At 37.7% G+C, this 72089-nt stretch overlaps 2 protein-coding genes across 2 annotated transcripts; one reads left to right on the top strand and one right to left on the bottom strand.

The window, feature by feature from the left end:
- The first annotated feature begins 37075 nt into the window (after positions 1-37075).
- Positions 37076-38409, top strand: LOC103411722 (peroxidase 17-like). Its single transcript, XM_029108480.2, has 3 exons — positions 37076-37325; positions 37395-37586; positions 37753-38409. The coding sequence occupies exons 1-3, from the start codon at positions 37128-37130 to the stop codon at positions 38347-38349; spliced, it is 987 nt and encodes a 328-aa protein (XP_028964313.1). The 5' UTR covers positions 37076-37127; the 3' UTR covers positions 38350-38409.
- A 26558-nt stretch (positions 38410-64967) lies between these two features.
- LOC103422052 (serine/threonine-protein kinase SAPK2-like) lies at positions 64968-67896 on the bottom strand. Its single transcript, XM_029108523.2, has 8 exons — positions 67477-67896; positions 67248-67322; positions 66763-66918; positions 66590-66682; positions 66416-66508; positions 66177-66281; positions 65973-66071; positions 64968-65623 (listed from the first exon to the last, which is right to left on the bottom strand). The coding sequence occupies exons 1-8, from the start codon at positions 67594-67596 to the stop codon at positions 65345-65347; spliced, it is 1020 nt and encodes a 339-aa protein (XP_028964356.1). The 5' UTR covers positions 67597-67896; the 3' UTR covers positions 64968-65344.
- Positions 67897-72089: the final 4193 nt, after the last annotated feature.

Here is a 72089-nt window from a genome sequence, read left to right on the forward strand (position 1 = left end):
ACGACAATCTTTCCTAGAAACGTGTGTGCAACGTACGACGACGTGATAGGTTGAGTGACAGCGAGGTCGAGTGATGACCCGTGGGTAGGGTTTCAGACGGAGATGGGGGGGACGATTTTCTGGAGGAGTGAAAAGTGGTTTCACTTTTCACTTTTTCTGGGTGAGATGGGGGGTCACGAATTTTGAATTTTGAATTTTTTTTTCACTGAAACCCTTCTCTTAAAAAAAAAACCACATGGACCCACGTGGCGCCCATTCATTGTCCACATGAGCGCCACGTCACAGTTAACGGGAGACTTAACAGTTTGACTAACGGATGTATGAGACTGTCCCAAAATTTACACTTTAGGTATGACTCTGAGACGAAAAAAACTTGATGTACTCAATGTTAAAAACCACGAAACATGACGGTAGTAAATAGTCTATTACCCAAAATTTTATTTAAAATCTAGGGTCAAGGGGAAAATTGGCTATTTATAAAAGTTTAGGGGGTAAATTGACATCTTTATACAAGTTCAGGGGACAAATCGACAAATATGTCACCTATCTATTATGAAAATGTGACTTTACCCCTCAAACTCATTTTTCTTTACATAAAACCACCCTAATATATTTTTCTAAGAAAAACTCAATCATTAGGCTCCATATAAGCAAATTACCTAATTGAGATTGTGTGTCATATTTCCCCAAATTACCCTAAAATAAGTTATTATAACATTTTATTATGTTGATATTGAAATTTAAATGGAAAGCTTTTTTATTTGCTTGTAATGTGTATAATGGCTTTGAAATTGAAATTGTAATTGCTGTAGGAGTATATTATTGTTTCAACAATAAATGTTCATATTAATGTTCCCGGTTGATTTTAATAAAAACCATACTTGTTATTTAGTATTACGGTCTAGTGATATTTTTTTTTCACTCGTAAGTGAAACGTCTTAGGTTTGATTTTTATTAAAGACGAATTTGAACCACATTATCGTTAACCAATTGTGAGGCTTCGCCACTCCCCACACTCTTAGCGTAGATAAAATCTTTTGTCTAAAAAAATAAAAATCATACTTTTGTTTTCTTTAAAACAAATAGGGTAAAAGGTGATAGTGTCTAGTATTATTTATTTTTGTTTTTGGTTTTATTTTCCAATACCGGTGTTCCTATTTTATTTTATTTTTTATTTTTTTTGAAAAGATTAGTGTATCTACTTATTACTGTTTGGTCATTTTGGAAAACAACGTACCTATTATTAGAATTTGGATCTACAAAATATAGGTAAATTAGTTTAAAGAGGTATATTAGTATAACATTTCATACGTGTTTATTATGGATCCTAGATCGTTTCATTGAGCACCATTTCATTTAGTATGGAGAGACCAAGCTCTATTTAAGAGATTGGACTCATTAATTATGGAGTAATGTTAGGGAGACTAAATTTGTAAACTAAATGATGTGTTGCAAATAGAAAATGAGCACGTTTATCAACGTTTAAGCAATAATCCACTCATCAACTTTCATGTCATTCAGTTTACAAAATTTAGTCTACAAATTTAATCTCTCTAGCATTACTCTGAATTATGTAGCTAAATGTGTCAGTGGGATACATGTGTTAAGAGATAAATGGAAAAGATAAATAGAAAAAGGCAAATGAAAAGGATAACTAGCATTCCTCTAAAGTTTATAGTTAATACCTCAAGAATCATGAAGAATTGCAATTCAGACAGTGGTCTCTTTGGTTGGACTAGTATATGCACGGCTAACAGGTTTATTATATACAATTATACAAGCGATGTTTTATGTTAAATAAATTCAAACTATAAATTGCGAAAGTTAAACTAAGTGCATATAGAGAAACACATTTTCTCTGACTTTGTTAGCTATTCCCATGTGTATAATAAAGTTACCTACAAACTAGTAGTACGTTTTATTGATATTTATTTATTTGTAAGTGAGAAGTTTCAGCGACTAACATAGATATTTATTTTGAGTTCGAGGCCTAGTTAGTAGTTAGCTCATTTTGTAACCTAACACAATCTCTCTCTCGTTAAAATAGAATATCGTCATATAATAAATAAATAAATAAAACATAAAGTGACCTATTGGGATTTGTTTGTACAAGATTTAGCATAAAGGTGAGTTGGCTTGCACTTTCTTGATGCAATATTGCAGACATTAAAATGCGGATCAAAATTTGTTTGTCTGTAGGCTAGAAGGATTCCACGGAACCAAATCCTCTCCGGATTTTAATAATCTGTGCCCAAGAATCATTTGATCTGGGCCATTGAAATTGCAACGGTTACAATTATGATAACTTTTAGAGCGGCCCCTTATTTGTAGCCGTTGTATCAAGTTTCAACGGCCTGAATCATTTGATCCTTAGGCTCAGATTATTGAGATCCAAAGGGGATTTAGTTCCGGATTCCACAATATCTTCTTCTATATATAAAGCCAACACAAAAGGTGAATAGTTATTTTGGTGCCACCAAGCTTCAACAAAAATATTTGGACAAAAATGCCCTCAAGACAAAAAACTTCAAAGGCATCCCAAAATAATGCAATAAATAAGACAGGGGCATTTTTGTCATTTTCAACAGTGTTGTTTTTAATAATTATTTTTTGTGTGTTTTTTTTTTAAATTAGTACATCACAATAGGCTAGCAATAATGTGATTCAATTTCTCTATTTTTAAATACGTTCAAAACAGCTTAAGAGGTAGGTAATGCCGGTTATAAAAAAAGTCTTTCGCACGCGGATAATAATCTTACTAAATAAGTTGTCAAATGATTGTTTTTTTTTTTAACAAACGATTTTATCTACAATAAGAGGGAGGGGGTGTGACACATCATGACTAAATAAGTTGTCAGATGAGGGTGATGTAGCCAAGTGCACAACAGAAGTGCATACGATAATAAGAAAGTGCGAATAGATAAAAACCAACTGTAACTTAGCTATACTAAAGATAATACTAAGTGTGAGGAAGTAACCCAGTCAATCTACAAACGTTTCAGAGTATAGGTATCACAAGTGCAGTCAAACTGAACAAGTACTAATTATACAAACTAGGGAGAAAATCCCTACACTTATTTATGGAAATGTCATAATCGCCGGGAAGTCCTCGTGAGCCACCAATGATGATTAGCTACCTAGAACCTAGAGGGGCACAAAACAGAAGGGTGAGTGGGCAAAAACAAAGTGTTTGAAACACATTTATCTTTTCTGAACATAGTAACCCCTCACTGTAAAACCCGTATTGTAACATCCCACATCACCCAGGGGAGTGGATCTTGTAAGCCTTATATGTATGTTCCCATTTCTTCCTAGCACGAGGCATTTTGGGAACTTACTAGCTTCGGGTTCCATCGGAACTCCGAAGTTAAGCGAGTTCGGGTGAGAGCATTCCCAGGATGGGTGACCTACTGGGAAGTTTTCGTGTGAGTTCCCAGAAACAAAACCGTGAAGGCATGGTCGGGGCCTAAAGCGAACAATATTGTGTTACGGTGGAGTTAAGCCCATGATGTGGTGGAGCTCGAGTCAGGATGTGACAATTTGGTATCGGAGCCAATCCCTAGCCGAAAATGTGTTGACGAGGATGTCGGGCCCTTAAGGGGATGAATTGTATCATCCCACATCGCCCAAGAGAGTGGATCTTGTAAGCCTTATATGTATATTCCCATCTCTTCCTAGCACGAGGCCTTTTGGGAACTCATTGGCTTCGGGTTCCATCAGAACTTCGAAGTTAAGCGAGTTCGAGCAAGAGCATTCCTAGGATGGGTGACCTACTAGGAAGTTCTCGTGAGTTCCTAGAAACAAAACTGTGAGGGTGTGGTCGGGGCCCAAAGCAGACAATATCGTGCTACAGTGGAGTCGAACTCGGATGTGGTGGGGCCCCGGGCTGGGATGTGACACGTATAGTTTCCAGAAATAATACTACATACATACATATATATATATATATACACACACACACAAGTCTTTTAAGGGAAGGGATCCCCATTTTTTTTGAAAAATGGGCATCCCTTCACTTATATAAATATATATATATATATATATATATATATATATATATATATATATATATATATATATATATATATATATATATAAAACAATGCACAAAGGCAATGAAACCCAAAATACGCCATGCCATACATTTCAGCTCTAAATCATGTAAGCCAGGTGTAGAATCAATATAAAATAACATGCCAGCCGGAGTCACCTAATGTGACCTGTATGACTGGAACTATAGCTTATCAACCATGGCTAGCATACGAGTCGGAGTCACCTATGTGACCTGTATGACAGGCTGGGTATAAATATGTACGCTCAAGTGCTACGATCACGTGAAGGCTGTGCGATAAATTGCGGGTTACCTACTAGTCGAAACCACCTATTGTGGTCTGTACGACAGGCTAGCACCAGACTTAGATCCAAGGTGAGCGTGCAGTGCAGGAGGTGAACGATCACATGAAGGCTAGCCCTAGCCTTGGGCGGGAACACTAATACCGGGGTGCAACCCTGATGAGCTCTAAATAAATATATGCATACCAATGAAATACAATCCATTCAATCACATCATACTCACCTGAAGCTTACCTAAGTCTCTGCAGCATCACACAATACAATTCACAGGTATAAAAGTGCAATACTCAAAATGCAACTCATTTATGACATGGCATTCAAGGCATAAATCATTTAAGAAAAACCCTTTAGAAACCGTAACATATATATATATATATATATATATATATATATATATATAAAGCAAATGCCCACTCACTAATAGGTAGCAGGATCGTAGCCCCCTAGCTTCGCTTGTCCATGCTCGTTCTCAGGGTACGTCTCACCTGACGCTATTAGAATATTCCGTTAAAGTTAATGGAATATTCTTCTTCTTCTCCGGTGGACCTCATCGGAGTCACCGTTTATACTCGCCGGTTTCTATTAAGAGTAAAAAAAACCAACGGAAAATGGTAAGAAAAACCCTTAGAAAAACTGGCCAAAACTGGAATCCTTTGAACTCGTGTGTCCCGATGTCCAACTACTCCAAAACTAGCCTAGGGTCCCTATAAAGTCGATTAGGAACCTCCTTAAGCCATAAAATCTTGGAAAAAGGCCACGATCACGTCGGAGGAAAAAGACACCTCGCTAGAGGTTATGGTTTCTCGAGTTAAAACACGTCAACTCATCTAACGAATGGTATCATGAGATTCTAGAGCTCGAGAAGAGTGTGAAAGTGGAAATCTTGAGTTTGATCTGCGAAGTTTTGTTATAGTTTGAGTGTGCGTGTGCCCTTGGGTGTACGGACAAAGGAGAATGATCGAGAAGATGTGAGAAGGTAACGGTTTGCGTACGTACGTGTATGTGTGTGTGTACAGGATTAGCCAGAAGTAAATGATAATAAGCCATGATTGGGCTGTCGTGAGAAAGAAAGAGAGAGAGAGAGAGAGAGAGAGAGAGAGAGAGAGAGAGAGAGAGAGAGAAAGTTAGGTTTCAGTTGGCCCAAAGGTAAAATAAAACAAACCCAAAGTTTGAATGGGCCCAATTAAGGTGATTAATGGACAAAGTATAGTTAACCCTAAAATATAATCCTACCCATTATTCAGCCCTAACTCACGTCAATGCGCTCATGACGTCGAGTACGATTTAATTACGTTACCAAGAAAATTGATTTAAAATTGTATATGTACATTCACGTCACTAAGCCAATGAGGGCAATATCGTCACTTTACACCCTAGGGGAGGAAATATATATAATAATTTAGGACGGGTCGTCACAATTTACCCCCTTAAGAAAATTTCATCCCCGAAATTTCTACACATCAACATATCAATAACTATAAAACAGACTTGGATACAAGTCTCGCATATGCTTCTCAGTTTCCCAGGTGACCTCTTCGATTAAATGGTTCCTCCATAAAACTTTCACCATACGAACAGTTTTGTTCCTAAGAACCTTATCTTTCCAATCCAAGATCGTCACTGGCTCTTCGTCGTAGGTCAAATCTGGGTTAATTTCTAGTGGCTAAGGAGGAATTACATGAGATGGATCAAAGACATAGTGACGAAGCATCGACACATGGAAAATGTTATGTACCTTTGATAACTCTGGATGTAGTTCAAGCCTATAGGCAACTTCACCAACTTGCTCAGTGATCTGCTACGGAACGATATACCAATTACTTAACTTACCTTTCTTATCGAACCGTACCATGCCTTTCCATAGAGATAACTTCAGGAATACGTAATCTCTAACTTTATATATTCTGTCAATGGCATGTTTATCGGTGATACTCTTATGGCAATCCTGGGCCACTTTTAGGTTAGCTTTAATCGCCTGAATATTCTACGTAGTCTCATCCATAATCTCTAGGCCCACTAGCACTCTCTCGCCAACTTCAGACCAACATAAAGGAGTACGACAGGGTTTTCAATAAAGTGTCTCAGAAGGTGACATGCCAATGCTAGAATGATAATTGTTATTATAAGCAAACTCGATCAAAGCTAAACGCTTATGCCAAGCGTTTCCAAATTGTAGAACTGAGGATCTCGACATATCTTCCATCGTCTGAATAGTTCTCTTAGATTGCCCATCCATCTGAGGGTGATAAATCATGTTGTAAAGCAATCTCGAAACAAAAGCTTCCTGGAAAGTGACCTAAAATTTAGAATTTGGGATCCCAATTAGAAACGATACTCACTAGGACAACATGATATTTAACAATTTCTGAAATAAATTGTTTTGCCAACTGATTCAACGAATAAGTATCTCGAACGGGAATGAAGTGTGCTAACTTGGTGAGTCGATCCATTATCACCGAAATACCATCATAATCATTTCGTGTACGAGGTAACTTGTACATGAAATCCATGGTAATATCGTCCCATTTCCACTGAGGTACAGGAAGTGGCTGTAAAAACCCAAAAGGTTTCTTCCTTTCTGCCTTCACTTGCTGACAAATCGCACAACGACTTACATATTCTATGATTTCTGTTTTCATACCAGGCTAATAATAGAAAGGTCGAATGGTGTGATACATCTTGGTACTCCCAAGATGCATTGTATAAGCTCAAACATGCGCCTCATCAATTATATCTTTCTTTAATTCTTTGACATTAGGCACGTACATTCGGCCGCCCTGCATCAGCATGGCATCAGAATTCCTAATCCTGAGGTCTTTCTTTTTCCTATATGAAACTGCTTGAATTAGTTTTTGCAATTTTGCATCATTCATTTGAGCTTCCAGTACACGATCTAAAGATTGGTCTAACTTGAAAATTAGCAAGTAGAGCTTCTTGGTAATCTTCACCTAATGTGACTCCAGTAGATCGCAATTCCATCAAGAGTGGAACACTGCGTGCATAAAGTGTGTTGAGTCGACCCTGGGATTTCCTGCTTAAAGCATCTGCTACGAAGTTTGCACAATCAGGATGATACTCAATTGTGTAGTCATAATCACTGAGCAACTCAACCCATCTCCGCTGCCTGAGATTAAGATATTTCTGAGTAAAAATGTATTTGAGGCTTTTATGGTCGGTGAAGATCCGACATGTTTCCCTGTACAAATAATGCCTCTAGATTTTCAATGTAAGGATAATAGCGGCCAACTCGAGATCATGAGTAGGATAATTCATTTCATTGGGCTTTAATTTTCGTGAGGCATATGCGATCAATCTACCATGCTGCATTAGGACACAGCCCAAACCATTCAAAGAAGCATCATTATAAATCTCAAAGTTCCCACTGTCATCCGAAAATTCCAACATAGGTGCATGAGTGAGACAATACTTCAATTATTGAAAACTTCGCTCATAATCATCACTCCACTCAAATTTAACCCCCTTCTGTGTTAACCTCGTCAATGGCAGAGCTATAGCTAAGAAATCTTTCACAAAATGTCGATAATAGCTGGCTAGACCAAGAAAACTTCGTACTTTCATGACAGTATGAGGATGTTCCCAATTCTTTATTGCAGCTACCTTATGAAGGTCTACAAGAATACCCTGGGCTGATATCACATGTCCCAAGAACAACACTTGATTCAACCAAAATTGACATTTACTAAATTTAGCATACAACTGATGTTCCCTCAACTTCTTCAGAACTAGAGTAAGATGTCTAGTATGCTTCGCCTTAGATTTAGAATATACCAAAATATCATCGATAAAAAGAATGACAAACCTGTCAAGGTACGGGCGGAATACCTGATTCAATAAATCCATAAAAGTCGCTGGAGCATTCGTTAACCCCGAATGGCATGAGAAACTCGTAATGACCATAACGAGTTCGAAATGCTGTCTTCAGGACACTCTCATGCTTAAACTTTAGCTGATAGTACCCTGATCTTAAATCAATCTTTGAGAACACACATGCACCTCGAAGTTGGTCAAAAAGGTCATCAATACGAGGCAACGGATAACAATTCTTAATCGTCACCTGGTTCAATAATGATAGTCAATACATATCCTCAGAGTTCCGTCTTTCTGTCGCACGAACAAAATTGGAGCTCCCCACAGCGAAGTACTCGACTAGATGAAACCCTTATCAACAAGTTCTTGTAATTGGGTTTTCAATTCTCTTAACTTAGTAGAAGCCATTCGATAAGGGGTTAAAGAAACTAGATTTGTACTTGGAATTAAATATATAGTCAATTCCACCTCACGATCTGGTAGTAGCCAAGGTAAATCATCAAGAAAATGCCTAACTACCCGAACATCCTCCACACGAGTAGAAGTATCCTCATTCAGCACCACATGAGCTAGATAGCCTTGACATCGTTTTCTCAACAATCGCTTCGCTCTCACGGCCGAGATAACACCATGTCTCAGTTCACTACGCTCACCCACAAAAGTAACCACAGGCAAGCCTGGCTGATGGAAAGTAACTATCGTCTGATAACAATCCAACTTAGCACAATTGTAGTGTAACCAATCCATGCCTAGAATAACGTCTAAATCAACAATATCTAGTGGAATAAGGTTAGCTGGCAGGACGACATCCTTAAGAAAAATAGGACATCCTCGATACTCCCAGCTAACATAACAAGTTTCACCTCTAGGCATTGAAAACTCTAATTCATAACCAAGAGGTGTAGGGTGTGGTTGAGTCTTTTGAGCAAACATATGAGAAATAGGCACCTGAATCAATTAATACTCTAGCAAAATGACCAAGAATATTTAACGTACCCATAATCAAATCAGGGTTGCTCTGAGTATCTTGTAGAGTGATATGATAAACACAGCCCTGCGTCTGCTGCCGGCCTCCATGACGTCTGTTTCCCTAGTTACCACGTCCCTGGATACCTCGGCCCTGGCTGGGGTGATTAGGCTGTCTAGTCGCACCACCACTGCTTGAGGTAACGTCAAAATTCTGGGACTATCCCCCAGCATCTAACTGTGATTTGCCGCCCTGATACGGCGTATAGCCTCCCTGGTACTGTGGGTAACCTCCTTGATAATAAAGATTAGGTGGATACAGATATGCTTCTCCGAGATACTGAGCTTTATCCTTCTGGATACGGATGTGAACATACACATGAAAGACTGGCCCTGGTTCGGGTGAATACTAACATCGGTGCAGCAACGATGAGCAGATAACACAAATATCATCATGCAATGGTAAATCGATAATTCAATAATTCAATAACCCTAGTCAATGAAATACTATTCATAATCGTAAATACCATTAAAGCATTCATACTATTTATCAAATATATAAATGGAAACTAATATATATATATATATATTATATAAAAGAAAAGACCCACTCACAGATACTTGCGAGGACGCACCCGTTCGAACTAGGATAACCAAAGTCTCTGATGGTAATCGCACCTAAGCATAATATTGGGGCCCGTTAGTAAAACTTAACTAAAATGACTAAATTTGGGAAAATGGAGTGCGGATTTGGAATCAGAGTGTCGAATTACGCTAAGAAGGGTCCCGGACAAATTTGGTAAACAGTCAATGGTTAAACCTAAAAAGTCAACTGAGACGCCGAGCTGGTCAACTACGTTAAAACTTTGGAGTTTTACTGAATGGATGTGAAAAATGAGCTCAGGGCATCGAAATTAGCTTATAAGTCGAGAAAACCTCTTCTTTTTTTTCCTTCTTCTTTGCCGGCCGGTTGCCGGTTTAACCACCGAGATAAATCCCAGCTCCGACCACACAAAATCTTCATTAAACTTAGCCTTCCAATATATCAAATGAAAGCTCAGAGGACAAGGAATCAGAATATACCTTTAGTTTCCTCAGTCGTGGTTGGAGTTGGCCGAAAAACGGCTCGAAAGCTACTGAAAAACTTGGGAAGTTCTTCCTCGACGTGGTTTTGCGTTCCTAGCTTCACCAAGATGACATTCAGAGTTAAGTAGGATTAGATCGAGCTATAAGAAAGGTTTGAGGAGTGCTGAAGCTTATCTTGATTTTGGATGAAAGAAACTCGCCAAAAAAATCAAACCGATACAAACTCATTCTTAGTCCGTACACACGGAAGAGAAGGAAATAATAGGGTGTGGGCCCCATGTGGCTTACAAAACAAGCCACAAAATCTCTCTAAACAGAAAATTACCAAATTGCCCTTCGCTTTCGTAAGTCAGTAAAATCTCATCGTAACTCCAAATTCGATTCCGCTTGCGCCTACGCATTCATATCGTCGAGTATTTTGAGAATATGATAAAATAACAACTCACACACGTCACAAAACGACGGTCAACGAAAGTCATCAATCTCGTCTCTAAAACATTTTCGTCAAATCACTTTTTAAAGATTTATAAAATAAAAAAAAATTAGGGACGGGTAGTCCCAATCTACCCACCTTAAAAAAAATTTGTCCCCTCAAAATTTGAAATAAGTTGGTATATAGAAAATACTCAAAATAGAAAGAAGATATATAAAGAAGAAATCAAGCTAGATCAATTGCATAAAAGAGAATGTCATTCCGTCGCAATCAAATTGCAATGATTCCTCTTTCATGCCCCCAACCTCATACTTTCCTTCTCCTTAGTACAATACTATATGTTGGTACCACACATATTGGGCCTCAGACTTTGATACATTGGGCCTTATTACCCAGCCCACATGATTATGTAAAAGGAGGAGCCCCTTATTCTATAAAAGGGGACTCCTCCCCTTCACAAAAAAAAAAAAAACTCTGGGAACCCAACAGAGGACAATACCCTCACAAACACAACAACACTCTTTTTCTCTGGGTGACTCCCCCTCATCCTTGTAATCCATACATACAGTCAGAGAAATACAATCAGTGTGGACGTAGCCCAAACATTGGGGTGAACCACGATACATCTTATGTTATTTACATTTCTTGCAGATTCACGGTCGGATTTACGTTGTTCCAAGACCTCCGATTTTGTGCATCAACATTTGGTGTGACCTGTGGGAAACGATACGAAAAGTTGTGTCGGTTCTCTTTCATTTTTTCACCTCCACCGTGAATCTGCAAAACCCAAGAAACCAAAACCCACACAGAGACACCAAGGTCATTTTTCTCTCTCAAGCCCATAAATTAACTTGCAATATGGACTTGAAGATGAATTTGATCGAGAGCGTCAATGGACGGAATCAGTTGAAGTTCTTCCCTAGAGACTCAGAGGAAATTAATTGCTAGTCAAACAACAGAAAGAAATTTTCGAAAACCTTCACCTCTTCCGATTACAAAGACAAACAAGTCAGAGTCGGTCACTCCGAAAAAACTTCCTAGGCATGTGCTACAAGATACGCCGAAGCATGTTTCTACAGAAACTACTGAAGAGAAGAACTACAAGATTCCTTATCAGAAGGAGTCTGTCAAAACTTGAGCAGATTAGCTAGGTTCAGCTTTATCACTAGGTGATGCAAAGCAGGTGCCAACTGATGTGGATCCTGTTGCAAGTAAGACTAGGAAGTTTCCAGGAGGAGATGATCAAAAAAAGAAAACATCAGAAAATGGAATCAGCCAAACTTCAGCGAAAGTAAGTGATGATGGGACCAGCAGTATTGCCAAGACTAGTGGAAGCGCCAAGATGAGTGGTCAAGCTGATTTTGTTGAGAGTGGGAAGAGCAATATCTGTAGGGGTAGCACTAGCAGTGACATTAGTGATGAAAGTACTTGTAGTAGCTTTAGTAGCGTCATCAACAAACCTCACAAAGCAAATGACATACACTGGGATGCAATTCAGGCTGTCCAATCAAGGGATGGTGTATTTGGTTTAGGCCATTTCAGACTTCTGAAGAAGCTGGGCTGTGGGGATATTGGAAGTGTCTATCTTTCAAAGAAGTAAAAGATGTCGCTGGTGAAGTCTCAGGTGCGGAACGAGTACAGTTTAGGGTAGCCTCAGCTATACAAAGAGGTGAACAGAGAAGATCCCAAAGCTATGCTTAATGGCGCCGCCGTCGTTGGCCTTGTCGGGATCTTGCGCCAATTGGGGGAAACCCTCTAAAACTGCCGCATATCACCACTTTCAGGCCAACCCGTGGAAAACCATAGAAGAAGATAAGTCTTCCTCTAAGTCATAATCATTTTTTTATTATTTTATTGTATTATTGTTGTCTTTTTCCGCCATATATGAAAACAGGAGGACCAATATATATTACAATAACATGAAGAGATCATAATATATTTTATGATGCTTGTTACAAGGTCATTTGTCGGCCATCTCAGGGTAGTATAATATAACTTTAATCATTCATTTTTTCCACAAACATAATCATGATGCATCATGATGCTCCTACTTTTTGCTTTGCCTTATTGACTAAACCCAAAGCCACTCACGTGGCATTCCAATGGGAAACCGAAAAAAAAGGCCAAAGAGGAAAGAATCCCAAGCAAACATATCTTCCACAATTTAGCCGAAAGTGCACCACATTATTTTGCCACTATATACAAATCATTTACCGCACAATAAAATATTTATTTATAGAAGGCACATGGTACAATATTTTGCCTTGACAAACTTTGTCAATTTGATTTATTCATTATACGGTCGTACTTATACTGTCATTTATTGTCAGGAATTATTGAGCAACTAGATCCACTGATCAACATTGTTGCTGATTAAAGAAATCTACCAACTTATAGACTGATGAGCCACGTGCTCATGGTGATCTTTTGTCTGACCGGACACCCACTTTCTCGGACATTCGCTTATTAGGACACCTATGTGCCTGGACCCAACTCGATGACCCTACAGATAGCTTCAACTCGATGACCCTACGTATGGCCCCGACTCAAAGACCCGACTTGCGGACCCGATCTGCGGATCCGACACATAGACCCAATATGCGAACCCGACAAACGAACCTGAGTCATGTCGAGAATCAACTCATACTGAGTGCATGTCTACATAAAATAGATACTTGCAATGAGGAATACCATGAGCCGAGCCACCTCGCAGCAAGCATAGCCTCTAGCCGAGCCGCCTCGCAACGAGCATAGCCTCCAGCCGAGCAAACACCTCGTCGCGAGCATAGCCTCTAGCCGAGCAGCCTCGCAATGAGCAGCCTCGCAATGAGCATAGCCTCCAGCCGAGCAGCCTCGTAATGTGTGATACCTCTAGCCGAGCATTGCTTTATGTTGAGCATTGCCTTGGGTTGAGTCCTGGTTCAAGACATCTAGCCACTTCGGCTAGTACATGGATTGGATTTGAAGTCTCCAGCCAAAAGACTCTCTTGACTGAATACTTGGGGGATTACTATTGGTACCACATATATTGGGCCTCAGACTTTGATACATTGGGCCTCATTACCCAGCCCATATGATTATGTAAAAGGATGAGCCCCTTATTCTATAAAAGGGGACTCCACCCCCTCACAAATAAAAAACTCTGGGAACCCAACAGAGGGCAATACCCTCACAAACACAACAACACTCTCTTTCTCTGGAGGACTCCCTCTCATCCTTGTAATCCATACATATAGTTAGAGAAATACAATCAATGTGGACGTAGCCCAAACATTAGGGTGAACCACGATACATCTTGTGTTATTTACATTTCTTGCAGATTCACGGTCGGATTTACGTTGTTCCAAGACCTTCGGTTTTGTGCATCAACACTATAATAATACTTTTATGAAAACATAAAGTCGAAAATATTTATATATGTATAATAACATCACGTCAAAATACATATACATAATAACGTAATGTTAAACTAATTATACTGAAATTAGAACTTAACATAGAATATTTTTCACCTACGCACTCATTGCGTCACATACTCCAAAGATAAATGTGTAGTATCTTTGGGTCAAGCCCAAACAATAGATAAGTAAATAAATAAATAAATAAAAATACTAACGTAGACAGGCCTAGTTGTCCACTTACTTAATGAACCCAACGAATAAGTTATTGATACTATGGTCTGCAGCCCATAATATCAACAACTCATCGTTGTCTGGATAAGTAAGTAACAAATTCCCAAAGGTGCAATATTACCATTTTGCCCTTCATGGGGAAATACACACAAGTCAGTCGAATAACGCCTCGATCGTGCTCACGTACTACCCTCTCGGGCGACATCGTCATTAGCACACAATTTGCTACATCATAGTCTCGATCATTTAAATACTTATTCCCAATACTCTTCTGTCAATCATGCACTGTGCATAAAGTCTCCATACAACGTCTCAAACAGTGCCGTACCCAAAACTGAAAACTGTAACTGTAGTTACACGCAACTCTAACAAGGATAGGTGTCAACCATGATCATGCTAAAATTGCAAAACAAATAAAACGTAACAAGTACACTGATGTCTGGATAGTTCGTTTAGATTGGCTATTAGTCTGAGAGTGAAATGTGGTATTGAACAAAAACTTAGTACACATGACCTTTAAAAGACTTCCCAAGACTTGGAAATGAAACACGTATCACAATGATATACTGTAGTGACATGCACATCATGTAGCTGAACAATGTAGTTCACAACACCTTGGCGAGCAGAGTCATAGTGAATTTCTCTTGGATTTAGCAAGGCCTATGTCGAGAAGGCTAAAGAAACACTCAAGAATTTGAGGGTCAAAACAAGTCCATCAAATCTGGGATACAAGATAACTGGAGTGAGTGCATGACAACTCACTACAATGGTAGTTTCTGGAATATTCAATCACTAACGGTAAAGATTCGTTCGCCAGAGTATTTGTTGGGTGATTGAGGAATTAATTGTCACAACTAAAATTTCAATGTTTGAGCGATTATTTTGAACAGTTTACCTGCCTCATAAATAATACGAAATGCTATAAAGTAAACAAGTACCCATGTTTGACTGAAATGCTTCCCAACACACGAAGATGAATATGGAATCTCATGCAGAGTAGATGTTGATCGAAACGCCGGAAAATCTGAAAAATTCAAGGATGAAATTTTTTACCAAGTGGCTTAAATGTAGTCCTTCTGGACCAACAAAAGTGAGCTGACTTGTCAAATCAGTCAATAATCACCGAAAAATTATCATAATCTCCACATGTACGAGATACCTCATACGAGAATTGACTATAACCACTCAAACAATTTCTTGATGATTGTAAGTAACGTCAAATCGATCCTCGTGAACTCTAACTAGAATGGAATAAAATATGCTGAAAATGTTCAAGGGAAGATATGTCTTTTGTTGCTGTAATAGTAATTATGTTTGCACAACTGGGGTGATACACGATGGTGTAATTGTAGGCGTTGATTTGGTTCTTTCATTGTCACTGTTAGAAATTAAACTCATTTCAACTAAAGATGTATTAGTTTAAGGTTGGTAAAGATTCTGGACACATTTCTCCACAGAGAAGTGTCAACCAGTTTTCAAGTAAGGATGATAATATTTGACTCTAGGTCAAGAGTAAGTTGGTTAACTTTATATGGTTTCAACTGTTGGGAAGCATAAGGGATACCCTGCCACGTTACATTGGTACGCAGCCAAAACATTCAGTGGAACATCATAGTAGATTTCAAAATAATCGGTGTCATCGAACAACATACGAACAATGGTCGAAACAAGACAACACCTCAGTTGTCACAACTTTATTCATATTCCACGTCTCAGCTAAACTGATGTTCCTCAACCAACATAAAAGGAAAAACACCACCACTGAAAAGTCACTAACAAACTTCCTATAAAGTCAACGAGGCCAAGGATATAGCATATTTCACAACGATTTGTGGAATACGATTTTTTCTACATTTGCAACCTTTTTGTAAATTGATAAGAATGTCGTCTGCTGAGATCACGTCTCTCAAGAAAAGTACCAATCTAAACATAGGTAATATTTGAGGAATTTGGAATAAAGATGACTGTCAGTGTTTAGAGAATTTGGTCTTGCTATCAAAGTAGATGAGAAAGTCGTGGATAAGATCACTACGAATTCATCAAGCTATAGGAGAAAACTCGAGTTCCAAAAGTTAGTCGGGTAGACCATCAATTCGAAGTATGGGTTAACGGTTTTAATTGTCACCCGATTGAGTTGCTAAAATCTAGGTACGATCCTAAGGTTCGGCCTTTCGCCTTTGAGGATAGGTTTGAGGTTCCCTAGAAAAGGTGTTTGGTTGGATAAAATCCTAAAATCCTAATCGGTATGCTTTTGTAACTAAGTTTTCTCAATGATGTAGGAGTCATTCAAAAATGCACAAGGAAAACTAGTGTAGTACGAGAAAATGGATCAATGGTCTACTTCATTTCACAATTTGGTGATATCCTAGGTAATTTTGGAAATGACATCAGAGGTATAAGTCCACAAAATGTACCATACTACTTTCTTTCTTTATGACACGTACTAATAGGTCTTCACAGCTTTCTCGGTACTCAGTTTTGCTCTTACAGCGGGAATTTAACTTGCGCTTCAATTCTAATGTTTGTCTGTGGATGTGACCATAAGAATGACTAATCGAGAATGTTCGGGTTACCTAAATAGGTGATATGGTTAACACAACTATGAGTTTATTGTCATCCTAAAAGGCATGCTCCTAAGTTTCTATGATTTAAATTTCTTTGGCTTAAGTAGTCACTGCTAATTAGTCTATCAGTCGCAACACTAATTAATGCATTTATGATATTTTGATATTGTTCATTACCCTGAAACTGTAAACCAACATTCTGGTATAAAGGTATCACTCCCAGATACTAGTACCTGTGTCTGGTATTAGAAATCATACCTCCTGAATACTGGTTGATAGTTCCTGGATATCAGATAATATCGTCAATTAGTAGTGCCACCGTAGGCTGATTACAGGTTAGAGCCCGCCCAGGTAGATGGTTTCGGATGATTGGTAAGGAACTGGTCCTGTGAGGTGGTTTCGTTGATTCTAGGAGAAATTGATTACTGCTTTTGGGATTTCTGCTACCCGAAGGTATAACGACTCATACTCACGAGCCTAAACTCATTGAAATGACGAGTACAATATCGAAAGGAAATATGGGAACTAGTGTTGGTTGGAATGTCCTAAGGCTGGAAAAAGGAATTTACTAATAATCTACTTTAGAACGGACTTAAATGGAAGTCGATCTTCCACCTGAAAATCCAAAATCATCACTTGTGCATTTGAAAAGATTAGTGTTATCGGGGACCAAAAGTGATTGTCCCCAGATGTTCTTCCATCGAGTGCTACCATTTTAGCACCAGGTTGTCACTCAAGACATTTTTGGAACTTGACGAAAGTAAACTACGTAGGAATTCTGATAGATGGTATGCTAACAAATACTTCCAAGGAATTAAAACTATTCTTGGTTTCCTAACTCAAAAGGGTTGGTAAAGATGATGAGATAATAGTAGTGGAATTGATGGGAAATTCTCCGGTGGTGCACAACTATCGATATATTAGCCCTGCTTCGAGGCCTTCAACTTTTACCAAATTGGGATTTTTCTTGGCAGTTTGTTTTAAATCTAGATGCGGTCGCCAAAATGTTCTACTAAAATGTCAATAAGTCGACTAAGTCACTCAAAACTTAGAAAAAGTTAACACATATTTCGTGCTTGACGATGTGGTAAGATTTGAAAATTAGGCTCAAGAACCAACAATGCTTACATCAAGTGTGTGATGAATGCAATATTGCCCAAACTTATGCTCTGATACCAAATTGACACACCCCGACCTGGAATATCTGCCTAGACTCTGAATCGAGTTATGTTGGCTAACACCTGGAGGGTGACGAAGCCATAAAGTGTAGTGGTGTAGAACATGTGAGTAAATTTAAACCTTAAAGTGCATATAAGTAAGAGTACGCTAGTGAGCAGGAATTAACCCAATTCACACGTGATGTCAAAGCATAAGTAAAGTACAATAAAGCAGGATAAGAATTATACCATCGAAGGTAACCACCTATACCAAGATTTGCCAAGAATCCTCGTCGACATGAAAACTCAGAACTACATCCTGGAGGGGCGAAAAACAAGGGTGAGTGGCATAAAAATAAAGTTTTATTAAAAACCTTTTTGAAAACATTATAACCCATCGCCATAAAACAATTATAGTTTCCAAATATACATACTACGCGTAGTATGAAATACTTACGGTAGCCTACAATATCTCAAGACTTCAATACGTCACAAATTTGTAAATAAGCATATAACTTCTTGTAATCACAATATCTTGCAGAAATAATTATATCACATCGGATAAACCTATAGAGATGATGAATGTGACGTACTCTATTTCCTCACCTTTTTCGGGACCTTATGTTGTTAATCAAGTAGTTCGATCATGTGAGGCTCGTGTGGGCCTGGGTGAAATAACAATGGATTTGATGATTCTTCCGATGCGAGATTTAGATGTCATTATTGGCATGGATTACTTATCCTTGTATCGCGCGAATTATGATTGCTTTGAGAAAGTGGTAACTTTTCGACCACTTGGTAAACCTCAGTTTCAGTTTGTTGGGGATCGTAAACCTATCCCACCACCAGTAATGATATCAGCCGCTAAGGCTAGACGATTTATGAAACATGGTTGTCAGGGTTATCTAGCTCATGTCATGGCTATTGATCAAGGAAATAGTGAGGTTGACGTCATCCCGGCAGTTAAGGAGTTTCCTGATGTGTTTCCCGTTGAGCTGCTGTTGGAAGTATGCCCACAAAGCCACTCATTTGATGTAATAGCTTTTGGAATACTTATTGTATTAAACGTTTATATGTTTAATGAAGGGCAAAGCTTATTGTTAATCACTATTTATTGTATCATGTGTTTAAGCAATAAGGGAATCCAAGGAATGTATTTGATCTAAGAGATAAGTGATCTAAGTGAGTTAGATTATCGAGACCCTTCTCTTATGTTCATTCCTAAAACGTTCCTAGCCATAGGATTGCCAATTGGGCATTGACAATCCGCTAAGGTTAGTATGTGTTATGTTGACTCAAGCGTGAGTATGACTAGTCTCAAGTCATTTAGTGTTGGACACGAAGACAAACACATAGGTGCTCGAAAGAGTAATCGAGTACACTGAACAACGATCAAAAGAGAGTTCGAACATACATGTCATGTAAGAACTCGATAGTTGCAATATGCAAAGTAGTCCTTTGACCTGAGGCATCATAGATGTCTAATGGTTAGGTCCTTGATCTTTGATCATGTCAAAGGCATTCCATTGGAGTGTTCACGGCATTGTTGGGGTCAAGCTATCTAGTCATGTAGGCATATGAATGTACAACAAGGGATCTCTAACCTTCCATGGTGGAAGGAGAATACTCTAAGATATGATTCGAGAGTCTTTGGCCAAAGCATCTGAATACAACTTAGGAAGTTTGTTCCAAATCATATTCAATTGAATCATATAGAGAAGTATCACATTGGATAGTAGACATGAAACAAACTATCATTCAAACAATGTGATTAAGAGTATTGTATTAGAGAATGACCGTATTGCATTGTAATTGTAACTGGATAGGTTCTCCAACCACTTCTAATTAGCTTAGGTAACCATGACATACTGCTAGGTGTCACTCATGGTTTGTGGAAGCCCTAATGATTAGCAAACACTAATTTTAAGGGAGAATTGAAATGTGGTTTCAATTCACAATCGATCGTTAAGAGTAACAATCGCCCACTACCTCGCTAATTGGAACCTAATGGATCGTACACCGAGTAAAGGCGATAGTGAAGAAATTAAATGAAATGGATATGCAATTAAATGGTTTAATTGAAGAATGGTCAAAGATTAATTAAATTAGTTAATTAATTTTACAAAAGGTTCGTATTGGGCTTTTAAGTTGGTTTTGGGTTTCGGGGCCCAAAAGCGTTTTGGTCCACAAGGCCCATTATGTTTAAGTTGTATGACAACTAAAACAAAATGGGCAAATTAGCCCAATAACAAGGTAAGGCCGGCCATTAGGGTGAATGGAGCAAACTTGGATTAATTACAAGTTTGCCACTCACTTGTAATGAAGTATAAAAGCAACTTTATAGCTTTATTTTCATAAGGGTTTTCTTTGAGGCAAAGAGGTGAAACATTTTCTCTCTTTCTCTCTACAAAGAGGCCGGCCACTTAGAGGAGATTTAGCTAGCAATCTTTTCTTCTCTAAGTCATCCATTTCATCTTCACACCTCACCCTTGGTGTGGAGACTTAGAGACACCAAACCTTTGGTGTTTTGGAGATCCTTTCCTCACATCCTCAAGGAGCAAAGGAGCACTAAAAGGGGAAAATCACAAGCAAGATTCAAGTAGCTTGGAGGTGACTTGAAGGCCCTCCACTTGGGTGAATCCCTTGTGTAAACAAGGATGAGCTTCAAGGGTAAAGAAACTCTAAATCTTTACTTCTCTTTAATGTTGTTAAAGAGTCTTTTGGTTCACCATATACTAGGCTTTGAAAGTCATGGGTTTTATGAATTGTTTTTTAATGCATGCCTACTTTAAAGTGTTAATAGTTTGCATATGTATTCAAATGTTCTTACATGTTCTTAGCTAGGACAAAATTTTTCCTTCAAGTGGTATCAGAGCCTAGGCCTAGTTTATGGTGAATCCTTTTGGGTTTTGTGATTTTCATAATATGTGATTTAAATGTTGTAAATGTTACAAGCTTTGTTCTTGCTTTTGAATATAAATTTTGCTTGAAAATTTAGCATCTCAAATGTTGTAGATGTATTTCATTTAAGCATGAATATTGGAACTAAAATTTGGTGCCATGTATGTTGGGAAATTCGGCCAAATCCAAAGGGTGATTTTTTGGGTTCATGTTTGTCTTGTTAAAATGGTTTTAAAGTGACTTTTGGAACCCCTAAGTACCCTAGGATATTAGCCCTCTTTTGAGTGGTGAAAAATTGAGTTTTGGTGAGTGAAAACATTCATGGAGCTATTATGAGTTTTCATGAGTGTTCTTTAATGTTCTTGAAGTTCTTGCCAAGAACAAAAAGGTTTGAAGTTTTGATTCAAAAGTTTTATGTTTTTTCATAAAGTTTTGGTTTATTATTTGATGGTTGATGGTTATTGGTGAGATGTGATGAAATGGTTTTAATGTTTGTCATAGACTTTAAGTTTTCTTACAAACCATCAATTTCACCTTTACCTCACCCACCAAAATCAACTTGCAAAAACTTTTTAGAAAATTTTTCATATCTTCTCTAAAGGCCGGCCACCCCCTAGTAGGGGTACTTTTGGGGCCTTTTATGCAATTACATAAAGTTTTGATATTTTTGTGTATTTGCACTTTGGCCCAAAAGTTACGTTTTTACGTTAAGGCCCAAAAACTCTAAAGGACAAATTGTTTTGATCCTTTAATGATGTTTTTACATTATTAAAATTTTGGGTTCTAGTTGTAATTACATGAAGTTGTGAACTTTTGTGTTTTTACAAAGTGACCCCAAAAGTTTTTGTATTTGCATTGTGGCCCAAATGTTGTGGTCATAGTTTCCTTTTGGCCCAAATAAGATGAGAACAAAATGGTTTTGTCTCTTTAATGAGAATTGGATTTTCATTTCATTTAGTTCCATTTAAATCAATTCTATGGATCCAAAAACCAATTGTTTAAAGTTGTTTTCTTAGTTAATGTGATTGATTAAGAAAAGGGTGATTATGAACCAAAGGCCTCGATAATTAAGCTATGTGATTGGCCGATTTACATTATGAATGTTTGGGTTTAGTAGTGTAGATTTGAATGTAATTTGATTAATTCAATTTGTTGTAAATGGACATAAGTCCATCATTTGTGTTGTAAAAGGGCATAAGCCCTTATTATTATTTCATGTATTCCTTTTTGTTTATATGTATGCAAAATGGAATAGTTGGGTCCAACGCCCAATAGGAAATAACGGTTTAATTGGATTAAACGCGTAACTAAAATCAACAACTACCTACCTTAGACCCAAGGTCCAACACAAGGCTCGTGTTGGATCAAATTAAACGGTTCATAATCATCCTAAAACCTAATATGACTATATAGTCCATATGAGGATGCAATGCATTCGTTAGTAGTTCCATATAGTCTCGCTTGTTTCTTCGAAATAGTGGGAGTATTATAAACTACTAAATTCATATTAACTTGGACCAATGGTTATGATAGGCCCAAGTTCTTTTAATGAGATTAAAATGATTTTGATGTAGCCCAACACTACTCCCTCAACAAAACGATTATTAAGTTGATAAGCGAGAGATGTTTTGAACATCTCTTCGTAGGCCTTCCACCGTGGTGGGCTCCAATCGTTTGTGACTCATGCACCGGCTTCACCCTATCATGGGGGAGTTCAAAGTATGTGCTTACATCCAGGAGGAGTCCATAAACATATGATGAGGTGAGTGTAGGCAACGAGGATAGCCAACATCGTATCATCGTGAGGCTATTCTTGAACCCCTTCACAAACTAAGCATGGTGGGAATAACTTAACTAAGTGCAATGGAGCCGACATCGTATCATCGTGAGGCAACATTCTCTAGAGGCCAAACGGATGGGTAATTACAAAAGTTGTAAATGAATAAAGCGTTATTCTCTCATCATTATTTTTGCTAACCAACATCGTATCATCGTGAGGTGGGCTTGGTAATGGTGAGTCTCCCATACCCCGCTAAGAGTTCAATATAACTCTCGAATTCTATTGAGGGATGTGGAATTTGCCAAAAATAGTGGGTGGTACTATTTGATTCAAAGACCCAATCAAATAGTTTTAAAACAAACAATCTAATACGATTTCTGTTATGTTATGTAGTTAACGACATATCTAAAATTATACCCACCATTATACTTGACAAAAAGGGCCTTAAGGGCCAACGTTTCCTTGCTTGGTATCGCCACATTGAGAATGTCTCAAAGGTGAAAGACATATTGTATGTGCTTAAGCAATCCCCTCCTCATTTACCTCCTACGAAACTAGCTTCAAATGAGGAGTGTCAAAAATATGTTAGACACTATAAGGATGACCTACAAGCCAAATGCTTAATCCTCACTTCACTTAGTGAGGAGCTTATGAAGCAACATAAGCACATGGACACTTCTTGTGCCATGGTTGAAAGTTTGCATAAGATGCATGACATTAAGACTAGTAATGTACAATTCTCAAATGTTTGTAGTCTAATGAATGCCAAAATGGCAAAGGGGACATCGGTCCATAAACATGGACAAAAGATGGAAAAGATATTTAAAGATCTTAAAAGTTTAGGAACTTCCATTGATGGGAAAATGGCCCAAGACTTTTTCCTTGCATCTCTCTCGGATGATTTCACTAAGTTTATTGTAAACTATAAAGTGAATAGATTCGATCATGCTTTAAACGAGATGATTGACATGTGCTGTAAATTTGAAAAATGTTTCAAAAGGGACAGTGGGAGTGAGAATGCAATCACAAGGAAAAGGTTGCATAAGAAGAAGGCAAAGAAATCCAAAGGAACATGTTTTCATTATGGAAAGGATGAACGTTGGAAGAAGAAATACAGGGTGCGCATTGTGAGCCTTATGACACGAACTTTTGAAGAGACTATTTCTGTCATAGAGAGTGCTTTTACAGTGAGCTCCAATTCCTAGATATTTGATTTAGGCGCTAGTCAACATATCTGCAATACGTTGCAGGGACTAGCAGGGAGCAGGTCACTGCGCAATGGGGAGATGGTTGTGCGAGTTGGGAACGGCACTAAAATCTCTGCAAAAGCAATAGGCACCTACATGCTTAACCTACCCTCTGGGGAAGTCCTGGAACTTAAAAATTGTTTATATTTTCCTTCATGTATAAAGAATTTGATTTCCATCTCTAAGCTTTTACGAGATGGGCACTCAGTATTGTTTGACAAAATGAGTTGCACTTTATACTTGAACGGTCGTATTATCTCTCATGGTAATATGATAGAGGGACTTTTTCACCTAGAGACGAATAGTGGGATGCACTGTATTGCAAGTGGGAATACCTCAAAACCCAAAAGGGCTAGAGAAGAAGTTAACCAAGAAAAGATGTGGCATCTTAAACTTGGACATGTGAACCTTGATAAGATTCGCAAGATGTCGAAAGACAGATATTTCCGCCCATTAGGTGATGACTGGATGGGTACTTGTGAATGTTGCTTGAAAGAGAAGATGACCAAATCTCCATTTACTAGAAAATGAGAGCGTGCCACTGAAATTCTAGGGTTAATCCACACTGACGTATGTGGACCTATGTCTACTACGTCGAGAGGAGGCTTCTCCTACTATATCACATTCACCGACGATCACTCTCGGTTTGGCTATGTGTATCTTATGAAGTACAAGTCAGAATCCTTTGAAAGGTTCAAAGAATTCAAGAATGAAGTTGAGAAGCAAACTGGGAAACAGATAAAGATCCTAAGATCGGATCGATGGGGTGAATATCTGAGTAATGAGTTCCTAGATTATCTCAAAGAGTGTGGAATAATATCACAGTAGACTCCACCGGGAACTCCACAACTTAATGGAGTTTCTGAAAGGAGAAATCGAACCTTGATGAACATGGTTCGTTCTATGATGAGTTCCGTTAATCTACCAGTAACATTCTGGGGATACGCTTTATATACAGCAGCTTACTTGCTTAATAGAGTACCTTCCAAGTCAGTTTCACAAACGCCCTATGAGATATGGCATGGAAGAAAGCTAAGTCTTAATCATGTTAAGATTTGGGGTTGTGAAGCATATGTCAAGAAGCTTGAAGCTACTAAGCTCGAAGCGAGTTCAGTAAGGTGCTATTTTGTGGGATATCCTAGAGAAACTATGGGATATGAGTTCTACCATCCAGACGACCAGAAAGTCTTTGTCGCCAGAACTGCTAAGTTTCTAGAGGACGAATTTGTTCTCAAATGAACTATAAGCAAAGAGATGGAAATTAATGAGATTAATGATGAACCACAAACAAGCACTCGACAAGTTGACAACCCTGTTCCTGAACCCCTAGCTCCACGTAGATCTGAACGGGTTAGTAAGCCACCTAAGAGGTATGGCTTAGACAATGACTTTGTGGAATTGCACCTTCTAGGTGACAATGACACAAAGGAGGACCCTAGGGACTACACTGAAGCAATGTCCGACATTGATTCAAAGAGATGGCAAGAGGCCATGAAATCCGAGATGGATTCCATGTATCAAAATTAGGTCTAGACTCTTGTAGACCCTCCAGAAGGTATTGTACCTGTTGGAAACAAATGGGTCTTCAAGAGGAAGATAGGCGTTGATGGGAACGTGGAGACTTATAAGGCTAGATTAGTAGCCAAGGGTTACAGGCAAAGAGAAGGGATTGACTATAAAGAAACTTTCTCTCCTGTAGCCATGGTTAAGTCCATTCGGATTTTGCTTGCTATAGCTGCGTACTATGATTATGAAATCTGGCAAATGGACGTGAAGACGGCCTTTCTGAATGGCTACCTAGAGGAAGAGCTTTACATGGCTCAACCCGAAGGTTTCGTGTCCAAGTCTGAAAAGACTAAAGTATGCAAGCTTCAAAGGTCCATTTATGGACTTAAGCAAGCCTCTAGGAGCTGGAACATTCGTTTCGACACTGAAATCAAAACGCTTGGTTTTACTCAAAACGAAGACAACAATTGTGTTTATCAAAAGGTCGTTGGGGATGCAGTTGTATTCCTAGTGTTATATGTAGATGACATATTACTATTCGGGAATGACACTACAGTACTTTCTTCTGTAAAAGTGTGGTTGTCCAAAACCTTCCACATGAAAGATTTAGGAGATGCATCTTATGTACTTGGGATAAAGCTCTATCGTGATAGATCCAGAAAAATAATTGGATTATCCCAATCTATGTACATTGATAAGGTGCTAAGTAGGTTCCAGATGGAATAATCTAAGAAAGGTTTTCTTCCTGTTAGACATGGAATTCACCTTTCTAAGTCCATGGAACCTAAGACTCCTGAAGAGATACGGCAAATGAATGCTATTCCTTATGCTTTCGCCATAGGGAGTCTCATGTATGCCATGATATGCACAAGGCCTGATATCGCATATGCTGTGAGCATTACTAGTCGATATCAATCTAACCAGGATCAGAACACTGGGCAGCTGTCAAGACGGTCCTTAAGTACTTAAGAAGAACTAAGGACATGTTCCTTGTTTATGGAGGAGCAACAGAGTTGCGAGTGGAAGCCTATACAGACGCGGATTTCCAATCTGATGTCGATGATAGAAGTTCCAACTCCGGATATGTATTCACTCTAAATGGTGGGGCTGTTAGCTGGAAAAGCAAGAAACAAAGTGTAATTGCTGATTCCACGACGAAGGCAGAATATGTCGCTGCAGCTGAAGCCGGCAAAGAAACGTTCTGGATGAAGAAGTTCATTACTGAACATGGAGTGGTTCCAACCATTACATCACCAGTAACTTTGTACTGTGATAATAGTGGGGCGATAGCTCAAGCCAAGGAACCCAGGGCTCATCAAAAGAACAAGCATTTTGACAGGCGCTTTAATATCATTAGAAGATATGTTGCCGAGGGGAAAGTCAACATTCTCAAAGTTGCTTCAGCCGATAACATAGCGGATCCACTGACAAAGCCAATGTCTCAAATCCAGCTTGACTGTCATATGGAAAGGATGGGTATTAGATACATGGGAGGATGGCTTTGAGTGCAAGTGGGAGATTGTTGGAAGTATGCCCACAAAGCCACTTATTTGATGTAATAGCTTTTGGAATACTTATTGTATTAAACGTTTATATGTTTAATGAAGGGCAAAACTTATTGTTAATCACTATTTATTGTATCATGTGTTTAAGCAATAAGGGAATCCAAGGAATGTATTTGATCTAAGAGATAAGTGATCTAAGTGAGTTAGATTATCGAGACCTTTCTCTTATGTTCATTCCTAAAACGTTCCTAGCCATAGGATTGCCAATTGGGCATTGACAATCCGCTAAGGTTAGTATGTGTTATGTTGACTCAAACGTGAGTATGACTAGTCTCAAGTCATTTAGTGTTGGACACTAAGACAAACACATAGGTGCTCGAAAGAGTAATCGAGTACACTGAACAACGATCAAAAGAGAGTTTGAACATACATGTCATGTAAGAACTCGATAGTTGCAATATGCAAAGTAGTCCTTTGACCTGAGGCATCATAGATGTCTAATGGTTAGGTCCTTGATCTTTGATCATGTCAAAGGCATTCCATTGGAGTGTCCACGGCATTGTTGGGGTCAAGCTATCTAGTCATGTAGGCATATGAATGTACAACAAGGGATCTCTAACCTTCCATGGTGGAAGGAGAATACTCTAAGATATGATTCGAGAGTCTTTGGCCAAAGCATATGAATATAACTTAGGAAGTTTGTTCCAAATCATATTCAATTGAATCATATAGAGAAGTATCACATTGGATAGTAGACCTGAAACAAACTATCATTCAAACAATGTGATTAAGAGTATTGTATTAGAGAAGGACCGTATTGCATTGTAATTGTAACTGGATAGGTTCTCCAACCACTTCTACTTAGCTTGGGTAACCATGACATACTGCTAGGTGTCACTTATGGTTTGTGGAAGCCCTAATGATTAGCAAACACTAATTTTAAGGGAGAATTGAAATGTGGTTTCAATTCACAATCGATCGTTAAGAGTAACAATCGCCCACTACCTCGCTAATTGGAACCTAATGGATCGTACACTGAGTAAGGGCGATAGTGAAGAAATTAAATGAAATGGATATGCAATTAAATGGTTTAATTGAAGAATGGTCAAAGATTAATTAAATTAGTTAATTAATTTTACGAAAGGTTCGTATTGGGCTTTTAAGTTGGTTTTGGGTTTCGGGGCCCAAAAGCGTTTTGGTCCACAAGGCCCATTATGTTTAAGTTGTATGACAACTAAAACAAAATGGGCAAATTAGCCCAATAACAAGGTAAGGCCGGCCATTAGGGTGAATGGAGCAAACTTGGATTAATTACAAGTTTGCCACTCACTTGTAATGAAGTATAAAAGCAACTGTATAGCTTTATTTTCATAAGGGTTTTCTTTGAGGCAAAGAGGTGAAACATTTTCTCTCTCTCTCTACAAAGAGGCTAGCCACTTAGAGGAGATTTAGCTAGCAATCTTTTCTTCTCTATGTCATCCATTACATCTTCACACCTCACCTTTGGTGTGGAGACTTAGAGACACCAAACCTTTGGTGTTTTGGAGATCCTTTCCTCACATCCTCAAGGAGCAAAGGAGCACTAAAAGGGGAAAATCACAAGCAAGATTCAAGTAGCTTGGAGGTGACTTGAAGGCCCTCCACTTGGGTGAATCCCTTGTGTAAACAAGGATGAGCTTCAAGGGTAAAGAAACTCTAAATCTTTACTTCTCTTTAATGTTGTTAAAGAGTCTTTTAGTTCACCATATACTAGGCTTTGAAAGTCATGGGTTTTATGAATTGTTTTTTAATGCATGCCTACTTTAAAGTGTTAATAGTTTGCATATGTATTCAAATGTTCTTACATGTTCTTAGCTAGGACAAAATTTTTCCTTCAGCTGCCTGGCTTGCCCTCAGTGAGGGAAATTGAGTTTACCATTGATCTTATGCCAGGGACCACGCCTATCTCTAAAGCTCTATATCGAATGGCACCTTTGGAACTTAGGGAGCTTAAGGTACAATTATAGGAGTTGTTGGATAAAGGTTTAATTCGCCCTAGTGTTTCACCATGGGGTGCTCATGTTCTTTTTGTGAAGAAAAAGGACGGATCTATGAGTTTGTGCATTGATTATTGTGAGCTTAATAAGATAACAGTCTGAAATAAGTACCCTTTACCGAGGATTGATGACTTGTTTGATCAACTTCAAGGTGCTCAATATTTTAGTAAGTTAGATTTAAGGACTGGTTATCATCAATTGAGGATCCGAGATGTGGATATAGCAAAGATAGCTTTTCGGATTCGCTATGGCCATTATGAGTTCTTGGTTTTACCATTTGGTCTGACTAATGCCCCTGCTGCGTTCATGGACTTGATAAATAGGGTGTTCCGACCTTTTATTGATCAGTTTGTGGTAGTGTTCATCGATGACATTCTGATTTATTCACTGAGTGTAACTGAACATGAGGAACATCTAATACTTGTTTTACAGACGATGCGAGATCATCAGTTGTATGCTAAGTTTAGCAAATGTAAGTTTTGGTTGGAAAGTGTTAAATTCCTTGGCCATGTGATTTCGAATGATGGTATTCAGGTGGATCCTACCAAGGTAGAGGCAGTTGTCGATTGGAGTCGACCTACCACGGTGACTAAGATTCGAAGTTTTCTGGGCTTAGCTGGATATTATCACAGATTTATTGAAGGTTTCTCATCGTTGGCGCTTCCTCTAACAAAACTGACAAGGAAGGATACTCCTTTTGTTTGGAATGATGAGTGTGAGGCTAGTTTTAAGGAGCTAAAGAAAAGACTCGTCTCTGCACCTATTCTTACGCTTCCATCTGGTTCTGGAGGTTTTGTAGTATACACTGATGCATCCCATAAAGGATTAGGTTGCATTCTGATGCAGCACAGTAAGGTTGTGGCTTATGGTTCTCGCCAACTTAAGCCGCATGAACTTAATTATCCCACTCATGATTTAGAACTAGCTGCTGTGGTTTATGACTTAAAGCTTTGGCGACATTATCTGTATGGGGAGTCTTGTGAGATTTATACCGATCATAAGAGCCTCAAGTATATTTTCACCCAACGAAAGCTAAACTTGCGACAAAGACGTTGGTTAGAGCTAGTGAAAGATTATGATTGTCAGATTCTTTATCATCCTAGTAAGGCGAATGTAGTTGCTGATGCTTTGAGTCAGAAACGCTTAACTAATGTTGCAGCTTTATTACTTCGGGTGGGTCAGTTAGCGGAGGATTTTAAGACAATGGAGATTAAACCGATTGATCAGAGTGGAGATCATCTCCTCGCAGCCCTTATTGTACAACCTACGTTAATTGATCGGATTCAAGCAACCCAAAGTGAAGACCCGGAGTTAGTTTGGATCATGGAAGAAGTAAGAACAGGTACTCGGCCCAATTTTACCATTTCTGACAATGGTGTACTTCGTTGCGGGACTTGACTTTATGTTCCAAATGTCAAAAACCTATGGAGAGAGGTCATGGAGGAGGCTCATAATTCCCCTTTTTCCGTTCACCCTAGGAATACAATGATGTATCGAGATCTTCGTGAGAGTTTCTGGTGGGGAAATATGAAAAGAGAGATTGTCGAGTTCATCGCATAATGCTTGACTTGTCAACAAGTTAAGGCAGAGCATTAGCGACCTACAGGCTTACTTCAGTCACTCCTTATTCCCGAGTGGAAGTGGGAGCATATTACCATGGATTTTGTGACAGGCTTACCGAGGACTCGTGAGGGACATGATTCCATTTGGGTGATCGTCGATCGATTGACGAAATCTGCTCATTTTATTGCTGTTAAGAAAACTTATACTCTTGAGCAACTTGCAAGACTATTTTTAGATGTGATTATTAAGTTGCATGGAGTTCCAGTATCCATCATTTCCGATCGTGATCCTCGTTTCACTTCTCGTTTTTAGGGTAGCCTTCATAATGCTATGGGGACTAAGTTGAGTTTTAGCACAGCTTTTGATCCTCAAACCGATGGTCAGTCAGAATGCACCATTCAGACGTTGCATGATATGCTTCGAGCTTGCATACTTGATTTGAAAGGTAATTGGGATAAACATCTATCTTTGGTTGGATTTGCTTATAATAACAGCTACTAGGCTAGTATTAAGATGGCACCATATGAGGCACTTTATGGAAGAAAGTGTAGGTCTCCTTTATACTGGGACGAAGTAGGAGAGCGTCAATTATTGGGACTAGAGTTAATACATATTGCAGCAGAAAAGATTTCTATGATCCGTGTACATTTATTAGCCGCTCAGAGTAGACAGCGGAGTTGTGCTAATCCCCACAGACATGAGGTGACGTTCGATATTGGAGAATATGCCTTCCTACGGGTTTCACCTATGAAAGGCGTTTTCAGATTTGGACGTAAAGGGAAGCTTAGTCCAAGGTACATTGGACCATTTGAGGTATTGGAAAGAGTGGGCGAAGTTGCCTATCGCCTTGCACTACCTCCAGAGTTGTCTCACATTCACCCAGTATTCCACGTATCCTCACTCCGGAGGTATCGTAGTGATCCTTCTCATGTCATTTCTTATGAGCCTATTCAGGTTAAGGAAAATCTCACTTATAAGGAGTACCCCGTTGAAATTATTGATTGTAGAGAGAAAGCTCTCTGCACCAAGACTATTTCATGGGTGCGTGTGTTATGGAATAATCATGGTGTGGAGGAGTCAACTTAGGAACCAGAGGTTGAGATGCGCCAACATTATCCCCATATATTTGACTCAGGTGCGTTGAGTTTAGGGGACTAAACTCTTTTTAAGGGGGGAAGGATGTGAAATTCCATCCCCGGAATTTCACCAATTATTACGTATCTCGTATTTTAAAACTCGTATTTCGCGCTAATGTTAACTTTATTAGTTAATTTTAATTCCATTAATTTTAAGTTTAGTAATTGTTTAGTTATCGAGTTGGAAATTTCATAATCAATCTTTATCTTTCGTTGATATTTCAAAGTTACAACTAATGTTTTTAAATAGATCTCGAACCCCCAAACGCATAGGCGAAAGCCATTTGCGAGTCCGAACTATAACGGTATAGTTACGGACGTTTGAAGTTGTGAACTATAAATTGTAGGAATTGTTTAATTTCCACATGTGAATTAAAAGTTAAGTTAATTTAAAATAATAATAATAAAAAAAATGAGCAATCAGATGGTTTTGGGGGGGGGGGGGGGGAGGGGGAGCTAGAAAAGGCGAACTAAGGGAAAAAGGGGACATTTCTTTCTTCCCCTTGGTGAACCGTGAGCACCACCAAACCGTTTCAAACCCGCCATTTCAGGTAAGTTCCTCCAATTCTCAGCTGATTCTCCTATCTTCTTCACCTGTAACTTGCTTAAATATCTTCTCCCTTCCCTCTCTACCTAAAATCAAGGGTTTTTAAGGTCCAATTCGGGTAGAACTCCATAGGAGAACCCCGGGGGTTCTCGACGATGAATTGTCGTTCCGGAGAGTGTCACCACTAACCATCACCCTTAATCAACTTCCCTTGGACCCAGGAATAAGACCCAACTGGTGGTTGGGGCGTTGGAACACCAAGGAAGCCGAATTTAAGGGCACCCACCTTAGGGTTTCGTTGGGTGCGAGCCAATTTGAGGGCCTTCCTCGCCAAATTGGACTCGGCCACAGGTATAAAGTTTACTCTACTTGTTGAAATCTTTATTCCTGTAAAATTTGAGAATTTTTGGAGAAAGTCAAATTTTCTGGTGTGTGACATTCGATTTATAAAAATGTTGTTGGTTAAGTATTTTATCGATAAGCTCCGCCACTTGATTACTCTAGCGATTGATGATCTTACCATTGAATTGACACCACTTGTAGTATGCTATGGTAGTTAATGTTTAAGGACCTTAGGGACTTACAAGTGAAAATCTAGAGTTTGGATATTACGGAATAAGTGACGTAAGATCATGGACCCTACCTTAGAATGACAGTTCGATTCCTCATTAAATGTTCTTGTGGGAAATATATAAGAGTTTTAAGTATGTGAATTATCGAAGGAAATATAAGTGTGGTTTGTACCTTGTTAGGTGGTGATAGAACATGATGCCTTGACTCTCGTGTTTGAGTGCATTAGTGTGGATCTCAGGTGAGTGATTCTAATCTATGTGTTATGGTTATTGTTTTGAAATCTTTTGTGCTAATAAATGTTGTCGTTACACTATGGATTCTTAAAATAGTTCTGATGCTAAATAATTGTTGCTAGTAAATTGCCGTCGATCTACTTATGAAACATTAGGTGACTTGGATATTTGAACTGTGATAGATTGTGTTTTAGGATATATATGTGATGGATGATAAAAATGATGGATTGTGTTTTGGGATATATATGTGATGGTTGATAAAAATGATGGATTGTGAAGGACCATTACCCTAGTGTCATGGGGTTAGGTGACACTAAGTGTGTACCACGTAGCAATGGTCCTGGATGGTCCTACTTGGTTTATCCACATTAGGGGACCATATTATTTGTGGATCGCGCTTGGTTAATCCGCGTTGGGCGATCCTTATAGCCTAGGTATGGCCATACACATTTAAAGGTGATCATGCTTGGTTAATCCGCATTGGGTGATCACCTTCCAATAGTTATAGGAGTGACTCTGCTTGGTTAATCCGCATTGGGGGGTCACTACCTATTTGGTTATTTTCTTAGGGGTGACTCTGCTTGGTTAATCCGCATTGGAGGGTCACTACCTACTTGGTTACTTTCTTAGGGGTGGCTCTGCTTGGTTGATCCGCTTTGGGGGGCCATTTCCTATTTGGTTACTTGCGTAGGCTTCGGTCGAACAACGTCTCTCTAACTCTAGTTTTGAATATATCTGTGAATGTGGCTTTAAGAACTCTAAGTTTTGATTTAGAAAACTTGTTGGATGTATGTATGACTCATTTGGAGGTGATAAGGTTTGGTAGCGATTTCTTATGAATGATTTATATTCAAGGTTTATAAATTGTGAATGGTGACTGTTTTTTTTATTAGTATCATATACTTTGTATTATTTATCGCTCACACAAGTTTGTAGCTTATCCGGGTTATTGCTTGCCGGTGCACCATTTCGATGGTACAGGCACTGATCTTACAGGTAACAAGTCTGAGTAGCTTCGAGAGGCTCGTAAGTGGGGTTGCGGTACAGTTATCAGAGATTTGGATTGCTAGGTTACCCCTATATCCTATCTTGTACTTTATCTTGGGACTTTCTTTTGAGCACCTCAAACTTGTTCTTAGGCAAAGATTATGCTCCTTTTTGGGATGTACATATTTGTAAATATGTTGTGGAGAACTTAGCCACCTTCGTATTATTTTGATTTATCAGTTAAAGTATTTTATTCCGTAACTTATACCGTATTCAACGAACGTTATTTTCCTTGTCATGTGTTGATTCTCGACGTATGTTGGGATCGGGACGTGACACAAAATCTTCACTAAACCTAGCCTTCCAATATATCAAATCAAAGTTCATATGACAAGGAATCAGAATATACCTTTAGTTTCCTTGGCCGTGGCCTGAGTTGTCTGAAAAACGGCTCGAAAGCCACCGGAAAATCTAGGAAGTTCTTCCCCGACGTGGTTATGCGTTCCCAGCTTCACCAAGATGACATTTAGGGTTAAGTAGGATTAGATCGAGCTATAAGAAAGGTTGACTCTCAAAGGCTACCTTGGTCGTGGACGGAAGAAACTCACCGAAAAAATCAAATTGATATAAACTCCTCTTTTGTCCGTACACGCGCATATAGCTCAGTTCTCGAATGGAGGTTGGTAACTGATACTGTGGTGATGGTTTAGTGGTTAGAGGGATCGCCGGAGTGATGAGGTGATGCTTGTCGTTCAGGCAAGGGTGGTACGGTGTGGCGTGGGCTTTCTACACTTGTAGAAAGAGAAAGATGAGACGGAGCTAAGAGATGAGAGATAATGAAATGAGGGAAGGATAGATGAGGTGGCAACAAATTAATGGAAAGTTGAGAAAAAAAATTGGGATTTATGAGTATTGGGAGACACGAAAGAGAGGGAAAGAGCGGAGTATGGGCCCTACGTGGCTCACAAAACAAGCCACAAAATATCTCTAAACAGAGAATTACCAAATTGCCCTTTACATTCGTAAGTCTGTAAAATCTCTATCGTAACTCCAAATTGGATTTCACTTGCGCCTACACGTTCGTACCATCGAGTATTTCGAGAGTATGAGAAAATAACAGCTCACAATTGTCACGAAAAGACGGTCAACAAAAGTCATCAATCTCACCTCTAGGGCATTTTCATCAAATCACTCTTTTAAAATTTATAAAATTGTAAAATTAGGAACGGGTTGTCACAATTAGTATCTCACAACAGGCTAGCAATAATATGATTCAATTTCTCTATTTTTAAGCACGTTCAAAACATCTTAAGAGACGTGTAATGCCGGTTATAAAAAAATGTCTTTCGCACGCGGACAATAATGTGATTAAATAAGTTATCAAATGATTGGTTTTTTTTTTTTTTAACAAATGATATTATCTACACTAAAGAGGGGTGGGCTTAGCCTCACAATGGACTAGCAATAATGTGGTTCAATCAGTTGTTTATTAAATATTATTTTCTCTATTTTAAATGTGTTCAAAACATCTTAAGAAGTGTGTAATGTCGGTTATAAAAAATGTCTTTTGCACGCGGATAATAATGTGATTAAATTAATTGTCAAATGATTTTTTTTTTAAACAAACGATATTATCTACACTAATTGGGAAGGAGGTGGGCTTAGTCTCACAATGAGCTAGTAATAATGTGATTCAATCAATTGTTTATTAAATATTATTTTCTCTATTCTTAATATAAATTCTATAGAGACCGATTTTATTATGTAAATTTAGCTACTTTAATTGGTTTATGCGGGTTTCTTCTAGCATGATCTAAAATTATTCATTTACTTCAAATATTTGGCTTTTCTTTTGTCAATTTACGCATATAAATACATTTAAAACATGTAAGTCGTACGTAGCAAACCGTGATTCAAAAAATGTCTTCTGCACGCACGTGAGCGCTTGCATGAAGGCTAGTCGGCTTGTAATGGGATTTGGTAAAAGCAAAAACAATGGATTAATGCATAACATCTTTGAAAATTAGTCAAATCACCCATCTAATTCAACCTCTTATTATAGTGTAACTTCAAAGAAATTCAACCGTTTTGAACTCGATAAGGGGAGGGCGATGTGTAAGACTCTCTCTAATGTATCCATAAAAAATTGAAATCAGAATTATATTTTACTTTAAATTTGACAAAATCTATATCCAATACACCGGAAAAATTAGAGTTATATAGAATTTGGAAGTTATATGCAACGATATATGTATATTAAGTGGATGGAAGAATAAATTGGTATTAAAATTGTTATTCACGAGATTCAAACTTAAAATCTCTCTGTTACAAGTTGAAATGAAATTGTAGACAACGTGGGAGCCCCACCTTAGTAGAAGATACAAAAGTTATATTTGACACACTTCCTCCCTAATGCACAAGGGTAAAAAAAATTGCAGGTTACAAAATTTGACTTTGTATACTTTAGAGATGGTATAACTTAGAGTCAAATATAATTTTATACTTGTAAGTTGTAACTTTTGATTTTTTTTTTTATTTGGAGATATCGTAACCTCCTTTTGCACAATGTCTATAGAGTGCAAATAACACATACATTATGACAATATTATTCCCGCTCTTTTGAAGGGGTATAGAAATATAAATAGAGAGCGCAAGTAAAACCAAAATAGGAAATAGGAAAGAACGTTTCGCGTACACTTTATCTAGACATGTTTTGTACATTGTTTTTTACACCACACCCATTTAATTGTGGCTCTTAATTTTTGTCGATTTGTTCAATTTAATGACTAAAATAAAGTAAGGTGTGCATAAAGAGATAAAAAAAAAAGGTGTTTTAATTGTGGGTAATGCTATTCACACTTTTTATTTTTTTACTTTCTACACACCGTTATTAATTTTTATTTATTAATCTTCTTCAATTCATCCCAAATAAACGGCCAAAAAATAAGTATGTTAATAGCATCACCCTTAATTATTTCTCTTTTTCTATACATGCAAATAAGGCATCCAACATGTTTTAAAAGCCCCATAGAAAACTCCAAACTGAAACAACTCATACACAAACCTGCCTACTAGAGATTGTCTCAAAACTTCAATGACTTCCCTCTTTTCTCTCTGCCTCCTTCAGTACATAATAATCGGGGCCGTTGCACAACTCCGGCCTCATTATTACTCTGAAACATGCCCGCAAGCTGAATCTGTGGTCCGAGATGTCATGAAAGAGGCTCTGATCAGAGAGGCCCGGAGCCTTGCCTCTGTCATGCGTTTCCAATTCCATGATTGCTTTGTCAATGTAAGTAAAAACTACATACACAAACAGTATATTCCCTTTTGATCGATTTAACATACATATATCCTGTAGGGTTGTGATGCTTCTATGTTACTTGATGACACACCAACCATGCTTGGGGAAAAACTAGCCCTTGCAAACATAAACTCATTGAGATCTTATGAGGTTGTCGATGAAGCGAAAGAAGCCTTGGAGAAGGTCTGTCCGGGAGTCGTTTCTTGCGCGGACATCATAATCATAGCCTCTAGAGATGCTGTTGCTCTGGTATTACATTCTTTTTTCCAATTACACAGATCAAATAGTACTAACGCTCGATTTTATAAATTTCTTCGGAATGTTTAAAACCCCGCTTATATAATTGACAATCTATAAAGATGTAGTGACATAATTTTGTGTTAATCGGACTGGCGGGCCTGATTGGGGAGTCAAGTTAGGAAGATTGGATAGCTTATCAGCTAGCCAAGAAGCCTCAGACAACGTTATGCCAAGTCCAAGAGCCAATGCAACCTTCCTCATTGACCTGTTTGCCAAATTTAATCTTTCGGCCAAAGATCTCGTTGCACTTTCGGGGTCGCATTCCATTGGCCAAGCTCGGTGTTTTTCCATCATGTTTCGTTTGTACAATCAATCCGGCACTGGCCGGCCAGACCCTGCCATTGAACCAAAGTTTAGAGAAAAGCTAAACAAGCTTTGCCCGTTAAACGTGGACCAAAACATCACCGGAGACCTAGATGCTACACCTGTAGTGTTCGACAACCAGTACTTCAAGGACTTGGTTTCCGGGAGTGGGTTTCTCAATTCGGATCAAACGCTTTTCACATTTCCGGAAACGAAGGGATTTGTGCAGCAGTTTAGCAGTGATCAAGAAGAGTTTTTCAAGGCCTTTGTGGAGGGGATGATAAAGATGGGTGATTTGCAGGTTGAGCAGCCTGGGGAGGTGAGAAGAAATTGCAGGGTGGTTAATAGTCATCGTCCTGCCAGTGCCAACACATGCAAGAGCATTGAAGAAATGGTAACGTTTGTATGAAGACATGAACAATTGAGACAATTGTTTGTTTAAATGCCATCAATGAATTAAATTTTGCTATTTTGTCTTTGACATTGGTTGAATTCTCACGGGTAAGGAGTCATTCCTTTTTGTATGCTGACATGGACATCAATTCACTATAAAAACGTAATAATCTGAACATCATTTCTAGAAAATTTCATTTAATTTTGAAACTGACTCATTGGATTTTGAAACCGTTTAGTCAACTCATTCCCTTTATTATCCTCTAAGCATCATCTTTATAAAATTTTGTTTAATTTTGATCTAAACATCATCTCTACAAAATTTTATTTAATTTTGAGACAATTTCATTTGATTTTGAAGCCATTTTGAGACAAGTTGACAATTAATCATGAGTGGATATTAGTGGTAAATGTTCTCCACATTAAATGAATTTTTAGAAAGATAGCGATAATATCATACTAAAGAATGAATAATTCAAATGATTGATGCTACGTAGCCAAGAAAGAATGACTTGAATTGTCTAGCAGTACTAAGAAGCCCAAGAAATGAACGGTGTAGCCAAGAAATTTTTCTTCAATCTTCACCGTATATTTTCCGGACTAATTCCAAACTATTGAAGACGAAGCCTTGCTTTTCTTCATTGTGCGGAAAGCAACATTCACATATTCCTTGCTCGACCGTTTCTTTGATGAATTCCATGTGCCAAGATTTGTAAATGTCAATAGACTTGCATATTACCGACGCAAAATAACACAATACCAAAAAACAATTAAGGCCATCTCCAACCGACCCAGCCAAAGGGTCATAGGGTTAAAAATAGCTCGAAATGACACGAAAACGATCTCCAACCGAGGGCTAGGCCAAAGGGCTTGTGCCAAAAATTTGAAATCAGGCCAACCAGATGGCCCATTCTAGCCGGCCCAAAAATTTGAATTGCAACAGCTACCTAGCGTCTATTAAGGACCATAGTGTAAAAGATAAGACATAGAAGTATTAGTTTGTAAATATTTCTACAGTCTGTTAGAGTCTATTGTTAGTATTATTTGGACAATTAGGATTAGTTATTAGTGAGCTGTCAATCATTTGTGTGGTGTCTGTTAGAGTCTATTGTTAGTATTATTTGGACAATTAGGATTAGTTATTAGTGAGCTATCAATCATCTGTATGGTGATGTAAATGTATAAATACTATAGTTTGTAATCTTATTCATTTAATAAATGAAAAGATAATTTTTCTATCATGGTATCTCTCACCTCTGTCTAACGACCGATCCTTTTCTTCTCTCGCTTCCCCTCTTTTCTTCTCTGTAAACCCTAAATCGTGATCATGGTGACTGATGCATCTCCCTCCTCTTGCTCCGCTCTTCGCTCTCCAGTCACAAATTCATGCCCTAATTCTTCTGGCACTTCTCCAATTGCATCGATTTCGATCCAAAATATTGGTTCCATGGTGCCAATCAAGCTCACAGCCACAAATTACCTCACATGGAGTGCGTTATTTACTCCGATCTTCCGTCGTTACAATCTCACTGGAATCATCAACGGATCTGTGGCTGCTCCGCCCAAACTTCTTCGCGATTCTTCTGGAAATGCAATCTTGAATCCTAATTATGTTGCTTGGTATGAGTATGATCAAAATATCCTCATTTGGATCAACTCGACTTTCTCTGACTCTCTGATTTCGTATACGGTTGGTGTTAATTCTTCTCGAGAGCTCTGGTCCAAGCTTGAATCGCGACTTGCTGCAGCTTCACAGTCTCATGTTCATGAACTTCGTTCAAGTCTTCACACAATCATCCTTGGTGATTCTACTACAGTTGCATATCTTCAACAAATTCAGGAGATCTCTGATGCTCTCACCAGTGCTGGAGCTCCAATTAAAGAACCTGAGCTTCTCTCTGTCATTCTTCATAGACTTCCTTCTGATTATGACTCTTTTGTTGATGTGATCCAATTTCGTCTTGGATCTACAACCATTGATGAACTTCATGGTTTACTACTAAGCAAAGAAATTCAACTTGCAAATCGCAAGAAATCAACCACCTTAGGATCTTTTCAAGAGTTTAATTTGTCTCTTGGATCTTTTGCTGGAATTCTTCCTCTAACTTTCAGGCATTTCTTGCTCAGAATTTCCCCAATTTCAATCTGCATCACGGTCGTGGTCAAGATCGAAATTTCAATCGAAATTTCTCAAACCCTAGGTCTAACAACCAACATCAAAATTACTCCAACAATTATCAGATGACCAATTATCAGAGAAACAATCAGATGAACAATCGTGGTGGTCGATTTGGTTCAAATTTTTCTGGACGTAGACTCACTTGCCAAATTTGTCGCAAAATGATCATGAGGCTGCTGAGTGTCCTCATCACATGAATCCTCAATTTGGCTCACAAACTTCTCAATCCGCAATGTGTGCCAATGCTGCATCATCTTCTGCTACTCCAACTTGCCTTCTCGACTCTAGTGCAAGCTCTCATATGACTAATTCCGTTGCAAACTTGCAAAGTTCAGAACCTTACACTGGCTCTGAGCAAGTCTACATTAGTGATGGCAAAGGTTTGCATATTCTTAATTCTGGTTCTTCTACACTTTCTACTACTCAACATGACTTTGCTCTTCGAAATGTCTTACATGTTCCTGGTTTAAAACAAGATTTGCTATCTGCTAATCAATTTACAATTGATAACTAGTGCTAAATTACTCTCTATCCTTTTCATTTTATTGTGAAGGATCTTTATTTGGGGAGAATGCTTTTTAAAGGCCCTGTGAGGAATGGTTTTTACCCCTTCACTGCCTCTAGTCCAACTGCTGGTAATCATCTTCTCTTTGCTGCCATAGTCAAAGCTTCTTCTCAAATATGGCATCAAAGGTTGGGCCATCCCTCTTTCAAACTCTTAAATAAAATAGTCTCTAAGTCTAGTCTTCCAGTTTCAACTAGCATGATTAAGTATTTTTGTTCCAATTGTGCAATGGGCAAAAGTACCAAACTTCGTTTTGTATCTAGTTCTAATACTATAACTCGACCTCTGCAACTTCTACATACAAATTCATGGGGGCCTTCATCTGTTATGTCTGTCTCAGGTTATAGATATTACCTCATAGTTGTTTATGATTACACAAAGTACTGCTGGTCCTCTCAAGTGTAAATCTGAGGTTTTTCAAAACTTTATTGAATTCAAAGCATTGGTTGAGAATATGTTGCATACTTCTATTGCTGTCTTGAGATCAAATTTTGGTGGAGAATTTTTAAGTTCTGGTTTTACTCAGTTTCTTAAGACTAATGGTATTCATCACCTACTAAGTTGCCCTCACACATCAGAGCAAAATGGATGTGCTAAGTGTAAACATCGACATTTGGTTCAAATTGCTCGCACTCTTCTGACTGCATCTAATGTTCCCCACATTTATTGGGTTGAAGCCTTTTCAACAGCAGTGTATCTTATTAACCGGCTACCTACTATGACCAAATCTTCTCCTTGGGAACAGTTATTCCACAAACCTCCATCTTATGCCACTCTCAAAGTTTTTGGTTACCGATGCTTTCCCTGGCTAAAACCCTATACAACATCCAAATTAGAACCTATAAGCAAACCTTGTGTCTTTCTCGGTTATAGCTTGAACCATAAAAGATATAAATGTCTTGATCTTTTAACCAGGCGAGTTTATATAACTCGACATGTTATCTTTGATGAATCTCATTTCCCATTTCATCACATTATTGCAATCTCTTCCCCACCTAATCCCCAACCTCCTCACCCTCTTCAATCCCTTCTACCTTAGTGTTTCCTATTCTAGGTGTTTCCCCAGCATCACCATTTCATTCCACTTCATCTTTATCTGCACCTATATTACAACTTGCCAGTTCTTCTAATTTTGCAGATGTACTATCTTCTGCATCTATATTACAACCTGCCAGTTCATCTAGTCCTGCACCCTCTATCCCTCCCACAAACACTCATGCTATGCAAACTAGATCTAAGTCTGGTATATTCAAACCCAAAGCCTATGCAGCCACTAAACATTCACTCTCTTCTCATCTCATTGAGGATTTCTTACCTACTACCTACTTACAGGCTTCAAAACACTCTTATTAGAGACAAGCTATGTAAAAGGAATATAATGCTCTTCTCACTACCGGCACTTGGTCTCTTGTTCCTTCCCATCCTTCACAGAATCTTATGGGTTGCAAATGAGTTTTTCGAATCAAAAGGAAAGTTGAAGGCACTATAGATAGGTATAAAGCTAGGCTGGTTGCTAAAGGCTTTCACCAGCAAGCAGGATTAGATTACACTGATACATTCAGTCTTGTTGCTAAGCCTGTTACAATTAGGCTTCTTCTTACTTTAGCTGTCCAATATGATTGGTTTCTTAATCAATTAGATGTCAGCAATGTTTTTCTCCATGGCTCTCTATCTGAAAAATGTATTCATGCAACAACCATCTGGTTTTCAGGATCCAACTAAGCCTACACATGTTTGTCATCTTCATAAGTCACTTTATGGTTTGAAACAAGCTCCCCGAGCTTGGTATGAAAAGCTGCAAGGTGCACTTTCCTCTATGGGTTTCATTGGTTCTCAGAATGATCATTCCTTGTTTGTTAAGAAGACTCCTACCTTGGTGTTTGTTTTAGTCTATGTAGATGACATCTTGGTTACAGGACCATCTTTTCAGGCATGCAAGGACACTATTGCTCAACTCAGTGCCTTATTCCTTATCAAAGATCTTGGTCCATTACACTTCTTTCTTGGCATAGAAGTAAAAAGGTCATCCTCTGGCATTCTGATCTCTCAGACAAAGTATATTCTGGAATTACTCAAGAAAGCTAAACTGGATGGAGCAAAGCCTTGTCCCACACCTTTGAGCACTTCAACATTGGATCACACTTCTCTTCTATTATTTAATCCAGAAGAATATAGGTCTCTTGTGGGTGGTTTGCAATATTTAACTTGGACATGACCTGATCTGTCTTTTGCAATTAATCTTGTCTGTCAATATATGCACAGTCCCAAAAAATCTCATCTTCAAGCTGTAAAACAAATTCTGAGATATCTTAAGGGCTCTCTTGATTTGGGGTTATGGTTCTCCAAATGTTCTACTTCTCTCAGTATTAATGCATTCTCTTATGTCGATTGGGCTGGCTATGCTTTAGACAAAAGATCAACTGGTGGTTATTGCATCTTTCTGGGCAATTCTCTCCTTAGCTAGAGTGCAAAAAAAAAAACCAACAGTGGCTAGATCATCTACTGAAGCTAAGTACAAATCCTTAGCCAATACTGCAGCTGAAATCACCTGGTTGTGCAAACGTTTGGTTGATGTTCACTTGGTTCTTCCATGTTCTCCCAAACTGTGGTGTGATAATATTTCTGCTTTGTCTTTAGCTAAAAATCCTATATTCCATGCTAGGACTAAGCATGTTGAAATAGATTATCATTATATTAGGGAGAAAGTGCTTTGCCGTGCTATTTCAGTTCATTCCATCTATTCTCAAGACCAAGTTGCAGATATATGTACAGAGTCCTTGCCCAAGCCCAAATTTTTGCTTCTCAGAACCAAACTCTCTCTTCGGTTCCTTCAACTCGATTTGAAGGGGGATATTAAGGACCATAGTGTAAAAGATAAGACATAGAAGTATTAGTTTGTAAATATTTCTACAGTCTGTTAGAGTCTATTGTTAGTATTATTTGGAGAGTTAGGATTAGTTATTAGTGAGCTATCAATCATCTGTGTGGTGATGTAAATGTATAAATACTAAAGGTTGTAATCTTATTCATTTAATAAATGAAAAGATAATTTTTCTATCAGCGTCAGCATGACACCACCTAGCAACAGCTAGCTAATGTCATGCTACACTAGGTTACCGTTGCATTTGAATTGTTTTTTTTTTTTTAGGACGAATTTTTTTTTTAATTCTAATTTTTTTTCCCTATAAATACCTAAGTCATTTCTACATCATTTCTCACATAATTTTCACCATTCCATACTATTTTACCTCATTTTATTTCAATTCTTCACAACATTAAACAACACAATCTCCACTCTAGTATTACTTGGGGGAGTTATTCAAACTTAAACAACATTAAACAAAATAAAACTGAAATGCCTACTCCATTGTTCTTTTGACCCAAAGATGTGCAACAAGATCCTGTTGTAGGTACTTGTTTGTGGCACATGAATGTATCATCCTATAGCACCTCATGTACTCATTTAAAAAGATATTACCAGTTCTTGGATCCAAAGGTAAATTAGGCACCTCATATATTTTTGCACGAGCCCTGCTTGACCTATTTGGATCATCTTGGTCGTCATCAAAATCTCCATCAATATAGTCATCTCGCCCATCCTCCATAATCATGTTGTGTAATATGATGCACGACATCATGATGGAGTTCAATTTATCTCGACTCCACCCTCTTGCCGGTTCCTTAATGATCTTCCACTGTGCTTGTATAATACCAAAAGCTCTCTCACCATCTTTCTGGTATGTCTCTTAGTGTAAGGTAAACCACATTTGGGCGTCATCCACAGGGTTTGCAATTGCTTAGACAAGTGGCGCCCACTTTGGGTAGATGTCATCTGCTAAGTAATACCTTATAATGTACTGACGCCGGTTGATGTACTAGTCAAGTTAAGGTGATTTACTCTCCGTTAAGTTATTAAAAAAGGGTGAACGCCCGAGTATTGTAATGTCATTTTGGGATCTGGGACTCCAAAGAAAGCATGTTAGATCTATGTGTCAAACAAGGCAACCGCCTCTAACCAAATAGTTGGCATTCTCGATCTTCCGCTAAATCTTCCTTGGCATCCGGTGGGACTGTTCTTCCATTACCAATGCATGCAATCTAATAATCCTATCATGCCTGGAAAGCCACGGTCTTCAGCTTTGCTAAGGAGCCTCTCCAGATCTGCTTGATTTAGTTCACGAATGTACTCCTCTTTGTATATCTGAACAACTGTGTGACAGAATTCAGCAAAATTATCAAAGCATGTAGACTCAGACATACCATATGTATCATTCATCGCATCAGCTGGGGAGGTATAGGCCAGCATTCGGAATGCAATAGTAACCTTTTGATGAGGTGAGAAACCAGGGCGACCTACTATATTCATCTTCTGTCGAAAGTATGGATTGACATGTTAGACATCATGAAGTAAATGCTTGAAGATATGATGCCTCATTCGGAAACGACATCTGAAATCCTCTTCTGTGTACACGGAGTTGGAGTTGAAGTAGTTGTTCATCAGGGTCTCATGCACCATCTCTCTATTTCGTGGTTTGTAAGAGTGATCAACGACAGAGCCACCCTATTGAGGTTGTTCTTTAGTTTCCTCACACGCCATGACCCAGCCATTGCTGCCATATATGTTGCATTGCGTCATGCTTCATCTTCTTCATCGAACTTTTCATCTTCTCATCTCATATGTGCCTATTTATCTTCCAATTCGGAATTGGATGAGGACCCCCAATTGGAATGCAAAGAGGATCCAAAGTTGAAATTCATTGCAAACTTGAATTGAAAGCTGAAGATAAGAAGTGTCACGTAGATAAGAATTCTATCTAAAATTTGCACAACCAATTACATCTCAACACGTGGCACTCGAAATCCTATCAGAAAAATTATTAAGATTACATAAAGATAAGAAATCTGAGAGTTACTTACTTTAGCGACACATGTCACTTGAAATCCTATCCGAAAAATTATTGAGATTACATAAAGATAAGAAATCTAGAGAGTTACTCACATTAGCGACAGTGTCACTCGAAATCCTATCCGAAATATTATTGAAATTACATCTCGACAAAAAATCTGAAGAGTTACTCTCGTTAATAACACATCACTTGAAATCTTATCCAAAAAATTATTGAGATTATATAAAGATAAGAAATCTGGAGGCTTATTCACTTGGCGACAAATGACACTTAAAATATGTCTAAAAACTTTATTTTAATATAGTAGTTAGTTTAAGTTACTATATTAATTCAATTAAAATAATAAATTATGTTTGGCCTATGACCCTTTTGCCCCCTTGGTTGGAGATGGTTTTTTGTTAAACGACTATGTTTGACTTATAACCCTTTAACCCCCTCAGTTGGAGATGATATAAATAGGGAGTTTTAACGAAAATGGCCTGGTACTATTCATTCTTAATCAAAAGGACATTTTGTGTATGAAAAGTCTATAATGGATCAGGCTCTTTTCTTTATTTACTCTTATGCCATTACAGCGGGGTCCACAATAATGTTGACATTTCTGTCTAGGAATACATCATTTTACATTATGCTATTAAACTTAAGCTAATTTACAGCTAGCTCTTCAGACTTCTATCATGTTGTCGATGTTATGCAGCTCTTCTTCTGTCAAATTATTCCAATACTGTTCATCGCCTTCTACTAACTCCGCATCTCTTTCTCTATCTTCTTTCACCTTGTAATATATTTCTGATGTTTCTTCTTTGAAATTTTGGGGTTTCCAATAAGGCTGATGACTGATTCTTGTCTATATGTACATACCAGTCTGGAGGAATACTAATAAAGCTTATGCAAATTTCTTTCCACCTTTCCAGATAATCTTCTGCTACTTTTATAAGTTTTTCAGGAAATGATTCTAGTTGAGAAATACGGTTAATGAATATTTTATCAAGATAACCAAACTCTAATAGTAAGGCAGGGGTAACTTCTACCACATTATGCTTTTTCTGATGCTCATAACTAAAATGCCATGGTTTAAAATCTCTCATGTTAATCCTGGCCACAGCTATGCTAACCTCTGGTTTACAAATACAATTTTCTGTACTATCACAAAGACATGGTGGATACATCTTTGTAATAATATCCATCCCTGGTTTTGGATCAAAGATAGACTCATACAAAGCACATTGTAATTGTAATTGTAACACCTTCATGGACTGTGATGCTCTGCTCAGGATCTCATTTTGCATATCTGGTGGCATTATTCTTAATTTTTGCTTTTGAAATTTCTTCTAATAAAACATCATCTAATATTAAGTCTGAAAACTTTCATTTCATGTTTTTCTTTGTCACTCAGAACCTGATGCTGTTCAGTATTTTGATGTTGCTCTATTTCAACATCTTCTTCTAAGAGCTCAATCTTAATTTCTTCTATGGGCTCATTAGCCTCTTGTTCTATGGGTTCAATAACCTCTTTTCCTATATCCTTATGTTGATCAATTTCTAAACCTATTTTCAATTCTCTTTTCAAGGTGTCACTTGTCTTTTGTTACATTCTAAGAGATTGGAGTTCTAGATTCATTTTGGTAAACTTGCCAAGTAATGACTCATGGTCCCTAGAGATGACTTGAAGGTTGTGCTCAAGAGAAAGAATATGTTGCTGGTTTTGGTGGAAATTAAAATTAAAGTTATCAAACTCTTGTTCCAAAGCTCTAATTAATTTTTCATGACCTAACCTCATACTTGGCTGCTTAATTTGGATATTCCAAAAATTATCTAAGAGAACCTGCTGCTTATCAGAAAGCTCTGGTACCTTTGACATGTATCTCTGAGTTGGATTTTTTATTCCTTCAACAATATTGCCATTAAAGTTGAACATAGGTACTGGTGGTGATGCTAGTCTGCTCATGTTATTTTGAAATCCACTCAATGGTGGAGGTTGATGGTGCATCATCATGCCATTGAAAGAAACTCTTCTATCTTACGGTTTTGTGCTATTTGCTGATGATGGTCCACGATATTCCATACCTATTCAACAAATTAATCTTGAAAAGTTATCAGCTAATGTATTGTCATTACCTTTTATGTGTTCAAAAATTGGTTTAAAACCATTTTCTGTAATTGAATCAACAAAATTAACCCATCTTTGGGCTGCCTGTTTATTAGCATGTATCTTGTTATAATGATAAACTATATTTTGACAATCTGTTCTAATCGTAAATACTTCATTATGTAAAAATAAAGAAAATGCTTCAAGTGAATTAATTATCCCTAAAATTTCTAAATCTGTTGATGGTAATTTTGACTGGACATCACTAAACTTTCCTGAAGAATATCTACAAACTTGTTCGTCAGACTTTAGAAACTCCCTATGCTTTTTCTGGTATAGTATACCTGCCCATCCTAATGATGAAGCATCTGTTTCAACTATCTTGTAACTATCATCTAATGGTAATGTTAATGGCTTCAGTTTAGTAATTTCTTCTTTTATTTTTTGAACTAATTTAATATCTTCACTATTAAAATATTTTTGTCCTGTTTTGCTAGTTTTACTATGTAATACTGCTATTTTTCTTCCTAAATCAGGGATAAAAATTCTTGTATAATTTAGCAATCCTAAAAATGCTTGTAACTGTTTCTTATCTTCTAAATTGTCTGGAAATTCTAACACATTTTTAGCTATATAATCTTGTAATTGTATTGTACCTGACTTGATATACATTCCTAAAAATTCTATATCTTGCTTTTCTAATGCTATTTTATTTTTGCTAATCACAATTCCATTATTGATAAATTCTTGTAATACTATCTCTAAATGCTTCCTATGTTCATTTTTATTTTTACTATGTACTAAAATATCATCTACATAAACACTACAAAAATTATCATATTTCTTGAAAATTTGGTCCATCTTTCTTTGAAAGATCGATGGAGCATTTTTAAGTCCAAATGGCATAACGAGCCACTCAAAATGTCCTTCTGGACAAGTAAAAGATGTCCATTCAATTGATTCTTCTGCTAATCTTATTTGCCAAAAACCTTATTTACAATCAAATTTGCTAAAATATTTACTCTCTTGAATTTTATTTATAAGCTCATCCTTATTTGGTAATTTATAACTATCTTCGTATGTATTATCATTTAATCTTTTGTAATTATAAACTATTCTAGCCTTACCTCTCTTTAGTTCTGAATGTTTTCTTACAATAAATGTTACTGATCTATGTCTAGACTTAGAGGGTGTAATTACTTTTAAATTTAACAACTCTTTTATTTGCTACTCAAACTCTTGTTTATCTATTAGATTACAAGGCATATTAGTCGTCTTAATGGTTAAATCTGGGTTAATTATATCTAATTTTGCCAGTATTTTATTTTTACTCCAATGTAATTGTGGGTCTTCTCCTATAATCCTAGTTTGTTCTGCTAATTGTAACAATTCTTATAAACTCTTTGGTCTATCTAATTGTAATATTTCTATACAGGTTCCTTCTTCTAAAATCGGGTATTCATGTTCAAATATGTCTTCATCAAACCCTTCTACGTTATTATACTCATCATTTTCTTTTGAGTTTTCTAAATGATAACTATCTTGGCCACTAGGCTCTTTTATACTTATGTTTTTGTATGCTTCTACATTATTACTTTGGTCAGTTATTGTAATTCCTTTTTTGAAAAATGTTATGTTAGGGTTCATAAATAAAAAACCTTGCAAACTTTTCAAAAAGTTTAAACTTAAAATAAATGGATATGATCCTATTAGTGAAACAAATGTTAATGGTAAATTAAATTGTTGTTTTCCTACTTTAATAAACTCATTATTTATACAATGTGTTAAGTAAACTGGTCTCTCATCAAATTGTGTTATTCTTACTGGTTTTGCTCATTTTTGTCTATATTTTTCTAGTACTAACTCTTCTCTTATGACACTCTTTGTACTCCCAGTATCTATCATAACTATTGTTTGTATCTTATATTCTTTTGCTAATTCTATTGCGCAATTTATGGTAATTAAAGAACTATTTTTTCGTTTTTCTATACTATGAACAATATTTCCTAATATTTCAGTATTTTCTTGTGATTATGTTGAATTAACTTTTAATAACCTATTATTATAACATTTTTCACATATTATTGAATATGTATTATAGTATTTATTTGCAACTAGTTTACTACACTTATGACATTTTTTTGGCCAACCTAAATTAATGTATTTATATTCTTCTTCATGCTGTTCTTCTATGAATGCACACATATACTCTTCTAGATCACTATTTGTGCTACTTGAATCTTCTGAGTCTGAATCTATCATGTTAATACTCTCTATACTATAAATACTCTCATTATCACTTAAATTATATAAACTGTATATTGACTGTTTACCTAATTTTGGACATTTAGGTCTAATATGTTGATAGGAGCATATTTATGCGACTTAGTTAGCTTGTTCTTGTGCATTTGTGTTGTTATTTCTTAGTTAATTATGTATTTTAAGCTATTTTCGTGTGTTTGGCAAGAAAGTGCATTTTGGAGCATTTTTTAGCATTTTTGAGCCAAAATTGGATAGTGCAAGCATGGAGACATAAGGATGGACGTTTTTGAAGATTTGAAGGCTAGAAATCAGCATAGGTGTGTGCAAGTGTGTTGACCTACAACTCCAAACATCCATCCACTACACCCATTACATCCACTCATTACCAAACACTCATCCACTACACCCATTACATCCACTCATTACCAAACATCCACCCACTACACCCATTACATCCACTCCACCCATTACATCCACTCATTACCAAACATCCACCCACTACACCCATTACATCCACTCATTACCACAACACTCACCCACTACACCCATTACATCCACTCATTACAACTCCATACACTCCTCTCCCTAGCCTATAAATACATCCACCCTTCACCATAATTTGGGGGCCATCATCCAAAGACACTACATTTCACATCTCACAACTCCATACACTTACACTTTCATTCCTTTCCGTGGCATTCATCCAACCAAAAATCAAACACAATTCCATATATTTTCCTTCCCTTGGCCGAGACATTCACCAATCCTAAATACATTCCTAACCTTTCCATATATCCATACACATCCTAGACACTTGTGCTGCAACAAGGTGGTGAAAACAAAGGTCCTTGGCGTTTCAAGCTTGGAACTTTGGAGCGTTTTAGGTGTACTTCGTTCTTGCTTTCAATGTCTACTTTGTTATTTTCTAATTTTGTTGCAATTATGAGTGGCTAAACCCCTATTTAGTTAGGGGGAAGTTTGAAGCCATGAACATGCTTGAAATATGAATTGATTTCTTCCAATTGTGATTTGATAAGTTGTGATTGCAATTCAATTATCTATTTTATTCATAACTGATTCTTGTATGTTTATTAAGGATGCATACTTAGTTTTCATGCATGAATTAGATGCTAGAATATAAATGAGTTTCACCTAATCGTTACAAGTTTATATTCATGAGTAGTGAAGGTTGTTTATCACAATCGCGTTAATTGAATTCTTGGCAATTGTATCATGCATTCATAGTTATAATTCCCTCATCAACACTTATGATTTTCGTTGAACGTAATGATCTCTGATTGTATCTCTATTATGCATTCATATAGGGGACTTTTAGAGAATGATTTGGGTTGTCGCATGCATTCATCCAATTCAATGAGTAAAGGAAAATCTGAGGGTTAATTTGTGCATCACGGTTAATCTGGGGTGTTGAGCATCATAGTTTATTGAAAATCAATTGGAAATCGATTCATGTACAAGTGTGTCATGTGTGAAGAACATACCTCTAACTAATCCATCCATCATCATATTCCTCAAATTTGTCTTACAATCTGCCTAGTTTTATAACTTGTTTGTTTGTTTCAAATTTATCAAAACCAAAATCCTCATTTTACTTTCTTGTTTCAAAGTGTTAAATTTCGGTTTTGTTTGTGTTTTTGAGTGTTTTGATTCAAACCAAAACACTAAATTCGTCCAAAATTGTGTTAGAGTCAAATCTGCCCAGTTTGTGTTTTTAGGCAGTTTTGAGTCTTTAGAATCTGTTTTGAGTCCCTTGAGTCTATTCAAACGTTTTTAACTTTGTTTTTATGTTTTTGAGTAAGTTTAGAGGTTTTAGCAAGCCCTCCTAATCCTCAGTTTAGAACGATCCCCTTGCATTTTTATTACAATTTGACAACAAGAGGGTTTAATTTGAGTGCTTAACTTTCATCGCACCAAATTTTGGCGCCGTTGCCGGGGATTAGCAACCGTTGTTTCTTTTTCATGTCTTTTGTTTTAGTCACTGACTTTGTTTATATTTGTGTCTTTTATTTTTACTTATGATATTTGATTTAGTTTTGTTTCCTTGATTTCAGAGAAGTAAGACATGGATTTTGCTACCATTCAAGCTCAATTGGCGAAACTTACTTCTCAATTGTCACAATATGCCGAAAGGACCACAATGCAAAGTGTCCCTACAGAAGGTATGTCCTATGGGCAAGGATATCCAACTCATCAATGTTCTCAATTCGATGCGAATGAAGATGCTTGGGGTTATCAAGGCCATAGCCAATCATGGGACAACATGTTTTCCAACGCTTACAATTCGGATTTGAGAGATTATTTAGATTACATGTGGGGAGAACCTCAACAATTCCAACAAGATGGGTATTGGCAGCAAGAAGAGGAATTCTATTGAAGACCTATGCAGCCACCACAACAATCTGCCCAATTCAATTCAGGTACGTCTTTGGATAATGATATGTTTAATAAGTTACTCACCTCTTTAAACCATGAAGTAGAAAATGGAAACAAAGAGATGCAAAATCAAGCCAATAAGACGGGAGAATTAGAGAAGCAAATTGGGCAGATTATGGAGTTCATGGCACAAATTCAAGAGCAAAGTGAACTTTCCAACTTAACTATTGAAAATTTGAAGGAATATTTTGAAATCCATGATGCTATCACTTTGGGAAGTGCTATGGAGGTTGGAGGTGAACCCAAGACATCCAAACCAAGCCAAAACATGGATGAACAGCTGCTGCTCGAAGAAGAGGAGAATAACAAGGCCACGGCAAGGGAAGAACCACCATTGCTGCAGCCCCATATGCCCTCTATGCCGTCCACTACAACCAAGGTAAGCCTAAATTCAATTTGTCCTGACCCCGTTTCACCAAATGTCCTTATTCCTTGCAGGATCATGCAATCCAAGGAAGAAGAGGGTGAGAAAGGCATCTTCGAAACCTTTCCAAACAATCAAGTGCAAGAAGTGGATAGGGAATGTCTAGAATTCATCAAAGAAGATACACTTGAGACGAAAATTCCCAAAGAAGTTTGATTTTATGACAGGGGACAAGTCATAACTCTCAAAACACCAAATATGGCCAAGTCCCATATCCCTGCAACCTTCAAAGATGTGGTGTTCGTAATTGAGTTTGTGTTGGAGCAAGCAAGTAAACCATATTCTCCAACTTCGATTTTATTATATACTAACTTGCTGATTTTGATGATTCAGGCACCTACACTAGAATTTAAACCATTTCCGGATCACGTCAAGTATCACCTTCCATTCAAGGATTCAATGTGTGAGCACTTTGAGGAGCATGTCGTGGAGAATGTACCCCTCTATGTCGTGGGCCCTGTACAAGCTTAAATGGAGGTATCGTCCGGCTGGAAGACGTTAAAGCAAGCGCTTCTTGGGAGGCAACCCATGTATTCAAATAAGGAAAATTTTTGAATTGCTCCACAATCAGTTTTGCGTTTCTAAAAAAACCTTCCCTTTTCTGTAGTTTTATTTTTCCATGATTGTCATTTTTATTTGTTGCTTGTGTTAATTTTTTTTGGTATGGGTTTATTTTTGAAACACTGACAGTTATGCAAGGTATTTTTACATTCATAAAAAAGAAAGGAACATTAAGCAGATAAATACAAGAGGGAGCCTTCACAAAGGCTACTTAGGAGAAGTCTCAGTAGTCGGCAAAACCTCAGCAGTCGGCGGAGCCCGAGAAGAAGGAGGCATCGGAGGTTGATCATTTGGAGCTTCATTACGCGGTACAGCCCCAGAAGACGAAGGAAAATGCCGTTGGAACAAACCCACAAACCTCTGATGATCAAGTAAAATCTGACTATCAGATTCCTGCATCTGGTCAATCTTCCTCTTCATGTTTGTAGCATAGTTATGTGCGAGCCAGTGCAACTGTTTATTCTCATGCTTAAGCCATCTAATCTCCTGCTTGAGACTCATCACTTCAGCCGCCAATGATTCAACTTGACGGGTTCGAGCAAATAGCCGTTGGGCCATATTAGACACGAAACCTGCGCACTGCACACTGAGAGCCAGATAATCCTTAACAGCCAACTCATCAGACCGTTTGGCAAGTAGTCTGTTATCTTTGGGAGTGACAAGGTTCCTGGCCACCACCGCAGCTGTCATATCATTCTTCATCACCGAATCCCCAACGGTAAGGGGACCGGTAGGGGATATGAAGGATGGGGGCCATATGTTGTCTGGAGAAGGCGGGACTACCTCTTCACCAAGGTTCAAGTCAAAACGACGGTCGGAGGGGCCAGACATTTTCAAAGGTGTTAAAGAAAGAAGAGGTCGGACAAGTCAAGATCGTAGAAGTGCAAGAAGGGAGTTTCTATAGGCAGAAATTCAAGTGTGCTTTGAACGTCCTGCGTACCTCTATAAAAATCAGCACTCGATGGGATTTCAGAGATTGAAGAGGCGAGCTCAGAAATCGAAGAGGCCAACTCAAAAATTAAAGAGGCGCTAGCTTTCTCAAAAGCTGGGCTTGCTCAAAAACCACGGCCAATCTTCTTTTACAGATTTGTCCGCACTTGTCACACGCAACCTCTGTACTCGACGGGATTTCAGAGATCGAAGAGGCAATTCCAAATATCAGAGAGGCATCTGCTTGTCCAGACGTGTCAGCATCTGTCACATGCAGAGTAAGCTTTGCGAAAATCACGAGCAGTTTGTCGAAGCGCTGATTCCAACCATCTGTTTTTCCAGACGTGTCAACATCTGTCACATGCAGAGTCAGCTTTGCGGAAATCACAGGCAGTTTGTCTAAGCGCCGATTCCAGATATCGAAGAGGCACTTGCTTTTCCAGACGTGTCAGCGCCTGTCACATACACAATCAGCCTTGCGGAAATTACGGGCAATCTGTCGAAGATCTCTTGTGAAGTAGAAAACACGTGAAGTTTACTATTAAATCATCTAACGGTTGCTGACAAGAGTGAAAGAATAGTACCGGTTATTAATTCCTATATACGTCACCCTTCACCCTCCATTGCAAGGCAGACATACATAACCCTTCTTCTTCTCCGAAAATGCCTTTCCAACAAACCCTCTCGAGTCACTCAGTGTTCCTTATTCCTTGGGGTACCTCTGCAAACAACTCATCCAAAGCAAAAGTATTTCATATCATGAAGGTTGAAAGCAAGAGTATATCATATCATGCTTTCTCCCTGTCCTTCTCCTTGTCGTTGTTTTGGGACAAGGAAAAAGAGAGCAATCAGCCAGCACTTGGTATCAATCTTCCGATCTAGAACCAACTGACTGGAACCCCTTCCTGATTGCTTACCTAGCCTTGCTCTCGAGTACTCATCTTCATCATTTTATGCTTCCTCTTTGTCTACCACATCTGCCTGGGGAACAAATAAGGGAAGTGAAAATGATACCTCGAAGCATGTGGAGATAATTTGCCAATTCATCCTCAGCTAGGGACAAGGAGAAAGAAAGCAAAAGGTGGGCACTTGGAAAGATTGAAGAAAGAAACAGACCAACACCTCTACCTCGCGCCTGCCTGCCGTGTAGAAGAAACAAGCAGAGAAGAATGCTGATTGCACAATTAAATCAACCCATCAGAAAGAGTCTAATTTGAAACCAAGGAACTCTCATATTCCTCGCAGAATTCCAAACCAGTTCGAGATCAAAGCTGTGGAAAGACAACAAGATCATCTATCTCCAAAACCATATTTGCGTTCTTAAACTCTACTCTGTCTGGTTTTTACTTTGCCATACTTGTCATGTTTATTCGTTGTTTGTTTGTTTGCTTGTTTTTTGTGTGAGTTTATGCTTGAAACATTGAGGACAATGTTTGATTTAAGTGTTGGGGGGGGGGGTAACCAAGTTGTTTTGCATGAAATTCGTATGAGTTTATTACCCATTACTTCTAGTGTTGTTTGACACACCCCGACCCAGAAATCAGGGCGTGCTGGCCGTCACGTGAGTGTGACGTAACCAAAAGTGCGATACGGAAGCAAAGGATATAATAAATATGAAGTAAAAAAAAACCAACTACTAACAGTAAAAACCAACTAGCGTGCTAGAGTGAGTTATATAGTAAAACACACAATTCAGAGCGTAGGTACTAGGTGCAGTCAAGTAGGACTATAATTAAATTACAACACCCGCAGGTGAGTCCTACATGCAGGGTGTCTATCAGAACGCTGAAGAGAACCTCGTGAGCCACCAACTGCTAGCTAGCACCTGGAGGGGCGCAAAAACAAAATTGAGTGGGTCAGTAAAACCAAAGCTTTCCAAAACATTACATTTAAAACGTCTCTAACCCCTCACTGTAAAACCTGTATACTTTCCCAGAAAAATAGTATATAAACATATATATATCATCAAAAGCTCAACTCACAATCCTTCACCGCTTTTCAGAAAGAAGATGCCACGCCATGCCAAAATATAATATGAACGCATCAATATAAATCAGGTGAAATAATAAATCAACCGGAGACCCTACAATGGTCCTGTACGGCTGATTCTATAGCTCAATATCTCATCCAGCCGGAGTCACCCACTGTGACCTGTACGGCCCTGCCGGAGTCACCAACTGTGACCTGTACGGCACTACACTGCACATAAGTCGGAACTACCTATAGTAGTCTGTACGACTATGATGGTGAAATAATACGCTCTAGTGCTTCTCTCATCAATCATCTGCGCGTGTAATCTAAGGTCACCTACTAGTCGGAACCACCTCTAGTGGTTTGTACGACTAGCATGTCGGAACCCTCTCGGGGTTTGTATGACATACACCTACTTGGATCCAAGGTGAGTGTGCGGTGTGGTGAATAATATAAACACTAACATCAAGGGTGCAGATTATGAGTTCTCAACACAATTCACATTATCGATGATTCACATGATTAACATAAAACTCACCTGATGCTCACCTGTGAGTCCACAGCACCAATTCACACATATATATGCATTAATATCAATTCATAATATTCATAATATGCATGCATGGCAATTGAAAACATACTTTCATATAAATTCAATTTCTGGGAAAATTAATAGTATATAGGTATATACGAAAACAAAACTGCCCACTCACTGGTAAGTCGATGGGTCGTAGCCCCCGTGACGTCCCTGGATGCGCTCGTCCTCGGGATAGGTGTCACCTATATGCGAAACAACTATAAAAATGTTAATTAATGCACATAACCGACAATTTGAAATAACTTCTCATACGGTGCTCAATTTGGGTATATGAATATAACACATTGACCTACTCGACGTCATGGACGTCGAGAAATTTTTAGAAATTTTTTTTGACGTGGCACGCGCCCCCACGCGCTAGGGCAGGCATGGGTACACGCGCCCCCCACGCGCGTCTTCTTCCTTGGTTCGCCGGACTGTGTTTTCCGGTGGCCAAAAAACTGGGGATTTTTCAATCCCCTTGTTCTCCCTCATATCTCAACCATTTTCTTCGTATTTTATATCAATTTGAAGCCCTCAACATGTAGAATCATGATAGACTAGTTTCAAGGTCTAAAATCCACTAGATTTTACCTGAGAAAGCTCGATAATCCGGCCAAATTTGAAAAACTCCGTTCTCAATCCTCCGACGTCCAAATTCTACCAACGAAGTACCCCCGAAGCTCGTGAGGATCTCCTTAAGCTCACTGTGAGCTTGAAATTCCCTGAAATGCAAGATTTTACGTGTGCATGAATAGTGCACATTTTCGGGGTTAGGGTTTCACGACGATTCTGAGGGTTTTAACTTCCACAAATCACATATACGAACTCACAAGCTTACTAGGAGTTCAAATCTTACCTTAGAACCTTCGATCCGTGAAGAAATGGGAGGTCCCTAGCTTGTCCGTACAATTCGAGAGGGAGAGAGAGAGAGAAAGCTGTGAAGGAGGAGAGAGAGAGACACGGGGGAGGGAGAGAGGGAAGGAAGTGTGTGTGTGGTCCATCACAACCCCTCACCATCCATTTCTTTTTCCTAACTCCCTAACCACATAAATTACAAACCAACATTTTAATCCCACTTAATAATTTTATAAAAACTTATGAAATAAATGTATTTAGTCCAAAAGATATGTCACACATACACATACCTTAATACCCGTCAAGGGTAATTTCGTCATTTTACGTCCCCGATATATAAAATCCCGGAACGGGCTGTGACATTGTTCCTTGCTATTTTTAAGTGTTTTTAAGCTGTTTTGGAGTGTTTTAGTGTGTGTTGACATAAAAATCCGAAAATCTCATACAAATTTGAAAAATTGTTTTGAAAAAACCCAAAAAGAGTTGTTTTTGTGTGTTTATTTGTGTCTTAGGGTACCTTCCAACACAATGATGAGGATTTGGGTTTTAATTACATGACTGTTAAAGAGAGTTATAAACATGGATGAAAATTTGATTTATTCTTTGGTGTATGCTTGGTTGTGGTTATAATTTATGAATTCACATGCAATCATAAAAGGAAAAATCAGTTTTTTTTGTAACGTGCTTGAAAGAAGGAACTCAAACTAACGTTACATCCTTGAGAGACTTGGGCCTAAACGTTTATTTGGAGAGTTATTAATCTATGCAATTTTTTTGTTTTCTAAAGTCGTTGCTTGATCTCATTATTCTTTGCTTGGTTGCTACTTAGAAGGCGTTTCATCATTTAGTTCCAAATGCTAGAACTCATGCCTATTTCATTCAAAGTATGTTATTGATTTGCATAACACATATTCAAGATGAAGTTGTTTAGTGAGCCAAGAGCCAAAAAGCCTATCCCGTTCATTATGTGTTTAAGTTTAACCCCGTTGAGCCTTGTGTTGCCTATGTTCTTTGTTACCCACACTATCCTCACCTAGCCTAGATTAGGACCATCCATACCCTTGTTCTTGAAGCATAGTAAAGCATAATTTAGAAGGAATTCCTTTTGTTGAACTCTTGCAGAAAAACAAGTGTGGGGGAAGTGATTCTTGTGTGTGTGTGTGTGCCAAAGTCCTTCATAAGGCACGGGTAGAAAAGGAAAAGAAAAAGAAAAATTCGTGGAAAATAGAATGAAAAGAAGAAAAGTTGTGAAAAGAGTTGAAAAATTTATGAGAAAGAGCTCTAAAGTGTTGTTTGTTGAAGAAAGGGTCCAAAGCATTGAATTCGACCCTAAGTGTTGCATGAATCTTCCCTTTGTGTTTAAAAGTTGATTTTTGCATTCTAAAGTAAATTCCAAGTGTCGATTCCATTACTTTGCTTGCTATCGCTTTAAGAACGTTTGTTATTCCTATCCTTTCTTTGTTAGTCATTACCCCCAAGCCCTGTTACAACCCTTGACTTCAATCTTGAGTGTTGTGTGTTTCAATTTGTGGAGTTTGAAATTGATATGAGCATATGGTGTCACTGGTTCTCGCATCTAAGTAGTAGCATTCCATTCATGAGATCATATATATACATGAATTAATAATTCCAGAAATGGCTTCTTTGTTGAAAAACATATGTGAGTACTAGTTTTCATGTTTACATCAATCTTCTCACATATACCTAGTATAGGGAGTGTAGTCAGAAATTCTTATGTGAAAATAAGAGTGTATCTAGTAAGGAATTGAGGAAATTCTCTAAAGCATGTTACTATATTCAAAATGTTGTTTTAATTGATTAAATGTGAGCTAGTGAATGGTGACTATGATTAAGTATGCTCGAGGGTAAGGAATGCTTAAATCTATGTAAGTGGTGATCTTTGGCATGTCATGTTTCATTGAAAATCTCTGAGGCAAATGTTGGAAGGTTAGGTTGTGTTTTGTTTGTTTTGTTTCGTTTTGTTTCGTTTTGTTTCTTTTGTTTTGCTCGAGGACCAGCAAAAGCTAAGTGTGGGGGAATTTGATAGGAGCATATTTATGCGACTTAGTTAGCTTGTTCTTGTGCATTTGTGTTGTTATTTCTTAGTTAATTATGTATTTTAAGCTATTTTTGTGTGTTTGTAGGTCATAATAACAAAGTTGGCAAGAAAGTGCATTTTGGAGCATTTTTTAGCATTTTTGAGCCAAAATTGGATAGTGCAAGCATGGAGACATGAGGATGGACGTTTTTGAAGATTTGAAGGCCAGAAATCAGCATGTGTGTGTGCAAGTGTGTTGACCTACAACTCCAAACATCCATCCACTACACCCATTACATCCACTCATTACCAAACACTCATCCACTACACCCATTACATCCACTCATTACCAAACATCCACCCATTACACCCATTACATGCACTCATTACCACAACACTCACCCACTACACCCATTACATCCACTCATTACAACTCCATACACTCCTCTCCCTAGCCTATAAATACATCCACCCTTCACCATAATTTAGGGGCCATCATCCAAAGACACTACATTTCACATCTCACAACTCCATACACTTACACTTTCATTCCTTTTCGTGGCACTCATCCAACCAAAAATCAAACACAATTCCATATATTTTCCTTCCCTTGGCCGAGACATTCACCAATCCTAAATACATTCCTAACGTTTCCATATATCCATACACATCCTAGACACTTGTGCTGCAACAAGGTGGTGAAAACAAAGGTCCTTGGCGTTTCAAGCTTGGAACTTTGGAGCGTTTTAGGTGTACTTCGTTCTTGCTTTCAATGTCTACTTTGTTATTTTCTAATTTTGTTGCAATTATGAGTGGCTAAACCCCTATTTAGTTAGGGGGAAGTTTGAAGCCATGAACATGCTTGAGATATAAATTGATTTCTTCCAATTGTGATTTGATAAGTTATGATTGCAATTCAATTATCTATTTTATTCATAACTGATTCTTGTATGTTTAGTAAGGATGCATACTTAGTTTTCATGCATGAATTAGATGCTAGAATATAAATGAGTTTCACCTAATCATTACAAGTTTATATTCTTGAGTAGTGAAGGTTGTTTATCACAATCGCGTTAATTGAATTCTTGGCAATTGTATCATGCATTCATAGTTATAATTGCCTCGTCAACACTTATGATTTTCGTTGAACGTAATGATCTCTTATTGTATATCTATTATGCATTCATATAGGGGACTTTTAGAGAATGATTTGGGTTGTCGCATGCATTCATCCAATTCAATGAGTAAAGGAAAATCTGAGGGTTAATTTGTGCATCACGGTTAATCTGGGGTGTTGAGCATCATAGTTTATTGAAAATCAATTGGAAATCGATTCATGTACAAGTGTGTCATGTGTGAAGAACGGACCTCTAACTAATCCATCCATCATCATATTCCTCACATTTGTCTTACAATATGCCTAGTTTTATAACTTGTTTGTTTGTTTCAAATTCATCAAAACCAAAATCCCCATTTTACTTTCTTGTTTCAAAGTGTTAAATTTCGGTTTTGTTTGTGTTTTTTGAGTGTTTTGATTCAAACCAAAACACTAAATTCGTCCAAAATTGTGTTAGAGTCAAATCTGCCCAATTTGTGTTTTTAGGCAGTTTTGAGTCTTTAGAATCTGTTTTGAGTCCCTTGAGTCTATTCAAACATTTTTAACTTTGTTTTTATGTTTTTGAGTAAGTTTAGAGGTTTTAGCAAGCCCTCCTAATCCCCGGTTTAGAACGATCCCTACTTGCATTTTTACTACAATTTGACAACAAGAGGGTTTAATTTGAGTGCTTAACTTTCATCGCACCATATGTCCAGCTTCTCCACATGAATAACATTTACAACTACTCTTATCTTTTGGTGCTTTATATTTTCTAATCCAAGGTCAGCCACTTCTTTTTCTAAATTGTTTTGGAATATATTTTCTTTTCTTATATGTTCTTGAATGTCTTATGCTGAAATTCTTATGTTGTTTGTAGGGTTTATATGACTTATATTTCCTTTTGTATATTTTCTTATGCTTATTTTTCTTATGGCAACCATACTGTTGTGGTAAATCTATATTTTTACAACACATGTAAAATTGTTTCCTAATTTGTCTCTTAGCTTTTATTTGACTACACTCTTGTCTAAGTATATCGTATACATGTTGAATTCTAGGTCCTATAGCAATATCATTCTTCTTTGGATGCTTTTGCCATTCATTCCAAATCTTTTCACCAATAGCGATCTTTTTACTTGTGGTAGTGGTTTAGGTGTTGTTCTAAAAGGTAAAAATGTAAGGATTGTACATCTGAAAGGTGGATAAGTTCCACATTGTAACATAATGCAATATTATGGCCCATGTCAGGCATAGTCATCCACCGATCAATGTTCACATGAGTTTCAAAAAATCTCAATGCATGCTTCAATTCATGAACTGTATTTTCAAACTCATATAGCTTGGAGTAGCAACTTGAGTAAGTCTCTAACTCTAATAAATATGTTCGCACTTGTACCCATCCATTCTCATTATACTCCAACAATGACGCAATTGTGCTGAAACCGCAATGTCCATCAGTTGCCACATCTTGCTTAGACAACTTACTCTTTAATTGTTGCATTTGAGACCTCCAACCTTTCTCCAAAAACCTCAAACGTTGACGTGCATTATATATTGTCTCCAGTGTAGATACATTTTGTTAGTCTCTTCATTTTAGTGTAGTCAAAATCTCTTTTGGTTGCACTAAACTTTTAGACAGATCAGTCAACAACAAATTCTCCTCCGACGATAGTCTACCATCAGATGAATGGCCCTTAAAATGGTCCACTACTATGTGATTATGTACTCCATTAACTACTATCAATTTCCAACCATCATCAGTTGCTAGCCTTTTACCCTTTAATAGAAACGGGCATCCACACTTTTTCGATCTAGAAGTCCTATCATCATCCTTTATTTTTTATTTTTTTGCTAATTCAGCTTATATATTGTCCATTCCTTTCATAACCCAATGTAAGTCTAGGGTTCATGTTACCTTTTCCACCTCGATCAGATCATAACATCACAATAACAAAACCATTGACCTTCCTAAACTTCTCGAGCCCATTGTATTAATTTTTCTCTATTCTTAAATAACTACATCCCAAAATTTCACATATAAATACACATACAAGAGTATAAATAAATCAATTACGTAGTCAAGTAAAACCATACCTTATTTGTGGTAAATTCACTAGTAGAGTTCACTATATGTTAGATGCTAAATTGTTTGCAGATTCATCTACCTGCAAAGAACAATTTGCACAAGCTTCTTCAGAGTGGAGACTCAGCTCAGAAGTACATGCAAGGATCCAGAAGCAAGAGAATTGAAAGTTAGATCCTCCTCGAAACTCCGTGCAAGGATGTGGTGTTTCAACTGGCTATCGTGCCCGGTGCTGCATATTCATTCCAAGTATTCTAAAATGCACATGTCAAATGAAACAACAAAAAAGGAAGGGTTTGTTTGATTTGCTTAAAGATTTTCATGAGCTTTGTGTTTCTCAGCATATGTTGCCATTCATGATTCCAACAAGTAATAAAAATAAGGATATGTTGGCCAAATTCTTTTTGCTGATCTTGAAGTCACAAGTATGTAAATTCAAATGGAAAACCACGTAAGTATCCAAATTCAAAAGGAAAACTTCAACGACAGCAAATTCAAATATACGATGCGGCAAATTAAATGATCCACACATAAAATTATTATTTTTTACCTCTTCAATAGAAACATAATCTTTTACCTCTTCCATAGAAACGTCATCTTCTACTTCTTTAATGAAAAAGTCATCTTCTAAATCCATTGGTTGTTTCCTTTTTTTTTTCTTTTTTTTTTTTTGCTTTTTCTGAATGAAAGAAGATTGAAAGATGAGTTAGGGTTTAAGGTAGACTGAGCATGGAACCCAACTTTTTTTTTTAACACATGGACAATTTGAAATTAAAAAATCCAATAAAAGGTGGATGGGAAGATAAGACATTAGAATGAGAATAACGTCACTCTTTTTGAAATTCTTGAGGGGCAATTTATGGTATTTTGAATGCTTCAGCATTTTGGAGCGCTCACTTTATACATATAGATTATATCACTTTTACCTTACATTAGTTTTTATACCCACAACACTTTAAAAATACAGTTTATCAAATGCTAATTTGCTTTATTTTACAAATGATTATTTTTAACGGACAACATAAATAATTTATAAAAAAAAAACACAGCAATCTCAAACTAGCCCCTATATGATAAATGCAAATAATTAAACAATATTGGTGCGGCCAATAATTAATTAAGCAGCTTATTCAATCAACATTCTCCAATTTACCACGAGCGACTAACCATTGGACTTGCAACAGTATAATGGACATACGGTGCTTGTCCACTAACAAGATATATATCTTCAAGATTGATATTATATGTTTACTTACGTAGTCCTTAATTAAATTATAATGCATTATTGTCCTAATTTTTGGATTTGGATCCATCCTCTTTGTGAGAGTCCTAGGGATCCTTCATCCTATCCGTTTATCGTACATTGTGCAGTCAGAAATTATTATTAAGTTTTTATTTAAAATTAAACACAAACCGTACTTAACGAAAGCTGACTAAGCTGACCGCATGATGTACGATGAACGGATAAGATCCTAAGAATCCTCATCCTAATCTTTTGCAGATCAGGTTGGTAGAGTGGTAATTATAATATACATGTATGCTTATGTCACAGGCCCGCATAATTTCAATATCAAGGAAGATTCAAACACGAGACTTCGGGTGCAAGAATAAACGGTTTTAAACACTTGAACTACAAGTCATTGTCTTAATCTAGCTATGATTCCATATATAAAAAGTAGATGAACATTATGAGAATTTACAAATTACAAACCTAAGAAGCAACAGCCATAAGGTCCCCCTACAATGGAAATGCCATTTCACACCATTGACCTAGACAGCAAACTCCAAGCAAAGGAAAATAAACATCACACTTTTTCAGAGACAGTTTGATTCCCCAATATATCACATGAAAAAAAGGCCCCATCTCCAACTCCAACCACTTTTAGGAAATGGCATTTGGCCTCCCTGCAGATACAGAGTGCAAAAAGTTGTATATATGATATGAACCGAAAATCCCACTATGCTCATGTATAGGATACATCGGAGCATAATAGAAAATCTCGACGTAAACTTAAACTCATAACGCACAAACAAAATCACCACTTGTCTCTATATCATCTATTTCAGCGTCGTCTATCTCATCAAGATCCATGCTCCCAAGTAAATGTCCCCCATATTTGGTGCCGTTCGCAGCAGGTTTTCTAGCTTCTTGAATTATTGCCAATATTTCTTCATTGCTTTGGGATGATGATTCATAATTTTGGTTATTGTTTGGGAGGCCAATTTCTTCCATGAATTCTACTGGGATGTTTTTTAGAAACCACGGATGCTGCTTTATTTCCGGGATAGTTATTCTCTGCACCAAATACAACGATTGACAATCAACCACGTGTGTATAACGACGACTGTTGTTAGAGAAGCAAAACAAAGGGTATAAAGTATAAAGACTAAAAAAGAGTGACAAAAGGATTTTCTTTCTAAGGGCGGTTGTAAGCTATCTACACACATCAACAGTTGACAATTAAGTCGTGCACAACGATGGCTGTTATAGGCGAATAAAAAAAAGAGCATTAAAGTATAAAGACTCGAACAAAGTTACAGTAGGTTTTCTGTCGTTTTAGGCAGGGTTGTCAGCCGTATGCATACATCCACGACTGACAATTAACGACATACATACCGGTGATTGTGAGTGCAAGGAATAATACCTTTTCCGGGTTAGCAACGAAGATTCGAGAAAGCAGATGTCTGCATTCCATGGAAACACGTACATAGGCCGGAATTGAATAGTGGACACTAAGAATCCTCTGCAATAAGCCATTATCAAATTATAGTTGTTCGGCGACAACATCGAAAGGCATAGCAATAGGCGAAACAAAAACGGTACAAGTAGCACAAGGATATACATGTACCTGAAGTGTTTTTCTGAAATTTCTTGGATCTTCTGGATCTTCAAAGGGATAAGCACCAACAAGCATGACATACAAGGTAACCCCACATGACCAAACATCCGCAATCTAAGATTCTCAAAGGATAAAAAAATGAGTGAGAAAACATGGATGTTAGTTAGGTGACCAAATAGTTGGTCAAAAAATGACGAGGACAAGACCAACAGAACATGAAAACAAACCAGCCTTAGAAAAAATGTTACCTTGCCATCATACCCTTTTCTTGACAGGACTTCCGGTGCAATGTATGCCGGTGTTCCAACAGTTGATTTCGGTTGGGAATGCAACACAGATGACTATAAGATGCAGAAGAAAAGTAATTACCATATGAAATAGAAATTCACTATACGAATTGCAGTCAATTACTAGTAAATTGCCTTGGAATAACCAAAGTCGCAAATTTTGAGACGCGGGGCTGAGCTTCCATCCAGAAGAGTGTTCTCCAATTTAAGATCTCTGTGGCAAATTTGCTGCAAGACAAGAAAAAAATAATATCATAAGCTGGAAGAATCACAAATCATACCATGATTTGGTGGGTTGAGGGTTTTACCATTGAATGACAATAGCTGACTCCTGATATGAGCTGTTGAAAGAAATATCTTGCTTCGTCCTCACTGAATCGACCAGCATTGCATATTCTTTCGAAAAGTTCACCTCCAGCTGCATATTCCATCACAATTGCTAAATCGTTTGGTGTCAACAACACCTGCAAAAATTAATTGATAATTAGTAAACAAATCAAAATACGTACAGATTCGAAAATTCCCATTTGTTTTCAAACATGCTGAACCCTAGAAATTAATAACAAATAGTTACGCAGAGGAATTGAAAGGAAAAAAAGGTGATAAATAAGCATGAATATTTACTTTAAATCAAGTGGAATTAAAAGTTAAAGACAAAAAGTAGTCTGATTATTCTCTAATAATTTATCAAGTTGCACACACCACTAACATAACTTGCAAGTTGCAATTAACCCTTTATTCTCACCGCAGAGGTTAATTCCAATACAATTTCACAAATAAGAAATCAACATACCTCTTTAAATCTTATTATATTCGGATGCTTCAAGGACCTGTGGTTCATAATCTCCCTCTGTACATGCTCATCAATCTATAAAACACACACAAACCCAGTTGGATTTAACACAAACCAAGTTCATAAAAACGAACAAACTGATAAAATCCCACCTGGGAAAACAAAGACAACGATTAAAACTTGAAAAAAATAGTTGAAATATGCAGAAAATTAATAAATAATTAATCACCTTCTGGCCTCTCTCAATAAACTTGATAGCAAAGAGCTCGCCACTCCATTTGTCCTTCACCAGCTTCGCAACCCCAAAATTCCCAGACCCAATATCCTTCACTATCTCATACCTTTCCATTGCTTTCTCTCTCTAAACTCTCTCTTTCTCTCTCTTAAATCGTCTGTAAATTCACTTCTCTGCTTTCATGGAGTTTTTAGTTCTCAACTGGCAGCAATGCCAAAGTATGGAAACCTTATTGGGTTAGCCAGCTACCTATATCCTCTTCTTCTCCTCTCTCTCTCTCTCTCTCCCTCCCTCTCCCCCTTTGCTCCAGTGGCTCTCTCCGTCTTAAAAGTCGTCGTGGAATTAACAAAAGAGACAATAGAACCAGAAGCTCCACGTGTCAATTAGGCAGTGGTCGTGATCTCGAGCAGACCTAAGCGAGTTGTGACCGACTACGTGGGTTTTGTACTAGCGGTTACAACTTTACGACGTGTCGTTTTGAGAATGCTGTTTGGCAGCTGTTGGTTTAAACTTGGCGGGTAAAAGTTTTGGCTACCCCCAGCGAGTGGGACAACAATTTTTTGGGGTTTACGAGGAGAGGGGATAAGTTAACTGGAAGGAGGAGTGTGGGACCAAAAGATGACGTGGACGGTGGACGGTGGACTGTGGAGGTGGAAGGGCAGTGAGATTGTGGTGTGCAAAGTTGATGGGCGGGACCACACACTTTATATTGCGGTGTGGCTTTCTCCTCTCATCTTTCTTGGGATTTGGAATTTGGAACGAATAAGCAATCAGATTGGTTGGCATTTTGCACACACTAAAAACGTTGGTTTCGTGTTAGCCGTTGCTTCATCACAAAGGCAACAGACCCTCCATCTAAAGGATCCCCATTTTATTAATAAAAATAGGAACCTGTTGTAAGACTCAACTATATGAATTGTTTATTTATAGATAATTTTTATATAAAAATCAATACAATCTTAAACTATTTGCTCATTTGATTATCATAATGAAATTACAATATTTCTTAGAATATAGTGTTCGTCAATTTCTTTGAACTCGATTAAATGTCTTAACAATTTCCAATTTGGCTAATGTTTTGGAATGATGATTTATACAGTGAAACTTGAAAAATAGATAGCTTGGATCGTTCGTTCTATGTGAAGTGAACCCCACAACTAGTTCTCATTTTTACCAAAAAATAAGGCCCCTGAAAGGATGATCACCCCACACTTGTGCAAATATTTTTTAATTAATCCGAAACACAACACACCAATTTCATAATCCAAATGAATAGACGTACACTAAAAAAAAAAAAAAAACTTATTATCACTTAGTGGCGGAGCCAGGAATTTAAGACAATGGGGTCAAAAAATAGCTTTCAAAAATTGATCATACTTTCATTCATAATTGTCCACGACGTGTTCTCATATTTTGGAAACGTCGTATTACAACATCATTACTAATAGAATCATATACATCTTTCTCAATGTACACAACCAAACTATCATTCAACCATTGATCACCCATCCTATTACGATGTGGATTCTTCACAATTTTCATCACCGAAAAAGCTCTTTCAACTGAAGCAGTCGCAACAGGTAAAATCAATGCTAATTTCACTAGCAAGTACACCAAGGGATACTGTCTATCCCTCTTTGTCTCCACCAACTTTTGTGCAAGGTTATTAATTCCTTTCAACGCAAAAAATTCATTATGCAAACGCATATCAAATATATAATTCTTCATTTCATCTTCAAGAAGTGTGAGCTCCATATCAGAAAAATCCTTTGGATAAAATTCAGCAAGTCGAACTAACTTTTCAATGTCAAAAGCTGAGAATGAGTCATCTGGGCTTAAGCATGCAACACAAAGAAGCAACTCTGTACTTGTCTCATTAAAACGATTGTTCAACTCTTGAAGTTGCTTATTAATAACATCAATAAAGAGATCAACACGGTAGTGATGAAGGTTTGTCAATTTTTCAACTCTACGCCGTGACCTCCCTCGAGCTACAAAGATGTCATTCATATCAGGAATATCAATATCATGCTTGCCACAAAAAGAAGAAACTTTATCAAGCCAAGCATCCCATCCATTATCCCTCATCGCTTGTAGTTGTTGCTTACATGCTTTGACTAAAGCCATAGCACTCACTATATCGAGATCTTTCTTTTGCAATGCATGTGACAACACATTTGTGATTCCCAATATTTCTTTCATCAGAAAGAGACTCGAGACAAAATCAAAAGATTACAAAAGATACAACAAAATATCCGCTTCACCTCTTTAATCAAGACTTACACCATCATCTACAATCATCTCAAGCACCTCAATTACAGAAGAAAACATATTAACCAAGCTTACCAAGGTACCATAGTGTGAGCCCCAACGTGTATCACTTGCACGTTTAAAACTAGTTTCTTGGTTCAAGCCTTGCCCACTTGGAAGCTCATAATTTTGAATAGCTTCCATAACTTTGGTTTGTTGTCTTTCTCTAACCATGTCTCGACATTTACATGATGCTCCGACAATAGTAACGACATTATTAACCAAGCTAAAAAAAGAGCCAATTTGAATATGATTTTTCGCCACGGCTACAAGAGCAAGTTGAAGTTGATGTGCAAAGCAATGAATATAAAATGCACTTTCATTTTCTTTCAAAATAAGTGTCTTAAGGCCATTAAACTCACCTTGCATATTGCTAGCCCCATCATAACCTTGTCCACGCAATCTAGATATGCTTAATCCGTTTATAGAGAAGAATTGATCAATTTCCTCTTTAAGTGAAATAGCAGTGGTATTAGGAACATGCTTTATGCCCACAAATCTTTCAACTACTTGTCCGTTGGTATTCACACAGCGAAGTACAACTGCCATTTCCTCCTTGACTGATATATCACGCGATTCATCAACCAAAACAGAAAAGAAAGCATTATCACCAATATCAAACATGATAGCATTAGTGGTTTCACATGCTGCTGCATACACAAGATCTTTTTGAATATCAGGTGATGTTAACTTGAGATTTTTAGGAGCATTTTTAAACACCACATCTTTAATACCCTCATTATGATCTGCGAGAAACTTCAAAAGCTCAAGAAAATTACCCTTATTGCTTGAATCTTCACTTTCATCATGACCGCGAAAAGCAAGACCTTGTCGCAATAAAAAGCGAATGCAATCAAGTGATGCATTCAAACGAGTGCGATAATCAATACGTGCTTGATCCAACTGCTTGTGAACAATTGTTTGAATATGTTGATTCTGATTCATTAAAGCTTCACAATGAAGTAAAGCTTGGTTGTGAGCATTATTAGGGCCTCCAACATGAACTCGAAGTCGACATTTTTTCTTCCAATTATGAAAACCTTTACTAGTAAAATTGTCATTACCTGCTTGGTCTAGAATCTCAAGCTTGAAGAGATAACAACTTTGACAAAAAACAGCATTTTTGGATATGCTATACTCCAACCAAGTAGGAAAGTCATCAAACCATTTCGGATTGAAACGACGTTGTACTGCTGCAAATGAAGTATATGGAAATTGATGGGTTCGAGGTTGAACCAATTCCCTTTGTAAATAAGCTCTTCGAACCTGATCTCTAATATTTGGATCATATTCTGATATCTGGAGTCGAAGCCCAGGATCTCCTGGAAGATTTGCCAGTATACTTTCTATGTTATTTTCATTTGAACTTTCAGGAATATCCGTTGTAGAGGGTGAGATGTTATCTTCGGTTGATTTTCTCTTAAAATACCTCTCCATAACTGTTTTAAATAATACCAAAAAGAGTCAACAACATAATATAACTAAATTATACTACATTCAAGAACTTTTTTCATGCCCGATGTTATAAATGGATATATGAGGATGATACTCTGCCCTTCTCAGACCTAATTCTAAACTGGAATTACTCTTAGACCTAATCCTTATTTTATTCATAACTGAAATTGAATGAAACCCTAAAAATCACAAGAAATCTAAGATAACAAAATTACCAATGATTGGAAATTTGGAGTGGAGGTACCTGATTAATTGACGAACAGAGAAACTTGAAATTTGAATGGATATGGTGCCAGTGCTATGGTGGAGTCGCGCAAGCAGAGGGAAAACCTCAAATGTGTTGTGGTGGACCAACCGTTGAATGTTAAAATAGAAAAAGTATTAATTAAAAATTATTTTTTATTTTCTTATATATTGTTGCTGCTTAGCCGAAGAGGTTACATGTGGGCTCACATGTTTCATGTTGGGTCACCCAACTTGAACTTGGGTCAATATTTCTTGGCAATGTGGCCCACGCAACCAAGATTGCTATTGTGACTTTCTGTTGCTGGAGCTGCTGTTGCAGTGCTATTAAAGGGGTCAAATTTTTATTTAAAGGGACAAATTACAGATCCATTGGGGTCAAGGGAGCCCAATGCCCCTGCATTGGCTCCGCTAGTGTTATCACTTATATTATGACCACTATTCTAAAAATTCCCACCTAGACCCCGTTTAGCATTGCCTTGGTCTTGCTTAGGCATTAGGCAACTGGCCACCGTTCCGATTAATTCCTAGGTATTTGAAAATTAAGATATGACATATAGACCTGCTTAGGTAAGCCTATTCAACTCAGACCCACCTAG

The sequence above is a fragment of the Malus domestica genome, chromosome 01 (assembly GCF_042453785.1).
Source record: "Malus domestica chromosome 01, GDT2T_hap1".
NCBI lineage: Eukaryota > Viridiplantae > Streptophyta > Magnoliopsida > Rosales > Rosaceae > Malus > Malus domestica.

Coding starts and splice junctions, on each gene's coding strand:
- LOC103411722 (XM_029108480.2), top strand. CDS start 37,128: ATGACTTCCCTCTTTTCTCTCTGCCTCCTTCAGTACATAATAATCGGG. Junction 37,326..37,394: donor TCCATGATTGCTTTGTCAAT/GTAAGTAAAAAC, acceptor TATATCCTGTAG/GGTTGTGATGCTTCTATGTT. Junction 37,587..37,752: donor CTAGAGATGCTGTTGCTCTG/GTATTACATTCT, acceptor TGGGGAGTCAAG/TTAGGAAGATTGGATAGCTT.
- LOC103422052 (XM_029108523.2), bottom strand. CDS start 67,596: ATGGAAAGGTATGAGATAGTGAAGGATATTGGGTCTGGGAATTTTGGG. Junction 66,683..66,762: donor TCAGCTATTGTCATTCAATG/GTAAAACCCTCA, acceptor CTTGTCTTGCAG/CAAATTTGCCACAGAGATCT. Junction 66,282..66,415: donor GAAAAGGGTATGATGGCAAG/GTAACATTTTTT, acceptor TGAGAATCTTAG/ATTGCGGATGTTTGGTCATG.